The 72089-nt window shown below is 43.0% G+C and overlaps 2 gene segments (V, D, J or C); one reads left to right on the top strand and one right to left on the bottom strand.

Annotated features, from left to right (window-relative positions):
- Window positions 1-27615: 27615 nt before the first annotated feature.
- LOC137348646 (Ig heavy chain C region, secreted form-like) lies at window positions 27616-48466 on the top strand. The segment is given in 7 exon segments: window positions 27616-27737; window positions 27860-28234; window positions 29365-29415; window positions 42466-42765; window positions 43481-43792; window positions 47206-47514; window positions 48013-48466. Coding segments are annotated over 7 exon segments (1785 nt in total).
- Window positions 48467-55319: 6853 nt separating this feature from the next.
- On the bottom strand, window positions 55320-55952 carry LOC137348645 (T cell receptor alpha variable 38-2/delta variable 8-like). The segment is given in 2 exon segments: window positions 55320-55789; window positions 55907-55952. Coding segments are annotated over 2 exon segments (516 nt in total).
- Window positions 55953-72089: the final 16137 nt, after the last annotated feature.

Here is a 72089-nt window from a genome sequence, read left to right as displayed (position 1 = left end):
GTGAGCTGTTCACAGTTACACCTCTTAACCAATGATAGACTTCTAACCGAATGGGGATTATGACCCTGAGGCACCAATTCAATTAAGGTATGGTTCCAGAATCTGCATGACATGATGAGTGGGTCAGGTGAAAGCTAAAGATAAAATTCTGCAGGAAAAAAAATATTTTTAACATTAAAAAGCTGTGAACAATGGGCACAGAGCAACACAATAGTGAATTAATAAACTTTAACACAGCAGAGTTTGTCACCAGGGAGTGTAAAGTGCACTGCACTATTGCTCACCTTTCGTCCTGTCCCTTAATCCCAGATCATCTCTGGGAGATTGTTACAAGAATTATTCCATCCTTTCAACACAAATATTACCCACATATACCAGAACATTTATAATTTGCACATAGCAACTGATAGCTATTTGCAAGTCTAAAAGTTTGCTTTTTACCTAAAATGATTGAATATATCACGCTGCCTTTTAGATATATGCATAATATCACTCTAGCCGTCTGTCTGTCTGTCTATAAATATATACCTACATCTATTATCTCGATGAGATGTTGTTATGTGCCATGAAACCATTGTCGATTGTTGTAAAAACAACCTGTCTGGTTTACTAATGTACTTTCGGGAGGGAAATCTGCTGAACTTACCTGGTCTGGTCTCCATGTGACTCCAGACCCACAGCAATGTGGTTGACTCTTACATGCCCTCTGAAATGGCTTAGAAAGCGACTCAATTGTATCTAATCACTGCAATGTCAATAAGGAATGAAACCAGATGGCCCACTCGGCATTGACCGAGGCACCAGAAACGACAATGATAAACCCAGCCCTGTCGACCCTGCAAAGTCCTCCTTACTAACATCTGGGGGCTTGTGCCAAAGTTGGGAGAGCTGTCTCACCGGCTAGTCAAGCAACAGCCTGACATAGTCATACTCAGCGAATCATACCTTACAGACAACGAGCCAGACACCAGCAACAGATGATGAGGGAACCAACAAGAGGAGGAAAATATACTCGAACTCATCCTCACCAATCTGTCTGCTGCAGATGCATCTGTGCATGACAGTATTGGTAGTCATGACCACCGCACAGTCCTTGTGGAGACAATGTCCCATCTTCTCATTGAGGATACCCTGCAACATGTTGTGTTGCACTACCACCGTTATAAATGGGATAGATTTCAAACAGATCTAGCAATGCTAAACTAGGCATCCATGAGGCGCTGTGGGCCATCAATAGTAGCAGAATTGTACTCAACCACAATCTGTAACCCCATGTATCAGCATATCCCCCACTCTACCATTACCATCAAGCCTGGGAACCAACACTGGTTCAGTGAAGAGTGCAGCATCAGGCATACCTCAAAATGAAATGCCAACCTGGTGAAGCTGCAACCCAGGACTATGTAAGTGCCAATCAGTGTAATCAGCATGTGATAGACAGAGCTATGCAATCCCAAAACCAACGGATCAGATCTAAGTTATGCAGTCCTGCCACATCCAGTCGTGAATGGTGGTGGTCAATTAGACAACTAACTGGAGGAGCAGGATCCATAAATATCTCCATCCTCAATGATGGGGGAGCCCAGCACATCAGTGCAAAAGATAAGGCTGAAGCATTTGCAACAACCTTCTGCTAGAGGTGCCGAGTGGATGAAACATCTCGGCCTCCTCCTGAAGTCCCCAGCATCACAGATGCCAGTCTTTAGCCAATTCGATTCACTCCGTGTGATATCAAGAAATGACTGAAGGTATTGGATACTGCAAAGGCTCTGGGCCCTGACAATATTCCGGCAAGAGTACTGAAGACCTGTGCTCCAGAACTTGACGTGCCCGAGCCAAGCTGTTCCAGTACAGTTACAACACTGGCATCTACTTGGCAATGTGGAAAATTGACCAGGTATGTCCTGTTCACAAAAGGCAGGACAAGTCCAGCCAGCCAATTACCGCCCCACCAGTTTACTCTCGATTATCAGTAAAGGGATAGAAGATGTCGTCGACAGCACTACCAAATGGCATTTGCTTTGCAAGAGCCTCCTCGGTGATGCACAGTTTGGGTTCCGCCAGGGCCACTCAGCTCCAGACCTCGCTACAGCATTGGTTCAAACATGGACTCAAGAGGTGAGGTGACAGTGACTAACCTTGAGATCAAGGCAGCATTTGACGGATTATGACATCAAGGAGCCCTAGCAAAACTGGAGTCAATGGGAATCAGGGGAAAACTCTCCACTGGTTGCAGTCATACCGAGCAGAAAGGAAGATAGTTGCGGTTTTTCGAGGTCAATCATCTCAGCTCCAGGACATCACTGCAGGAGTTCCTCAGGGTAGTGTCCTAGGCCCAACCAGCTTCAGCTGCTTCATCAATGACCTTCCTTCAATCACAAGGTCAGAAGTGGGGATGCTCGCTGATGATTGCATAATGTTCAGCACCATTCATGACTCCTCAAATACTGAAGCAGTCTGTGTAGAAATACAGCAAGGCCTGGACATTATCCAGGCTTGGGCTGATAAGTGGCAAGTAACATTTGCACCACACAAGTTGCAGGCAATGACCATCTCCAACAGGAGAAAATCTAACCATCTACCCTTGACATAAAATTGCATTACGATCGCTAAATCCTCCACTATCATGGTCCATTGACCAGAAACTGAACTAAAGTAGCCATATAAGTACCATGGTTACAAGAGCAGGTCATCGGCTAGGAATACTGTGGCGAGTAACTCACCTCCTGACTCCCCATAGCCTGTCCACTATCTACAAGGCACAAGTTAGGAGTGCGATGGAATACTCTCCACTTGCCTGGATGGGTACAGCTCGACACCATCCAGGACATAGCAGCCCGCTTGATTGGTACTACATCCACAAACATTCGCTCCCTCCACCACCGATGCACAGTGGCAGGTGTATTATGTACAAGATGCACTGCAGCAATGCACCAAGGCTTCTTATATAGCACCTTCCAAACCCACAACGTCTTCCACCTAGAAAGACAAAGACAGCAGATGCATGGAAACACCACCACCTGAAAGTGCTGCTCCAAGCCACACACCATCCTGACTTGGAACTATATCACCATTCCTTCACTGTCGCTGGGTCAAAATATTGGAACTCCTTTCCGAACAGCACTAAAGGTTTACCTGCGCCACTTGGACTGCAGCGGTTCAAGAAGGCAGCTCACCACCATCTTTTTGATAGCAATTAGGGAAGGGCAATAACTGCTGGCCGAGCCAGAGACGCCCACATCCCAGGAACTAATATTAAAAAAAACCTCGGGAAGATGGGGCCTAGTGCAATATACATTGGTACCGGGCCTATTGCAGTAATAAATGGGACAACGTTGAGTGTAAAATACAAAGAAACTTGGTCTAATCCAGTAATAACCTAAACCTGTTCTGGCATAATATAAAGTAGGACCGGGCCTGGCCTAGTGCAATGTAAAGACAGACATGGTCATATGAATATGAAGTGAGCAAGGGCCAAGTGTATTGTAAACAGAGACATGGTCTACAGTAATATAAACAGAAATGGTCAATTTTATAATAAACACACGCTCTCGCTGGTGCAATAATAATGGGCGGAGTGAAGCTAATAGAGCTGCAACACCTGGAATAAAATAAACTGAGGCAGGGTGCTCTGCTGGAATTACTGATACAGGTCCTTGATTAATATAAACTGATACTGGGCCTAGTGCAGGAATTGCTGATACATGGCCTAGATTCATGTTAACTAAGACAGAACCTCGTGCAGTAATCACTGATACGCAGCCTAGAATAATATAAACTAAGCCAGGGCCTAGTGCAGTGATTACTGATGCAGGGTCTAGATGAATATAAACGGAGACAGGGTCTAGTATAGTGATTACTGATACAGGGCCTAGATTAAAATAAAGCGAGACAGGGTCTAGTGCAGTGATTACTGATGCAGGGCCTAGATTGATATAAACTGAGACAGGGTCAAGTGCTGTGATTACTGATGCAGGGTCTAGATTAATGTAAATGGAGACAGGGCCTAGTGCAGTGATTACGGTGACAAGGAATAGATTAATATAAACTGAGGCAGTGCCTAGAACAGCTTACAATTATAGAGCACCTTTAACGTGATATAACATCCCAAGGTGCTTCACAGCAGCATTATGAAACAAAGTATGGCACTGAGTCACTAAAGGAGATATTAGGTCAGATGAGCAAATGCTTAGTCAAAGATGTAGGTTATAAAGAGTGTCTTAAAGAATAAAAGCAAGTTGGAGAGGTGTAGGGAGGGTATTCCAGAGTGAACTCTGTTTTACACTCCATAGGCGCTGCCTGACATCCTGAGTATTTCCAGCATTTTTTATGTTTAATCCCAGCTGCTCTGATAGTGCATCTCACGCAGTGTAAAACTCGAGTCCTTTAGCCTCAGGTGCTTCCAGATGCTCCTTTCAGAAAAAGTGACACTTTTACATGGACCCAGTGGAAATCCCGTGCACCGTTACAGCAGTGCTAGAATAACATCCTGGGCTAATAAGAGAACTAGCTCCAGACAATTAAACAGACCAGCAAGACTGGTCTCATATCCGGAAGTTTAGATGAACTGAAATAAATAGCAAACTGCGAGAGGTTACAGGTCTTTTCTCAGTGACATCACTCTTGACTGTGAGTTAAAAGGTCATAGGTTCAATCCTCATCCCATCGTCTTGAGCACATGAGCCAAGACTGTAACCCAGTGCTGATGGAGTATTGCATGATCAGCGGTGCCATCTTTCAAATGAGGCGATGGTATTGGCATCTCAGCCGAATGTGACATATCTCTGGCACTTTCTTAAAGAACAGTGAGCATTCGCCAGTGTCTTAGGCCAATATTTACCCCACATCAAGCATCATTGATAACCAAGTGATCTGTCCTTCCATCACATCTCTATTCGTGGGAGCTTGCTGTGCGGAAATTGCCCCCTGTCTTTCCAAAATTATAGCAGTGACTACACTTCAACACAAATACCTCAATGAATGTAAAGTGCTTTGGAACATCCTGAGGTTCTGAAAGGCTCTGCATAAATGTGTTTTTATTCCAGATGTGAGCATTTATAAATACAAGCTGCGTTATGTTGAAAGATCTGAGATTAATGTGATTGTTAGACCACTCCTGTGGTCACTGTTTTAACTTGTTTAGTTCAAACAGGATAAACATTCCATTAAATGAACATTCAGTGAAATAACAGTCTGTTTAGAGATGTTCCATTAATTTTGTCAGCAGAACTTTCAGAAATGAATTCTTCATTTTTTTTCTCTGTTTGAATTGTTTCTATTCATTTTGTACCAACGGTCAATATTCTGAAAATAAACCTTTGTTTTGAGTTGAAGAAACCGTGGATCTGGCTTTGCTGCTATGAACACGAAGATGAAACCAATGAGCCCTTCATGTAAATAAACACAGAAATAGAATTCCCAGATTAGAGTCTTGAGCAGCAGAAGCACAACAAATATTTCCCCACCTACAGACCACAGAATTAAAGAGAGAGAAAAATGCAAATGTCTCAACGGATTCGAGTAACAATTGATTTTTGGAACATTTCTGGTAATTATATGAGAATAAAACAAAGATGATACCTAAGTTCAGAATTGGTAAAGATTATCTTTAATCGCTGGAGATAAAAGCAGTGTTTTTGTGGACGTTTCCTGTACCTTCTCTCGAGCTGCCCCTCTCTCTCCTTTCGTGACCTATGACTTGCTTCTCAAGAACGGGTCATTGTGATTACCTCACAATATGAAGTCAACATCTTAACAACGTTCTCTCTCAGCCCTATTCATCAGCCTCTAACCAAATCGTTGGGAATCCACAGAAGGAGCTTTACCCTAAATTGTGTTTTTTTCATTCAATAGCCTGGGACGTTTGATGGGACAGTGTAAATGGAGGTTTACTCTGTATCTAACACTTGCTGCACCTGCCCTGTGAATATTTAATGGGACAGCGTGGAGGGGACCATTACTCTGTATTTAACACTTGCTGTACCAGCTCTGGGAGTGTTTAATGGGACAGTGTTGAAGAATAGCTTCTATGGATCTAGCTCGTTTTGTTTAAAGGTGGCCTTTATTCCTCAGCTCCCCCTCCCCCTTATATACATTTCATAAAATAACTTTATTAAAATTGAATCAATAAAACAAAGCTCAAAAAAAAATGCCATCCTCGGTGTCCATGATGTACTCCAGTCCCTGCAGTGCCCACCGGTCACGGAAGGCCTGTGCTGTACTGGCCCTGGGAGTGTTTGATGGGACAGCATAGATGGGCTTTTACTCTGTATTTAACCTGTACTGTACCTGCTCTGGGAGTGTTTGATGGGACAGTGCAGAGGGAGCTTTACTCTGTATCCAACATGTACTGTACCTGCCTTTGATTTTTCTTTTTAATCTTTTATCGATGTGAGTGTCGCTGGGAAGGCCAACATTTCTTGCCCATTCCTAATTGCCCTTGAGAAGGTGGTTGTGAGCTGTCTTCTTGAACCGCTGCAGTCCATCTGGTGCGGGTACGCCCACAGTGCTGTGAAGCAGAGGATTCCGGAATTTTGACCCAGCGACAGTGAACGAACAATGATATAGTTCAAGTTCAGGATGGCATATGGCTTGGAGGGTAACTTGCAGGTGGTGGTGTCCCCATGCATCTGCTGCCCTTCTCCTTCTAGGTGGTAGTGGTCGAGGGTTTGGAAGGTGCTGTCGAAGGAGGCTGCAGTGCATCTGTAGATGGTACACACTGCTGTCGCTGTGCATTGGTGGTGGAGGAGTGAATGTTTCAGGTGGTGGATGGGGTGCCGATCAAGCGGGCCGCATTGTCCTGGATGTTGTCAAGCTTCCTGAATGTTGTTGGAGCTGCACCCATCCAGGCAAGTGGAAAGAATTCCATCTCTGTCCTGACTTATGCCCTGTAGATGGTGGACAGGCATCGGGGAGTCAAGAGGTGCGTTACTCACCACAGGATTCCCAGTCTCTGACCTTCTCTTGTAACCACAGCATATATGTTGCAATTCATGTTCTGGTCAATGGTAACCTCCAGGATATTGATAGTAGCAGATTTCAGTGATGGTAATGCCATCATGTCAAGGGGAGATGGTTAGATTCTTTCTTATTGGAGATCATCATTGTCTGACACTTGCGTGGCACTGATGTTACTTGTACCTATCAGCCCGAGCCTGAATGTTGTCCAGGTCTTGCTGCATTTGGAAACGGACTGCTTCAGTATCTGAGGAGTTGCAAATGGCACAGGACATCTTACAATCATTAGCAACATCCCTACTTTTGATCTTCAGAACTCCTGCAGTGATGTCCCGGGGCTGAGGTAATTGGCCTCCAACAAACACAAATATCTTCCTTTGTGCATGGTATGACTCCAACCAGTGGAGACCTTTCCTCTTAATTCCCATTGACTTCAGTTTGACTCGGACTCCACACTCGGTCAAATGCTGCCCTAGATTGGTCAGGTGGGTGTAACAGTGGCGAATGGAATTCAATCTGCGGAATTCTGAGCCAATGTACTTGGCGAATGCTAACAAGGCAAGGGAATGTGCAATAAGTGATAGGATACTGAGAAGTGTAGAGGAACAGAGACACATTGCATTGTCCACAAATCGCTGAAGATAGCAAGCTAAATAGATAACATGGTTAAGAAGGCATATGGGATACTTTCGTTTATTGGCAAGGTACAGGGTATAAGAGAAGGGAGGTTTTGTGTGAACTGTATAATACACTAGTTAAACCACAGCTACAGTACTGCATACAGTTCTGGTCACACTAGAGAAGGGATAAATGTGATTTGCAAAGGATGTTTCCAGGACTGGAAAATTTAAGTGGAGGAGTTGGGTGGCACGGTGGCGAGCACCGCAGCCTCATAGCTCCAACGACCCGGGTTCATTTCTGAGTACTGCCTGTACGGAGTTTGCAAGTTCTCCTGTCACTGTGTGGGTTTCCACCGGGTGCTCCGGTTTCCTCCCACAGCCAAAGACTTGCAGGTTGTTAGGTAAATTGGCCATTGTAAATTGCTCCTAGTATGCGTAGGTGGTAGGAGAATTTTGAGGGAAGGTGGGGATGTGGTAGGGAATGTAGGGTTGGTATAAATGGGTGGTTAGTGGTTGATGGTCAGCACAGACTCGGTGGGTCGAAGGGCCTGTTTCAGTGCTGTATCTCTCTCTCTAAGAGTTGTTTTCTTGGGAACAGAAGAGGTTGAGGGGAGATTTAATTGAGGTGTATAAAATTATGAGCGGCCTAGATAAAGTGGACAAGAAAGACCTGTTTCCCCAGCAGTGAGGTCAACAACCGGGTCCATAGATTTGAAGCAATTTACAGAAGATTACAGGGGAGTTGAGGAGAATTCATTTCACCCAAATCTGTCTGGAACTCCCTATGTGAAAGGATGGTAGAGGCAGAAACCCTCATCGTATTTTTGGAAAGAAAATACATGGATATGCACTTGAAATGCCGTAACTTATAGGCTACGGACCAAGAAATGGGACGTCAGTTTAGCTTGTATTTGGCCGGCACAGACGCGATGGGCAGAATTACCTCTTCCTGTGCCATAAATATCTATGATTCTGTGATTCTATGAAAGATGCAAAGGCCTCTAAAAGGCTACAGAGGAAGTTTATCAGGATGTTACCAGGGATGAAGAAGATGATTCGAGAAAAAATATTGGGTGCTTGTGAGAAAGGAACGGCAATAAGCAAGGGTGATTTTAATCTACACATAAACTGAAAAAATCAGATTGGCAATAGTAGTCTGGATGATGAGTTCATAGAATGCTTTCGAGACAGTTTCTTCGAGCAGCACATTCTGGAACCAACCAGACAGCAGGTTTGTATTAGAGTTGACATTGTGTAATGTAACAGAGTTAAATTAATGACCTCAGAGTAACGGCACCTCTAGATAGCAGTGACCACAATATGATTGAATTTTCCATCCAGTTTGAAAGAGAGAAAAGTGGGCCCAAGTCTAGTATTTTAACCTGAAATAAGGGTAACTATGTGGGCATGAAAGCTGAGCTAGCTGAAGTGAACTGGGTTACTAGGCTAGGAGATAGGTAAATAGAGAAGCAGTTTCAGAAATCTAAGAGAATATTTCAAAACACTCCTATGTCTATTCCTAGTAGAAAACTGACAGCAAGGGTTTTACAGGTATTTAAAAAGGAAAATAGTAAGTAAAGTGTGTGTTGGTCCTCTAGAGAGTGAGAATGGGGAGTTAATAATAGATAATAAGGAAATGGCAGATGAAATGAATAAATATTTTGCTTGTGCCTTCGCTCTAGGGGATACAAAAACATTCAAGTAATAGCTGTAAATCATGAGGTGGAAGGAAGAGAGAAACTTGGTGAAATTACAATCATCAGGGAAGCGGTACGGAGTAAACTGATGGAACTGCCGGATGACAAATCTCCGGGTCCTGATGGACTTCATCCTAGGGTCTTAAAATAGGTGGCTAATGAGGTAGTAGATGCGTTGGTGCTATTTTTTTTAATTCACTAGTTTCTGGAAATGTTCAAGCACACTGGAAAGTAGCAAATATAACCACTCTATTTAAGGGGGCGGGGGGGGGTGGTGGTGTGGGGAGGCGGGGGGGGGGGGGTGTTGGTGGGGTGGGGGGCGCGTGGGTGGGGGTGGTGGCTGGCGTTGGTGAAGGCAGGCAGCAAACAGATAAATCGGCCCTGTCTCTGTTATTACTGCACTAGTCCATGCCTCTGTTTATGTTACAGTAGGTCCTGTCTCAGTTATGACTGCACCAGACCCTACCTCTGTTCATATTAGACTGGTCCTTGTCTCAGTTATGACTGCACCAGACTCTATCTCTGTTTATATTGCACTATGCCCTGTGTCAGTTATGACTGCATCGATCATATATCTGTTTATATTACACGGGGCCCTGTCTCAATTATCACTGCATAGACCATGTTTCTGTTTATGCTACACCAGATCCTCTCTGAGGTATTACTGCACTGGGCCATGTCTCTGTTTTTATTACATATAACCATGTCTCTGATTATATTACACTGGATCCTGCACTGGGCCATGTCTCTGTTTTTATTACATAAAACCATGTCTCTGATTATATTACACTGGATTGTTACTGCAATAGGCTATGTCTCTGTTAATACATTAGACCCTGTCTCAGTTATTACTAGACTAGTCCATGTCTCTGTTTATATTATATTAGTCCCTGAACAAGACCAGAAATGCTCACATCCCATGAAAAGTATAAAACAAAAGTTGCATCCTTCCACATACACAAATTCATATCTCTACCTCTAGTTATCTATCTACCTATCGAACAAAGCCAAAGATAGTGCAGAAATAACTGAGACTGGGTGTAAACTGGTATAAACAAACTCATTTCCCACTGTAGTAGTAACAGAGAAAGGGCCTAGTGTATTATGAACAGGGACAAAGTTTAGAGTAATATAAATAGTTTAGTACACGAATAACTGAGACAGGGTCTCGTGCAATAAAGCAAGAGATGTTCTAGTATAATATATAAGAAAAGACATACTGGGACAGGGTCAAGTACAGTAAAAACTGAGACAGGGCTTAATACAATATCAACAGAGACATGGTCTAGCGCAGTAATAACTGAGAGAGGGCCATGTGTGATAGAAACTGAGAGATGGTCGATTGCAGAAAATACAGAGACAGGACCGAGTGTAATGAAAACAGAGACACGCTCGAGTGTAATGAAAACATACAAATTTAGTGGAATTTTACGAGTTCAATTCCCACCATCGCATCTGGAGACTTTAAATTCCGTTAATTAGATAAATCTGCGATAAAAAATTGGTAATGGTGAGCATGAATCTACTAGAATGGTATACAAAATTTGGTTTATAAATGTACGTTAGGGAAGGCAATCTTACGTCCTTACCCAGTTTGACTTGTATGTGACTCAAGATAAACGGCAAGATGGTTGACATGGAACTGCCCTCTGAAAAGCTCCACCATGCTGCTCCATTGTATCAAACCGCCACAAAAATTAATAATGTGAATATAAGTGCACCAGACATTTACATCAGCCTAGGTACATACAGCGGCACATACAGCCCAGTTAATCCTGCAAGTTCCTCCTCAGTGACATCTGAGGACTTCTGCTACAATTGGAAGAGCTGTCCCACAGGCTAGTCAAGAACCAGCCTGACATAGTCATACTCACCCAATCATACCTTACATCTAATGAACGGACTCCTGATCGACCCACCAGAGGTGTTGGCATAGTGATCTGGATGGAATGGCACCATTACCTCCAGAAGCCGTGAAGTCTCACAGCAACAGCTCAGACAAGGGCGGTGAAACCTCCTGCTGATTACCACTTCCTGGCTGTCTCAGCTGATGAATTAGTGCTCCTCCATGTTGAACGCCACTCGGAAGATGCACAGAGGGTAGCAAGGGCACAGAATGTACTCTGGGTGGGGGCTTCAAAATTCATCACTAAGAATGGCTCGGTAGAAGCATACTGACTGAATTTGTAGAGTCCTGATGGATATAGCTACCAGGTGGGCCACGGCAGGTGGTAGGAGAGTCAAAACCAGGGAAAAACCTGTGTGATCCGGTCCTCATCGCACTACCTGCCGCAGCTGCATCTGTCCGTGAACACCGGGCAATCCTTGTGAAGACGAAGTCCCATCTTCACACTGAGAGCACCCTTCATTGTGTTGGGTGGCATGGCCACCATATTAAATTGGATAGATTCAGAACAGATCTAGCAGCTCAAAACAGCATCCATGAGGTGCTGTGGGTCATGAACAGCTGCAGAATTGTGTTCAACCACAATCTGTAACCTCATGGCCCGGCATATCCCTCACTACTATTCCCATCAAGCTAGGCGACCAACCCTGCATCAATAAAGAATGTAGAAGAGAAGGTCAGAAGCAGCAATAGGCATAGCTAAAAATGAGCAGCCAACCTGTTGAGGCTAAAGCACAGTGCAGTGTGCAGAACAAATCCAGTCGGTCGCATTGACGTTCAATTAGTCTATTCTCAATCATTAGCAATGTGATGGAAGGCATCGTTTGACAGTGCTATGAAGTAGCACTTACTCAGAAAGAACCTACTGACCGATGCTTAGTTTGGATTTTGCCAGGGGAACTCGGCTTCAAATCTCATTACAGGCTTGGTCCAAACACAGACAAAAGTGCTGAATCCCAAAGGTGAGATGAGAGTGTCGGCACATGACATCATGGCAGCATCTGACCTTGTGTGGCATCAAACAGCCCGAGGAAAATTGAAGTCAATGCGTACCAAAGATAAAATTCTCCACTGGTTGGAGTCATACCGCGTACAAAGGAAGATGGTTGTGGTTGTTGGAGGCCTATCAATTCAGCACCAGGACAAGGTTGCAGGAGTTCCTCAGGGTTGTGCCCTAGGCCCAACCATTTCCACTTTTCTTATTCATTCATGGGATGCGGGAGTCGTTGCCTAGGCGAGTATTTGTTTCCCATCCCTAATTGCCTATGAGAAGGTAATGCTGAGCTATCTTCTTGAACAGCTGCAGCCCCTTCCACTATGCTGTTAGGAAGGGAGTTCGAGGATTTTGACCCAGCGACAGTGAAGGAACGGCGATATAGTTCCAAGTCAGGATGGTGTGTGACTTGGAGGGGAATCAGCAGGTGGCAGTGTTCCCATGAATCTGCTGCCCTTGTCCTTCTAGGTGGTAGAGGTCATGGGTCTGGAAGGTGCAGTCTAAGGAGCCTTGGTGCATTGCTGCAGTGCATTCTGTAGATGGTACACACTATTGCCACTGTGTGTCGGTGGTGGAGAGAGTGAATGTTTGTGGATGAGGTGAGAATCAAATGGGCCGCTTTGTCCTGGATGGGATTGAGCTTCTTGAGTGTTGTTGGAGCTGCACCCATCCAGGCAAGTGGAGAGTATTCCATCATACTCCTGACTTGTGCCTTGTAGATGGTGGACAAGCTTTGGGGAGTCAGGAGGTGAGTTACCCGCCGCAGGATTCCTAGCTCTGTAGCCATGGTATTTATCTGGCTACTCTAGTTCAGTTTCTGGTCAATGGTAACCTTCAGGATGTTGATAGTGGGGGATTCAGCGATGGTAATGCCATGGAATGTCAAGGAGAGATGGTTAGATTTTCTCCTGTTGGAGATGGTCGTTGCCTGCAACTTGTGTGGTGCGAATGTTACTTATCAGCCCAAGCCTGGATATTCTCCAGGTCTTGTTGCATTTCTACACAGACTGCTTCAGTATATGAGGGGTCACGATGGTGCTGAACATTATGCAATCATCAGCAAACATCCCCAGTTCTTGCCTTATGGTGGAGGAAAGGTTATTGATGAAGCAGCTGAAGATGGTTGGGCCTAGGACACTACCCTGAGGAACTCCTGCAGTGATGTCCTGGAGCTGAGATGATTGACCTCCAAAAACCACAACCTCTTCCTTTGTTCTAGATGCGACTGCAACCAGCTGACAATTTCCCCCATGATTCCCATTGACTTCAGTTTTGCTAGGGCTCCTTGATGCTATACTCTGTCAAATGCTGCCTTGATGTCAAGGGTGGTCAATCTCATCTCACTTCTTGAGTGTATCTCTTATGTGCATGTTTGAACCAAGGCTGTAATGAGATCAGGAGCTGAGTAGCCCTGGCGGAACCCAAACTGAGCGTCACTGAGCAGGTTATTGGTAAGCAAATGTCACTTGATAGCACTGTCAACGACACCTTCCTTCCCTTTACTGATGATTGAGAATCAACTGATGGGGTGGTAATGGGCCGGATTGAACCTGTCCTGCTTTTTGTGTACAGGTCATACCTGGGCAATTTTCCACGTTGCTGGGCAAATGCCAGTGTTGTAGCTGTACTGGAACAGCTTGGCTAGGAGTGAGACACGTTCTGGAGCTGCTTTATCAATGGTAGTCCCTCCATCACAAGGTCAGAAGTGGGGATGTTCACAAATAATTCCACAGTGTTCAGTTCCAATCCTAACCCCTCAGATACTGAAGCAGTCCGTGCCTGCATGCAGTAAGATCTGGACAACATTCAGGCTTGGGGTGATAAATGGCAATTAACATACATGAAACACAAGTGTCAGCCAATAGCCATCGCCAACAAGAGAGAATCTAACCATTTCTTTTCACATTCAACCAGATTACCATCACCGAATCCCCCACCATCAACATCCTGAGGGTTACCATTGACCAGAAACTGAACTGGACCAGCTGTGGCTACAACAGCAGGTCATAGGCTAGCAGTTCTGTGGCGAGTAACTCACCTCCTGATTCCCCAAAGCCTGCCCACCATGTACAAGGCATAATTCAGGAGTGTGATGGAATAATCTTCACTTGCCTGGAAGAATGCAGCTCCAACAACACTCAAGAAGCTCGCACCATTCAAGACAAAGCAGCCCTCTTGACTGGCACCTCATCTTAAACATTCACTCCCTCCACCATAGTGGCAGCTTTGTGTTCCATCTAAAAGATGCACTGCAGCATCGCGTCAAGGCTGTTTCAATAATACCCTTCCAAATCCACAAACGCCACCACCTACAATTTCCACTCCAAGTCACACATCTTTCTGACTTGTAACTATATCACTGTTCCTTCAATCTTGCTGGGTGAAAATCCTGGAACTCCCTCCCTAACGGCACTGTGGGCGTGCCTACACCACAGGGAATGCAGCCGTTCAAGAAGGTGGCTCACCACCACCTTCTCAATAGATATTTATCTTGTCAATGATGGTCAAATCACGGGAATGGAGAAACCTAATAACTGAGACTGGATCTAGTGTAATATATACAGTGACAACGTCCAGTGCAGTAATAAGTGAGGCAGTGCCTAGTGTAATATAAGAAGAGAAAGGGTCTAGTTCAGTAATATCTGAGACAGTGCCTAGTGTAACATAAACAGATACTGGGTAAAATGCAGTCATAACTGAGGCAGGGCCCAGTGTAATATAAGTAACGACATGGTCTAGTTTAGTTTAGAGATACAGCACTGAAACAGGCCCTTCGGCCCACCGAGTCTGTGCCGACCATCAACTACCCATTTATACTACTCCAACACTAATCCCATATCCCTACCTATACTAGGGGCAATTTATAATGGCCAATTAACCTACAAGTCTTTGGCATGTGGGAAGAAACCAGAGCACCCGGAGGAAACCCACGCAGACACAGGGAGAACTTGCAAACTCCACACAGGGAGCACCCAGAATTGAACCCGGGTCGCTGGAGTTGTGAGGCTGCGGTGCTAACCACTGAACCACTGTGCCGTGCAATAATATGTGAGACTGGGTCTAGTGTAATATAAACAGCGACATGATCTCGTGCAGTAGTATCTGAGACGGTGCCTCGTGTAATATAAGCGGTGACATGATCGAGTGCAATAATAACTGAGACAGTGCGTAAGTTAACATAACCAATGACATGGTCTAGTGTAATAATAATTGAGGCAAAGCCTGTTATGTACAAAAAAAAATGTTTTACTGCCATCTGCTGTACAAAGAGTGCCATTGCAGCTACTGTGAAAATGTTGATGTCAGTTACTATTTCTGATATTAATGTATCAAGAAACAAATTGTACCAGCTCATCACCTTCTGTGGGCGGTCCCAAAGGATTTAAAGTGCAAATAATTCCAGATGAACGTGGCCAATGTTTGCACAGAAACATCAGTAATGGAGCAAAGTGGCTCAATTCCTGTTCATGTAATTTTGTCGATCGTTCTTGAAGGGAAGAATGCTGCCCAGGACACAATGTGGGGGCCATGGAAGCTTTAATATCCACATCAGCAGAAAAGAGGTGGAGGAGGGATTAATAGTTCATGATATCATCACGGCCCTGTCGAATTTCTAGTGCATTCGGCCATGTCCCTCTTCATATTAAACAAGGCCTTGTCTCTTTGTATAGTACACTCGACCCTGTATCACTTCAAATGGGATCACACAATGCCTCTATTTCAATTACACGGTGTTCTGACTCAGTTAAATTGAACCAGACACTGTCTCTATTTATATTAAACTAGGCTATGTCCCCATTGATATTACAACATACAAGGTCAGTGAGTACAGGGGTGATGGTCAAACAGGACACAGTTGCTTTTTTTTGTTTTGCTTTGTTTTTTCATGGAATGTGAGCACCACTGGCAGACCAACCATTGTTGCCCTTCCTTAATTTCCCTTGGACTGAATGGCTTGCTAGGCCATATCAGAAGGCAGCTTAGAATCAATCACATTGCTGTGTGTCTGGAGTCACATATATGCCAGATAAGACAAGGAGAGCAGATTTCCTTCCCTAAAGGACATTAGTGAACCAGATGGCTCTTTTTTTCATGGCACTACTAGTGAGTGGCTTTCAATTCCAGATTTTAATGAATTGGATTTAAATTGCACCAGCTGTTGTGGTGGGACTTGAAACCGTGTTGCCCACTGACAACATAGTCCCACACCAGAGTTTTGGATGGGCTCATGTTTATGGAGGTTGGAAGATGGGAGGACAACCAGGACAGAATTGAAATACTCAAAGTGAAGAGATATCAAAGATATTGATGAGAGTTTCAGCAGCAGATGTGCTGAGACATTGATAGAGACGGGCAGCGTTCTGGAGGGTGAAGGAGGTGATCTTGGTCATGGAGTCACTAAGGGGTCAGAAGTTCATCCCAGGGTCAGGTAGAATTTAAATGTTGTGACTGGTCTGGTTCAGCCTCAGAGAAAAACCAAGAGTAGGATGGAGTCAAGGGCTGGGGAATATAGCTTGTTGTGGAAACCAAAGGCAATATCTTCAATCTTCCAAATACTTAGTTCCTGGACTGGAAGTGGGACAATCAGCGTGACAGATCAAAGGCAGTGGTAGAGAAAGGTCGTGGTCAGGTGAGCTGAGTGTCATTATGGTACATGTGGAGCCTGATGTTGTGTTTACAGAAGATGTGACCGCGTGCCAGCCTGTAGATGAGCAGTTGTGGAGATGAGGTGCTGTCTTCACACTGAGGACACCGTCCATTGTGCTGTATCCACTAAATGTGATATATTCAGAACAGATCTAGCAGCCAGAAAATGTGTTTCAATGAAGAACCGTGGGCCATCTGCAACAGCAGAATTGTATTCCATTACAATCTCTCACCTTATGGCCCCAAATATCCCTGACTCTATCATTACCAACGAGCCAGGGGACCAAACCTAGTTCAATTGGGAATGTTGATGCCGGACAGCATGCTAGAAACAGTATCACGTGGACCTAAAGATGAGAGGCCAGCCTAGAGAAACTACAACACAGGACGACATGCAGGCTAAACTGTGGAACCAGCATACTATAGACTAAACTAAGTGATCACACATACAATTGTTTGGATCAAAACTCTGCAGTCCTGTCATATCCAGTCATGAATAGTGGTAGACAATTATATAACTAAAGGAAGGAGGATGCTCCGTGAATATTCCCATCCCCAATGATGGTGGAACCCAGCAGCTGAGTGCTAAAGGCAAGGCTGAAGCATTTGTAACAAAGTTCAGCCAGAAGTGCCGAGTGGATCCAACTCGGCTTCCTCCTGATGTTCCCATCATCAGAGAAACTAGGCTTCATCTATTTCGACTCACTCCATGTGATGTCCAGAAACGGCTGAGCTGAATAAAATAAATGCTTTGGGCCATGACAACATCCTGGATGACGTGCTGGATTATTACTGAATTAGCTGCACCCCTAGGCAAGCTGTTTGAGTACAGTTCCCACATGGTCATTACCTGATCACATGGAAAATTGCCTAGGTATGTCCTCTTCACAAAAAGCACGATAATCCAATCCGGCCAGTTACTCTTCCATCAGTCTACTCTCAATCATCGACAAACTGATGGTAGCTGTTGTTGACAATGCTATCAAGTGGCACTTACTCAGCAATAATCTGCTCACCAATGTGCAGTTTGTATTCCGCCAGAACCACTTAGCTCCAGACATCATTGCACCCTTTGTCCAAACATGGACAAAAGAGCTAAATGCAAGAGATGAAATGAGAATTACAACCCTTGGCATAAAGGCTGCATTTGACCGAGTGTGAAATCAAGGAGCCCGAACAAAATTGAAATCAATGAGAAAAGGGGAAAACATTCCATTAGTTGGAGTCACACCTAGCACAATCGTTGTATCTGCTGGAGGCCAAACATCTCAGCTCCAGGACATCTCTCCAGGAGTTCTTCAGGGTAGTGTCCTAGGCCTAACCATTTTCAGCTGTTTCATCAATGACCATCCCTTCATCATAAGGTCGGAAGTGGAGATTTTCACTGACGATTGCAGTGTTCCATTCCATTTACAACTCCCCAAATATTGAAGCGGTCCATGCCAGCATACAGAAGGACCTGGAGAACAATCAGGCTTGGACTGGTAAGTGGCCAGTAACATTCGCACCACACTAATGTTAGCAATGACCATCTCAACCATGGAGCGTCTAACCAACTTCCCTTGACATTGACATCTGACGGCATTAACATCACTCAATTACCAAAAAGCTTAACGGGACCGGAAACATAAATACTGTGGCTACAAGAGCAGATCAGAGACTTGAAATTCTGTGGCGGGTGTCTCACCTCCTGACTCCCCAAAGACTGTCCACCATCTGCACAAGTCAGGAGTATGATGGAATACTCTCCACTTGCCTGGATGACTGCGGCTCCAACAACACTCAAGAAGCTCGACACCATGCAGGACATAGCAATCCATTTGATTGGCACCTCATCCACTAACTGAAAGATTTACTCGCTTGAATACAGGTGCACAGTGGCTGCAGTTTGTGCCATCTGCAAGATGCAGAGCAGCAACTCACCAAGCCTCCTTCAACAGCATCTTCCAAACCCACGACCACCACCTAGTAGAACAAGGGCAGCAGATACGTGGGAACACCACCACCTCCAAGTTCTCCTCAAAGTCACACACCATCCTAACTTGGAAATACATCACCGTTCCTTCACTGTTAATCGGTGGAAATCCTGGAACTACCTCCCTAATAGCACCGTGATTGTACCTAACCCATATGGATTGCAGGCTGTTCAAGGTAACTCACCACCACATTTTCAAGGGGAATTATGTATGGGCAACAAATATTCGCCTTGCCAGCAATATACGCATCGGCGAATGAGTAGAAAGTAATAACTGAGACAGGGCCCAGTGTATTATGAACAGAGACATGTTCTCCTGCAGTAATACCAGAGACAGGGCCTCGCGTTACAAAAGGAGACCTGTCCTAGTGCAGTAGCCACTGAGACAGGACCTACTGTAGTATAAGCAGAGACATGGTCTAGTGCAGAAATGACTGAGACAGGGCCTACTGTAATATGAACAGAAGCATGCTGTAATGCAGTAATAATTGAGGCAGTGTCTGTTTCTCGTCATGTAAACATTCAGAATTTCACTGCCCCCTGGTGACCAATGCTTGCCATTGCTCCAATCGTGAAAATGTCAATGTCAGTTACTGTTTCTGATAATGATAGAATTAATGTATGAAGAAACAGCTTTCACTCGTGTTCCAGATCATTATCTTCGCCAGGATGTCACACAGAATTTAAAATGTAATATTTGCAGATTTGCGGACAGAAACATCAGCAAAAGTGCAAAGTGGCTCAATTCCTGTTCATGTATTTTTTTGATCTTGGTTGACGGGCGGAATGCTGACAAGGACAGCGTGTGGGAGAGATAGGAGTTTTAATTGTCCACCTCATCAGTAAAGCTGTGACGAGGAGAGTGTGCTGGTTCATGAGATCAACTGGGCCCTCTATCAGTTATAAAGCACTAAATCATGATTCTGTTTATATCACAGCCTCAGTTACTTCTGCATCAAATCATAGAGTCATAGAGAGATACAGCACCGAAACAGGCCCTTCGGCCCAACGAGCCCATGCCGACCATCAACCACCCATTTATACAAATCCATCAGAGGAATGTATGATGGCATGAAGAGAGCTCTTGGGCCAACCATCAAGAAGATCACCCCCCTCAAATCTAAATCGGGGGACATAATCACTGACCAACGCAAACAGATGGACCGCTGGGTTGAGCACTACCTAGAACTGTACTCCAGGGAGAATGCTGTCACTGAGACTGCCCTCAATGCAGCCCAGCCTCTACCAGTCATGGATGAGCTGGACATACAGCCAACCAAATCGGAACTCAGTGATGCCATTGATTCCCTAGCCAGCGGAAAAGCCCCTGGGAAGGACAGCATTACCCCTGAAATAATCAAGAGTGCCAAGCCTGCTATACTCTCAGCACTACATGAACTGCTATGCCTGTGCTGGGACGAGGGAGCAGTACCCCAGGACATGCGCGATGCCAACATCATCACCCTCTATAAAAACAAAGGTGACCGCGGTGACTGCAACAACTACCGTGGAATCTCCCTGCTCAGCATAGTGGGGAAAGTCTTTGCTCGAGTCGCTCTGAACAGGCTCCAGAAGCTGGCCGAGCGCGTCTACCCTGAGGCACAGTGTGGCTTTCGTGCAGAGAGATCGACTATTGACATGCTGTTCTCCCTTCGTCAGATACAGGAGAAATGCCGTGAACAACAGATGCCCCTCTACATTGCTTTCATTGATCTCACCAAAGCCTTTGACCTCGTCAGCAGACGTGGTCTCTTCAGACTACTAGAAAAGATCGGATGTCCACCAAAGCTACTAAGTATCATCACCTCATTCCATGACAATATGAAAGGCACAATTCAACATGGTGGCTCCTCATCAGAGCCCTTTCCTATCCTGAGTGGTGTGAAACAGGGCTGTGTTCTCGCACCCACACTTTTTGGGATTTTCTTCTCCCTGCTGCTTTCACATGCGTTCAAATCCTCTGAAGAAGGAATTTTCCTCCACACAAGATCAGGGGGCAGGTTGTTCAACCTTGCCCGTCTAAGAGCGAAGTCCAAAGTACGGAAAGTCCTCATCAGAGAACTCCTCTTTGCTGACGATGCTGCTTTAACATCTCACACTGAAGAATGCCTGCAGAGTCTCATCGACAGGTTTGCGTCTGCCTGCAATGAATTTGGCCTAACCATCAGCCTCAAGAAAACGAACATCATGGGGCAGGATGTCAGAAATGCTCCATCCATCAATATTGGCGACCACGCTCTGGAAGTGGTTCAAGAGTTCACCTACCTAGGCTCAACTATCACCAGTAACCTGTCTCTAGATGCAGAAATCAACAAGCGCATGGGTAAGGCTTCCACTGCTATGTTCAGACTGGCCAAGAGAGTGTGGGAAAATGGCGCACTGACACGGAACACAAAAGTCCGAGTGTATCAGGCCTGTGTCCTCAGTACCTTGCTCTACGGCAGCGAGGCCTGGACAACGTATGCCAGCCAAGAGCGACGTCTCAATTCATTCCATCTTCGCTGCCTTCGGAGAATACTTGGCATCAGGTGGCAGGACTATATCTCCAACACAGAAGTCCTTGAAGCGGCCAACATCCCCAGCTTATACACACTACTGAGTCAGCGGCGCTTGAGATGGCTTGGCCATGTGAGCCGCATGGAAGATGGCAGGATCCCCAAAGACACATTGTACAGCGAGCTCGCCACTGGTATCAGACCCACCGGCCGTCCATGTCTCCGTTATAAAGACGTCTGCAAACGCGACATGAAATCGTGTGACATTGATCACAAGTCGTGGGAGTCAGTTGCCAGCATTCGCCAGAGCTGGCGGGCAGCCATAAAGACAGGGCTAAATTGTGGCGAGTCGAAGAGACTTAGTAGTTGGCAGGAAAAAAGACAGAGGCGCAAGGGGATAGCCAACTGTGCAACAGCCCCAACAAACAAATTTCTCTGCAGCACCTGTGGAAGAGCCTGTCACTCCAGAATTGGCCTTTATAGCCACTCCAGGCGCTGCTTCACAAACCACTGACCACCTCCAGGCGCGTATCCATTGTCTCTCGAGATAAGGAGGCCCAAAAGAACATTAATCCCATTTTCCCTCTCACATCTCCACCTTCCCTCATGCCTCTGGTTACATTACTCCAAAACCTGTATTAGGTGTTACTGCCCTAAACATTACCGATGTTAATGTTACCTTAGGTTCTGTCTCAGCTATTAATGCACTGGACCATTCCTCTCTTTCCACCATACGAGAACCTGCCTCAATCATAACTTTACCAGACTATGGCCCGCTATGTTTTACACTAGATTGTGTCTATGTTTATATTAACCTCGCCCACGCCTCGTGGATTACTGCGCTAGAATATGCCTCTGTTTATATTAAACTGGGACCCATCTCAGCCCTACTACACTTGATAATGTCCCTATTTATATTACACCACGCCATGTCTCAATAAATACTGCGTATGGCCATGTCCCATTTTATATTACATTAGGCCTTGTCTGAGTTAGAATTGCACGAGACCGTGTATTTCTTTATATTTCACGGAGGACCTGCCTCAGTCATAATATAATAAACAAGATTTCGGTTTATATTACATTGGATTCTGTCTCAGTTACTATTGTACGAGGCCATCCCTCTTTTTATATTTCATTCGGCTCTGTCTCAGACAAGCCCTCTATTTATTTTACACAAGCTCTGTCCCAGTTATTAATGCACCAGCCGGTGCCTCACTTTATACTGAACTAGCCCCTACCTCAGTGATTACTGCACTACTCTATGAGATGCATAGATGGATATCAATATCAATAAAGACATATGTTTGCCGTAGAGCAGGGTACAATCATTTTTTAATAGAGGCAGACCTTTAATCTTGTTAATACTAATAATCAGTTGAGTGTAATTTCTAATTGCTCTGGTATTATGTGGATAATATTTGTGTTGAAAGGTAGAGGTGAATCTTGTAACAATCTCCCAGAGATGAACTGGGATTGAGGGACAGAGAAAAGGTGAGCAATAGTGCACTGCACGTTGTGTTAAAGTTTATAAATGCACCGTTGTGTCGTACTGTGCCCATTGCTCACAGTTTTTTAATGTTAAGGATTGGTTTTCCTGCAGGGTTTTCGATTTAACTTTCCCTGACTCACTGTGTTAAACAGAGCTTGGAACCGTCATATGGGCTGCCGCAGGGTCCCAATGCCCCCCAATGCATAAACTCTCATCCACTGAAGAGCAACAACTGAAAATAGCACACACAACCTGCACTGTGTGTATGTGCGTGTGTGTGTGTGTGTGTATATATATATATATATAAAAACATCATTCTTCACCTAATACAGGTTCTGGGGTAATGTAACCAGAGACATGATTTAATGCAGAAGTAACAGAGGCTGTAATATAAACAGAGTCATGATCTAGCGCTTTATAACTGAAAGAGGACCCAGTTGATGTCATGAACCAGTACACTCTCCTCGTCACACCTTTACTGTTGAGGTGGACAATTAAAATTCCTATCTCCCCCTTCCTCTCTTCAACCAAGATCAATAAAAATACATTAACAGGAATTGAGTCACTTTGCACTTTTGCTGATATTTCTGTCTGCAAATTAGCTCCATTTTAAATCCTTTGGGACATTCCGCAAAGATACATGAATATATTTCCCAGTTATGACTCAATATTTTATTTTACTTTATTCACAATTTAATTGCAAATCCGTGAATACTGTTGACGTTTATTGCTAATTCATTCTGTTCCGTGCTCTTATTAGAAAATGATGTCACTCTGACCATTTCGTTACCTGGGCCGGTCTGTCTGTTCCCAGTACTCAGTTGCAAAAAGGAATGTAATCAGGCTGGGAATAATGAGCAGCTACCCACCAGTCTCAGTGCTTCATTGTCTAGTGATCACCTCAGCATCACAGAGAAGCTCCTGGTGGACACCACGCGTGTGTGATGATTTCTGCATGACACTGTAAAAATGAAAATGTACCTGTACCTGATTTGAGGTTAATAAATCTGTAATTGCCTAAGTTATTAGTTCCTTCGCCTGTAAATGAATGAAACACTATCCAATAGTAATCTGCATTTATATAGCGCCTTGAAAGGAATAAAGCGACCCAAGGAGCTTCACAGGAGCGTTCGAACACCGAATTTGACACGGAGACGTTAAGACAGGTGATCATGAACCTGTAAAGCAGCTTTCAGTGAGAATTGCAAAGGAGGTGAAAGAGGGAGAGATGTTTAGGGAGGGAATTCCCGAATTCTCCAGCTTAGGGCCGAGGCAACTCAAGGCACGGCCACCAAAGGTGGAGTGATAAAAATCGCGGATGTGCAAGAGGCCAGAATTGGAGGAGGGCAGAGTTCTCGGTGGGTTTTAGGAGTGAAAGAGTTTATAGGGGTAAGGTGGGTCAAGGCCATGGAGAGATTTGAAAAGAACGATGATAATTTTATTCTTGATGCATTATTGCACAGGGAGCCATTGTGGGTCAGAGAACACAGTGGTGATGGGTAAACAGGATTTGGTGCATGTTAGTACAGGGAGCAGCAGAGTTTGGGATAAACTCATATTTATGGAAGGTGGAAGATCAGAGGCTGGCAGGAAAGCATTGGAGGTAATAAAGAAATGGATGAGGGTTTCAGCAGCAGTCAGGCTGAGACAGGTGCAGAGACGGGCAATGTTACAAAGATGGACCAGGTTGTCTTGGAAATGGAGTGGATTTGAGGTCAGAATCTCAGTACAGGCACAGATGGGAGGCCAAAGTTCCGAATGATCTGGTTCAGCCTCAGACAGTGTCCAGGGAAGGGAATAAAGTCAGTGTCTAGGGAAAGTAATTTATCGTGGGGACCAAAGACAAGGGGTTCCGTTTTCCAAACATTTAGTTGAAGGAAATTTCTGCTCATCCAGTACTAGAAGTTGGAAAGCAGAGTGACAGTTTAGACACCATGGAGGTGTCGAGAGAGGTGGTGGCCGTGGTGTGTTAGAGCTGGGTGTCATCAGCGTGCACGTGGAACCTGATGTGTTTACAGCTGGTATCACCGAGGGTCAGCATGTAGGTGACAAATGGCAGAGGCCAAGGGTCGATCCCTGGGTGTCTGTAGAAGTAATGGCCTGGGAGTAGGAAGAGAAGACATTGCAGATGATTCTCTGGCCACGATTGGATAGATAGGATTGAAACCCAGGCGATTGCAGTCCCACACAGCTGGACGACAGAAGAGAGGTATTTGAGGAGAATGGTGTGTTCAACCACGTCAAACTCTGCAGACAAGTCGAGAAACATGACAGTGAATAGCTTTCCACGGTCACAATCAGATAGGATGTCATTTGTGACTTTGATAAAGACCCTTTCAGTGCGTGGCAGGGTCGGAAACCTGATAAGAAGAACTTAAACATGGAATTCTTGGAAAGATGGGCAGGAATTTGGAGGCAACAGCACAATTCTACGAATTTCTCGCTATTTTTGTTTCCACAGTCTTCTATTCTTTTTACTATTAGCTCCACTGTTTCCTCTCCAACATCTTCCAAAATATATGGACACACGCTTTCACGGCCTGTTAATACCAACCCCTCTATATTTAGTGTCTTTACCCTTTAAACTTCGATATGCATTTGCTACTACAGGCAGGGAATCATCCCCACGGTTAGTTTTGCCTGGTATTTCTGTGTCAGATAGGCTCAACATCTGGAAATCATCCCCAGGGCTTGTGCTTCCTAATGTTTCACATATTCCCCAGCATCCAGGAATTACCCCCTGGGTTTGGGTCCCGGGTAATTCCGAGAGGCTGCACGCTCCGAGAATTATGTCCAGGGCTTGTGTCCCTGGTAATTCAGAAAAGCCCAGGCTGCCAGAATCATCCGCAGGATTGTCAAGTCATTCGAAATGGATCTCCATGTAACCAGTCGGGATATGATTTGACTGCATGAGTATATTGTTGCTGGGCAGATTTGTCTATAAAAAGGTGGCATTCATAATAGGTGGTGCTCCAGTTGACTTTCTAGCTCTGATCAATGAGTTGGAAACAGCTCAAAGAATTTGCTGCACAGAACCCACAGATGTTTCCTGTAAATTACAATGTGAGTTCTCGCTCCTCCCTGCTGTTGAATTGATGGATTTTGATCACAAGCTCAGTGGGGGAGATATGGACAGAGAGTGTGTGTGGGAACAAGCTAGCATTTACCTGCTCAACTAATGAATCATTAGGCACGGCCAATCGATAATATACTTCTTATGGTATGACATTAAAGCAAATTATGTTCCTGTATGTCACGTGCAGATCAAAATAAAATACGATTGGAACTTTGAAAAGCGTTTGAAATATGAATTAATGAAAGCCAAATTTACTCTGAATAATGCAGTACTTCTTCACAGTCCTGCCTGAGGTATGCTATGCTGGCATCAGACTGACACAGAGAGGGACAGATATAAAGATCTCAATAAGTGATATAATACTAGCTTTTGGTTCCATTTATAATTTTATGCTTGACTCCATTTCCTGCATTCTGCTGAGTTACAGAACAAGCCTGGGGCATGACTGAGAAGTCCAGTTACTCACTAAGATTTTGGTATAATTATTAACTGGCAGCCTTTATATTTTAAAATGAAACATGCTCTGGTACAGCTTGAGAACAGCTAGCCACAGCTGGGTTAATGAATCAAACCACACGATAGTGAAAATCAAATAAAGTATTTGATCTAATGATTTCCCTTTTCTTGTGCAATTAAAAAAAATGTAACTTGAAACTTATGATTTCCCAAATCTACCAGAAAGTTCTCCATCAGTCGGTTTATACTGAATGATACTGTTTAATCTGCAGTGTTGCGGATATTCCCATGGTCTATAGGACAGTAACATAACCACGATTAGAAAGGCAGGCAGCGAGATTTAATTCTCAAGCAGTTTCGGGCGAACTGCGCTGTCGCATCACACCTACACAGATTGGTGTAAATCTCAACTTTTACAATTTACCATTGTTTAGTGTGAAATAAAGTAACAATCTTTACACAGTTGAGCTGAGATCCATTGACCGATTGGTTCAGGGAACATTGCATTAAAGCGGAGATGCACACTTGTGATCGATGATATCTAACAATAAATGATGTTATTCCCAAATGTTCACTTTCGCTCCTGTAGAGTCAGATCAAAGATCATCAACTCCAGTGTCCTTTTACCTTGCATCCCAAAAAAAGCAATTGCGAATGGGGGGGGGGGGGGGGGGGGGAATAAAAGAAAGACTTGCATTTATATCGCACCTTGCAGAGCGTCAGGATATCTCAAAGAGCTTTACAGTGAATGAAAATATCGGAAGCATAATCACTGCGGTGGTGTAGGGAAACACGGTCGCCAATTTGCGCAAAGAAAGATCATCAAACTGCATTGTGATAAATGATCAAATAATCCGTTTCGCTGATGTTGGTAGAGGGATTATTATCGGCCCCAGGACACAGGGGAGATTTCCCCTGCTTTTCTTTGAAATGATTCCATGGGATATGTTCCGTCCACCTGGGAGGAATTGGACCCCGAGCTAAGGAGAGGTGTTTATTGGGAAGGTACATGGAGATTCAATTTTAAACGAAATATATTTTGGCGAAACTGTATATAGTCCCCAACTATAAATCGGCAAAGCCAAGGTAATTTTATGGAATAGACACAGACCACGTATTATTAATGGTTAATTATTATTTACATCGCTGGACTCATACAGGAAAACAGAGGAGGAGTCAGCCTGTTGCTGGGGGCGGGGTGGTGTGTGGGTGGGGAGGACGGTGGCGTGAGGGCCTCCCAGTTCCCAGTTGGCTTTTTCGTATCGGGCTCCAGCCAGTACAAATAGCGGGACGGTTCAGCTCCAACTTCACAATCAGGAGGCGTTGCTGTGGCATCGAGACACGTTCCTGAGTCAGTTATACCGAGAGACTGAACTATGGGACTTGCCCCGTGCCTCTGTGTGCTGCTGGCTTGCTTCACCTGTGAGTATTCCTGACCGGTTTAGTCACACAACAGAAGTCTGCTTCAGATATTGTGTTTTTATTTCTATTTATTGATTTGAATGTTATCTAATGTGATGATATTTGTTTCATTCAACTGACAGATGTCCGGTCCGATATTGTGCTGACCCAGTCAGCTTCGGTGACGAAAAAGCCCGGAGAATCTCACAAGCTTTCCTGCTCCGTGAGCGGATTCAGTCTGGACAGCTACTATGTGCACTGGGTTAAGCAAGCTCCAGGGAAGGGGCTGGAGTGGCTCCTTGCTTACAGAAAACCATCGGATACCATCTATTACGCGCCTGGAGTCCAAGGTCGAATCATTCCTTCCAGAGCCTCTTCCACAACCTATATTGAGATCAAAAGTCTGAGATCCGAAGACACCGCCATGTATTACTGTGCAAGAGACCCACTGCGACCCAAGCAAATCCTGGGCTCGTACAGAAACAGAGTGATAAAATTTGCAGCACATCCCGTCCAAAGCTAACGGTCAGTAATGGTATGATATACATTGAGATGTTTTTAACTTAGACTAGAAGGATGTATTTGATACAGCAATAAATAGGTTAAAATAAAATTCACATTAACCAAGCTAATAAGGATAAGGACCCGCGGGTACTGCTTGCAGTGCCCAGCATTGGCGAAAAGGGAGTCAATGAAATCGTTGATATTCTATCAATGGGGGCCAATTTTAGTCCAAATCCGCCATTCTGAGGAAAAACTCATAGATGGATAATCAAAATCTGCAAAACCTTCTGTTGACTGAGCGATTTTATTCTGACAATGGCAATGAAAGAGTATTTGTGCGGGTTCGTGTCACAGTGGGTACTACAGTGGGTATCACAGTGAGACACACCGTGTCAAATACTGAGGTGGACTATTAACTGTAAAACACAGAGATTAAATTCCACAGAGTTCTCAGAAACCTGATTCCGACTACCCTAAGTGTGCATCAGTGAGACATTTCAGTTCACACTGGTCATTATATGTGCAAAGGAGATTGAAATACTCTTAAAAGTATCTGTCCAGATTTTGCATGTCAGTCAACACTTACAAACCAGAAGAATTTTATACATTTTTACAAATCTCTAATACTTCTAGCAATTACTTCAATTTAAGACTCATTTCCTTCGAAGTTCCTGCCGTGGTAGAGATCGTAGGTTTGAGCACATCCGCTGTCTGGGGTTTTTGTATAAGAAACTCGCTCTGTACAGTACCGTGTTATACTGGGTGGCACAGCAGTTACTGTCAATACAAAAAGTCCCTCTGCACTAATTGATTGAATCTGGGTCCTTGCTCGCTTTTACAATCCAGCTGTATATGCAATAAAGTAGCATTTGCTTCTAGCACAGTTTAATATGGATGAATTATGATAATTATTAATTCACCATTGCTGATTTCGATAGCATGTTCATGGATTACCCGATGCAATATAAAACGTCAGGATCATTTATAAACATTGAAAAATACCATTAACACACTTATATTTTAATGAAGATCCATCGTGGCTTTACTTTGCCTCTGATTTAGCAACATTTAAACTAATGTTGGATTTCTCTCTATTCTGTGCAAAGCCGGTTATTGTGTGACCCAGCCCAGGGAATGTAACACTGTGACATCATGGACTACTGGGGACAAGGGACCATGGTGACGGTGACTGCAGGTAAGAAACAGCTCATTCAGTAAAGGTTTTATTTGTGTCTTTATTCTATATTTCTCTTATTTTAGCCATTCATTGATTAACTGAAACGTGGGTTCGGTTGATTTTATATTGAAATTGTTTGCAATGTTTCATTTGATTGTGGTGCAAAGGGATTAGAGAATACAGCTGTTTCTCTACAAACGATGCTACTGAGGGATTCAGTGCCTGTTTTATGTGATTTGGTGTTTATCTGCTGATGAGTCTGTGTGCCTGTGTTACTTTAAATACCGAAATGTTGTTAAGCAGTTTGGCATTTCCACATTGTTGAATCTCGGTGATATTTTGTTGCCACAGCTTTTCTGAACGAATACAAACATTAAGTGCTAAAATATGTTTCAAATAGGATTGTGGGCAGAAAGCTTTAGCCATCAAAATATCATTACGATACTTTAATCTATTTTTATTCGTAATAATTAAATTGTTATCTTTAATCTAATGCTTATGAACGCTCATATATAATACATGAACTGTTACTGTAACTAAGAACTGCATAATTAACACATTTTCAGCATTGCTCAGATTTAAATTAATATAATTTCACTTATTATACTTTAGTAATATCACCCAATATTACTAAATATGCTATAGTTTCAACGTTAAATTATTAAATATGTTTTGTCTGCTAAATTCTGCTCACATTATTTTAAATTTATACTTACATAATAAATAGTTCATTCAGTGACTGGCAGCTTCGATGGAATATGTATTGAGGTTTTTTTTTCAGTGTTATATTTGATTCTGCTGAAGGCCTTTAGAGAATTAAAATTCCGTTCCACAAAACGTTGTGCTGTGGGATTCAGCTACTCACTGATGCGATTTAGTGTTTGCCTGCCGAGGAGAGTGTGTGCCTGGCTTACTTTGAATATCTAAAGTTTGTGAAAATGTTCAGAGTTTCTACGATATTTAATCTCAGTGAGATCAAGCGGCTGCAGGTTTTATGATCGAATGCAAACATTATAAGTGATTAAAACTGTCTAAAATAAGATTGTAAGCAGAAAGCAGGCAGGTTTTGAACATCAAATATCGTTTAAAGAGACTTTAGAAAATATTTTTATTTTAGTGATATTTGTAGGTACAACTATTAATCTATAGATAAGGATGCTTATATTTAAAACGTATAATTTTACTGTAATTACAAATTAAATATTTATCGAGTTTGCAGGTTGATGGGTAGTTAGGCTAATATAGCTCAAACGATTAGAATACCGTGATATCTCCCAATATTAATAAAATATGCAATAGTATCAATATTAATTTATTAAACAATATTGGCCTTCCACAATTCTGCAGTGCACTGGCACAATTAATGCGAACGGAAACATTTAGAGACTGGCAATAATTTCTGATTATGCCTGAAATTATTTTAATTAAAACATACTGATTCGCTGCAGTATTAATTTTAATGATGCGCTTTTAATTTATTGTTTTCGCCCTGTTCTATGCAGAAGAATGACGGATTATATTTAATCATCAATTGAATCCGAGTTGTAAATTTCATTTTGTAAATTTCATATTTCTGTCGGGTTATGAAATTAATATTGTGCAGCCGAAACCATATTGTTCTTTCAACGTTGCTTGTTGTTAGATAGTGGGACAGTTATCAGTAAACTGATCTTTAACAGGTAACAGGTTGCAGGATCAGACTGACAGGTATTGTCGCTTGTAGTTCAAACATTACTGGAATAAATTGCAACATATTTTATCTACCATTAAATAGTGGAGGCTCTGCCACTGACCGCAAACTGCCCGGCCATTTGTACAATTTAGGGCAACCGTTAAAATCAAGAATCCTGCTTTAGTTAACACATAATGCTACCGTCCTGCGTTCGTAACGCAGATGCCTTCCTGACTAAACTTGGAACAGTTTGTCATCGTCCTTTCCTAAATCCATCATGTGAAATATACTCTGAGAATAGACAGAGTTTGTGTTATATCAGAGTAGTCAGAAACATACAAAGTTTACATGTGTGTCCAGAGAGAGCATCGCATTATTAGAAGTCACTAATGATTTTTAAAGCATTGAAATGTTTTTAAGTTAAGTAAAATTAATATATTTGAAAGTATTGATCTATTAACATGAAGTTTTTGATTTAGTATTAATAACGTGTCATATTAATATGGTTGAAACACTAATATGTCACAAGCTACTAGTAAGATTCAAGTCTCGAAGCACTATTAACTCATTTTATTATAATAGAGTATACATTAGCTAACATCAATATTAACTTACACTATAATATAATACAGTATTCATTCATTAAATATAAATGGCCTCCCACCATTGCGTTGTGCATTGGTCAGGATTACAGTTGGTGCAAAATCTCAGATTGCAGAGAATATTTAATTGTGTCAAAAATTAATTGAGAAAACAATAAATTTTCTTACTCAGCTGTGCTCAACTCAATAAGGTGTAGTCGCAGATTTTAAATTATTATCTCATGCATAGCCTCGATTATTTTATAGGTTACATTTAATTGTGAAATATACCAAACCAGTGGGTAATCCCTTTCAATGTAAGTCTTTCCTGGTTTGATGAATTCGTATTCTGTCACTGAGACCCATGTCACAAGCAGCAAATGAACCTCGACTGGAAATTATCTCGATATAGTTGTTTTCAGGAAAACTAAAGCTTACAGGGTTCAGAAGATTGTAGACAGAGAGGGAGCAATTGTTGGAAGTCGAAGAGAGATTTTCAAACTAATAGTTTAATTTCGAAGCATGTACAGAGTTGACGTGGTCATAAATTGATTAGAGATCGATTAACATTGGTTTAATTGAAATTGACAGTCTGAACAAGATCTATCTGCTGTGAACACGATTGTTGCATCGTTTGTGGCTGTTCTCTTTGTGTGCGCCTGCTCTCTGTGTGAGAATCAGCAGTCCTTCTGATTGGTTTTAAACCTTCTGGTTCGTTCTCCTGAATTTCAAGGAGTGAAGTTTGACCCATTTATTTAAGAAGCTTGTATTTGTGAGAAAGGTATAACTTTGACTTTAAGTTTAAGGATGCACCTCAGGAATGCCACCGGTAACCCAGTGTGTGGCATTTAGAAGGAACAGTTCAGTAGCAGTACAGGCAGAGTGTCGAAGGATCGTTAATCTATTCAGTGCCCATGCTGTAACTGACCAGGGGACGTTTGATGGGCCCGCGTAAAGTGAAGTTTTTTTTATTCTTTCGTGGGATGTGCACATTGCTGGCAAGGCCAGCATTCATTGCCCATCCCTAATTGCCCTTGAGAAGGTGGTGGTGAGCTACCTTCTTGAACCGCTCCAGTCCTTGCTGTTAGGAAGCGAGTTCCAGGATTTTGACCCCGTGACAGTGAAGGAATAGCGATTTCGTTCCAAGTCAGGATGTTGTGTGGCTTGGATGGAACTTGCAGGTGGTGGTGTTCCCATGCATCTGCTGCCCTTATCCTTCTAGATGGTAGAGGTCGCGGGTTTGAAAAGTACTGTCGAAGGAATATATAGGAATAATATAGTGTAGACGGAGTTTACACCTCTTGTTACATCTAACGTTAAAGCGCAATGAAAAGACAGTACAGAGGGAGCTTTATTCTAACTTATCTATCTTGTATCTAACCTGAGAGTGTTTTTATCCTGCAGTGTTTAAAGAACCTTAAGCTTCATCCAACTAATAAGGTGCAAGGTCTGGAGCCCGATTATATATAAATAGTTCCATTGCTTTGATGAAACAGCAAATCATAAATTGAGATTAAACTTCTTTCTATAAAAAAAATCCCAATTTTTGATGAAGGTTCAACATTTTGAATATCAGACGATTATTGAATGAGATTGACCTGATCCTCAGCTCACTTCCAAAGCAGCTTCAGAAAGTAACGGTAACAATGCAGAAAACATTGCCTGCTCTGATATGATGGAAGCCAGAAGTTATTTTGATGATTTAGTTGGGTGGAGATTTACTCTGTATCTAATCCCTGCTGCACCTTCCCTTGGAATGCTTGATGGTATCATCTGGAGGCAGCATAACTGTATGTCTAACCCATGGTGTGCATGACCGAGGAGTGTTTGATTGACCAGCGTAGACGATGTTTGACTCTGTATATAATTCGTGTTGTACCTGCCCTAGTAATGTTGGAAGTGATAGTGTAGCGGGAGATTTTTCACTGTGTATGTAATTTGTTCTTCACGAGAGCGGTAAGTTTGATGGACAAGCTCTATATACATTTATCCTGTATCTAATTGGTGCAGTAGGTGAGCTGGCGGAATTTGATGAGTCAGTGTGGAGGAAACGTTACTATGTATATAATTGTGGTATAACGAACTTGGAAGAATCTGCGGGGGCATTTTATCGGGATGTTTATAATGTATCCAGCCTGTGTTGTACTCAAGCTGCTAGTTTTTCATCCGATCGATACTCTGTATCTAAACGGAGTATAACCTGGCCTCATAGTCCTTGATCGGCCAGTGTAGAAGGAGTTTTACTCTATGTCTAATTTTTGATGTATGTGAACCGTGAATATTTAACTGGGCAGTTCATAGGGAACTATATTTTCCATTGAACTCGTGTTGAGTCTGACCCGGCAGTGCGAACGGTATCAACTCTTGCTGTACCTGACTCGCAGCGCCTCACAGGGCCGTGTAAATGGAGTTTTACTGTGCTTTATGTACCTGATTTGACAGGCAGGTAATGCAGAAAATGCAGATTAATCTGAATCTAACCAATAAACTGCGAGTCCTCTAGGCAGATACATAAAAATAAACTTTTCCACAGGCCAAATGAAACAAGGGGCATTAATTGATTTTGACATTCTTCCTGATAACGTATCTTCACACATTTTAATTCTTTAGTCTTTTTGAATATCAGGTAATTATTGAATCAGAGTGGGCTGATACTGAGCGCAACTTCAGAACAAACAGTTTCAGGAAGTGAATGTCACGGTCCAGAGAATAGCGCCAGTTCTGATCTGATGGGAGACTGGTAGTTATTTTGACAATTTAAGTTCTGAAAATTTAAATAGAGAATGTGTAGTCTCCCGCTCCAATAACCATCATGGGAACCTTATGTTTAAAACCATTATTTTGTTCATTTTAAAAAAATAGTAACATGCAGGGACAATCTCGAGTGAGTTGTTATTGGACTGGGTCACAACATAAGGCACAAAGTCACAACTACATCTCTGTGAAACATTTAAAGACAGACAGTCAACCTACAATGGGTCTGCATTCACAACGTTCTTTAGGGCTCTGTAGTGATGCGAATCTAACATTTGTTCAAATTCCTCAGATCCCTTGATTTTAAAATCTTCTTTCATTAAGAACAAACAATAAAAACAAGTTTGATAGAGATGTTCAAAATTATGAATAATTTCCTTCCCTTCTAGAAGGAAATCTTGAAGAATTAATTTCATTGAGTCGAGTAGAATCATCGAATCTTACCGCACAGTAGGAAGTAATTCGGCCTGTCGTGCCTGTGCGGGCTTTAATAGAGCTGTCTGATTAAGTCCTAAACCCCAGCATTTTTCTCGTAACCCTGCAAAGTAGTCCCCTTCACGTATATATCCGGTTACCTGGTGCGTTCCCGAACTTAACATCCCTCAATATCAAAATTTTAATTTAATTTCCGCTCCAGTTCGTTTGCCTATTATGTTAAATCTGTGGCCTTTGAATTGCTTGGCAGAGGAAACAGCTTCTCCCTACTTGCTCCTCTATTAAAAGTTCTCACAATTTTGAATATGTTCCTAGATTCAGGGAAGGTTCCATTAGGTTGGAAAATAGCGAATGTATCTCCTTTATTCAAAAAGGGATGGAGACAGAAAGGAGGAAACTACAGGCCAGTTAGCTTAACATCTGTCTTAGGGAAAATGTTAGAAGCTATTATTAAAGACATTATAGCAGGGCATTTAGAAAAAAATCAAGGTAATCAGGCAGAGCCAACATGGTTTTGTGAAAGGGAAATCATGTTTGAACAATTTATTGGAGTTCTTTGAGGGAGTTACATGTGCTGTGGATAAAGGGGAACCGATGGATGTATTGTACTTAGATTTCCAGAAGGAACTTGATAAGGTGCCACGTCAAAGGTTATTGCAGAAAATAAAAGTTCATGGTGTGGGGGTAACATATTGGCATGGATAGAAGATTGGATAGCTAACAGGAAACAGAGTGTAGGCATAAATGGGTCATTTTCTGGTTGGCAAGATGTAACGAGTGGTGTGTCACAGGGATCTGTGCTGTGGCCTCAGCTTTTTGCATGATTGCTAAATGTGCTGATGACACAAAGATAGATAGGAAAGTGAGGAGGACATAAAGGAGCTACAAAGGGATACAGATAGGTTAAATGAGTGGGCAAAGACCTGGCAAATGGAGTATAATGTGGGAAAGTGTGAAATTGCCCACTTTGGCAGGAAGAATAAGAAAGAAGCATATTATCTTAATGGTGAGAGATTGCAGAGCTCTAAGATACAGAGGGATCTGGGTGTCCTCGTGCATGAAATGCAAAAGGTTAGTATGCAGGTACAGCAAGTAATTAGGAAAGCCAATAGAATGTTATTGTTTATCGCGAGGGGAATTGAATACAAAAGTTGGCAGGTTATGCTTCAGTTATACAGGGCATTGGTGAAACCACATCTGGAATACTGCGTACAGTACTGGTCTCCTTATTTAAGGAAGAATGTAAATGCGTTGGAGGCAGCACAGAGAAGATTTACTAGACTAATACCTGGAATAGGCGGGCTGTCTTACGAGAAATGATTGGACAGGCTAAGCTTGTATCCACTGGAATTTAGAAGAGTAAGAGGCGACGTGTTTGAAACATATAAGATGCTGATGGGTCCTGACAGGGTGGATATGGGAAGGTTGTTTTCCCTTGTGGGAGAACCTAGAACTAAGGCTCACTGTTTAAAGATAAGGGGTCGCCCATTTAAGACAGAGATGAGGAGATTTTGTTCTCTCATAGGGTCGTGAGTCTTTGTAATTCTGTTCCTCAAAAGGCGGTGGAAGCCGAGTCTTTGAATATATTTAAGGCAGAATTAGATAGATACTTGATAAGCAAGGGGGTGGAAGGTTATCTGGGATCGGTGGAAATGTGGAGCAATCAGTTCAGCTATGAACTTATTGAATGGCGAAACAGGCTCGAAGGGCCGAGTGACCTACTCCTGATTCTTATTCGTATGTTTGTATGTATGTTCGTATATAATTATCCAATTTATTTTTGAAAGCCACGATTGAATCTGCTTCCACACAGTCGCAGGCAGCGTATTCCAGATCTTAACAACTCGCTACATAATTTTTTTCCTCCTGTCGCCTCGGGTTCTTTTGCCAATTACCTTAAATCAGTTTCATCCGGTACTTGACCCTGCCACCAACGGAAACAATTTCTCTCCATTTATTCTATCCAGTCGCCTTATGGTTTTGAACACCTCTATCAAATCCCCTCTCATCTTACTCTTCTCTAAAGAGAAGCCCCTGCTTCACAAATATATTTACATCACCGAAATTCCTCATTTCTGGAACCATTCTTGTGAATCTTTTCTGCACTCTATCCAATGCCTTCACAACCTTCCTAAAGTATGGTGCTCAGAATTGATCGCAACACTCCAGTAGAGGCTCAAACAGTGTTTTATAAAGATTCAATCTCACTTTCTTGCTTTTGTACTCTATGCCTCTATTTATAAAGCCCAGGATCCCAAATGCTATATTAACCACATTTTCAACCTGTCCTGCCACCTTCAATGAATTATACACAGATACCCCCAAGTTCCTCTGCTCCTACACCCGCTTTCGAATTGTATCCATTATTTTATATTGCATCTCCTCGTTCTTCCTACCAAAACTTCATAATTCTCTGCATTTTTCTGAAATTTTATCCGCCACTTGTCGCCCATTCCATCAGACTGTCTATATCCTCTTGAAGTCTATCACTATCGACCTCACAGTTCACAATACTTCCAAGTTTTGTGTCACCTGCAAATTTTGAAATTATGGCTTGCACATCCAAGTATAGGTCGTCAATATAGATTAAGAAAAGCAGAGCTCCTAGCACTGACCCCTGGGAACCCCACTCCAGTCTGAAAAGCGACGATTCACCACTACTCTCTGTTTCCTGTCACTCAGCCAAATACGTATTCATGCTGCCATTGCCATTAATTCAGTGGGATTCAACTTTGCTGAAAAGCCTGTTATGTGGCACTTTATCAAGTACCTTTTGGAAATCCAGGTATATCATATCAACCACATTGCTGTCATCAACCCGATCAGTTACTTCATTAAAAACGTTACTAAATTAGTTCAACAAGATTTTTGCATTGAATAAATACGTCCTGGTTTTCCTTAAGTAATTGACATTTGCCCAGGGACTGTTTTTCCCGGATTACCGTTTCTAAAAGTTTTCCCATCATTAAGGTTAAACTGACTGACAGAAGGTTTCGGTTTATCTTTACCTACTTCTTGTTAACAAGGGTGTAGCATTTGAAATTCTCTAATCCTATAGCACCAGGCCTGCATTCCGTTGCCTGCAATGGAACTGAATATGCAGCACCGTGGATAATGGGTGGCCAATGAGTGCTCACTTTGTGCCACTGCCCAAGCCGAATTCTACTCAAATAATTTTTGCCCTTCCATTCATTGACTCTGCCGACAGCCAATTGATTTATGATATTTAAGGAATGGCAATATTAACTATTTAGAGGAGACATGGACAAAAGAGCTGAACTCAATTGTGATTGTCTTTGATATCAAGGCACTATTTGAATAAGTGTGGCACAAGGAGCCCTAGCCAAATTGAAGTCAATGGGAATCGGGGGGAAATTCTTCCCTGGTTGGAGTCATACCTAGTACAAAGGAAGGTGTTTGTAGTTCTTGAGGCCAATCATCTCAGCTGCATGACATCACTGCAGGAGTTCCTCAGGGTAATGTCCTAGGTCCATACATCTTTAGCTGCTTCATCAATGACCTGCTCTCCATCATAAGGTCAGAGGTGAGGATGTTGGCTGATGATTGCACTATGTCCAGTACCATTACCAACTCCTCAGGTACTGAAGCAGTCTATGTCCACATGCAGCAAGACCAGGACAACATTCAGGTTTGGGCTGATAAGTGGCACGTAAGTCCCACGCCACGCAAGTGGCAGACAATGACAATCTCCAACAAAAGAGATTCTAGCCATCTCCTCTTGATATGTAACAGCGTTACCATTGCCGTATCCCAACTATCAACCACCATCCTGGGGGTTACCATTGCCGAGGAACTGAACTGGAGCAGCCGCATAAGAACGATGGCTGCAAGAGCAGGTCAGAGGCTGGGAATTCTGCAGCAAATACCCCACCTCCTCACTCCCTAATGCCTGTCCACCATCTACAAGGCACACATCAAGTGTGTGATGGAATGCACTCCACTTGCCTGGATAAATGCGGCATCAACAGCAGTCAGCAAACATCACAATGTCCAAGTCAAATTAGCCAGCTTGATCAGAGACCCATCCACCAATAAACATACACTCCCTTCACCACTGACACACAGTGGCAGCAGCGTGTACCACATACAAAATGCACTGCAGCAACACACCACGTCTCCTTCAACAGCACCTTCCGAACCCGCGACCTATTCCACCTCAAAGGACAAGGACAGCAGATACGTGGGAACACCGAAATCTGCAAGTTCCCCTTCAAGCCACACACCATACTGACTTTGGAACTACATGTCGTTCCTTCACTGTCGCTGGAACTGCCTCCCTAACAGCACTGTGGGTGTACCTACACCAGATGGACTGCTGACTCAAGGAGGCAGCTCACCCCCATGTTCTCAAGGGCAGTTAGATATGGGCAACAAATGCTGGCCTTGGCATTAATGCCCACATCCCATGAAACGAATAAAAAAAGAAACCTGTCCTAAGTTCATATCATGTTTGGTATAAACAGCAACAAGAGAACTTTTTCCCTTAGCGGAGGGGTCAATAACCAGGGGGCATAGATTTAAGGTAAGGGGCAGGAGGATTAGAGGGGATTTGAGGAAAATCTGGAACGCACTGCCTGAAGAGGTGGTTGAGGCAGAAACCCTCATAACATCTAAGAAGAATTTAGATGAGTACTTGAAATGTCATAGCATATAATGCTACGGGCCAAGTGCTGGAAAATGGGATTAGAATAGTTAGGTGTTTGATGGCCGGCACAGACACGATGGGCCGACAGGCCTGTTTCTGTGCTGTGTAACTCTATGACTATGACTAAGAGGTGGCTAACGACCCAGAAAGCTGCGTATGTTCTCATTGGCGGGATGTTGGAAGGTTCTTTGGAAACTGAAATGGAACAAAAAGAACAAATTCCAATTAATCAATTTTGGGAATAATGCATAATTGAGACTATTAAATTGAGTAAGAGTGAAAGGAAACTCAGGAGAGATTCATTCAGTAGAATGGGATAGGGGACAGGTCACACTGCAAAGCTCCTCCTTAAATACTCAGAAGGAAAGTGATAGACTCGAATCAATCCCAATTCATCTGAAGCTTGAAATTTAGAAAGTAGGTGATGCAAGAGTTCTTTATTGGAATTTGTGCGGTAAGTTATTCAGTCCACATTTTAAAGAAAACTCCACGCATTTATTATAAAAGTCCTTTATTGACATGGGCACAAAGAATGTTAATATGAGGTATGATAGAAGGGTTTTGAATAATAAAGGGTTTTATTCAGGAAATCGGAAGCATATTTCAACAATTTGGCGAGTTGATACGCAGAGGAAACAGTTTCAAGATCAGCAGCAAAAGAATGAAGGGAGCGGGGTATGAATCTATTTTCCCATACAGACGGTTATAGGATCTGGGATATCGTATTGGAATAAATGCTGCGAACAGAATTGAAAATGATTGGATAAAATGGAACGTTTGATAAGAACATTGGGCTCTGAATGTTGGGCCGTGCTGGTGGAGAGATTGTTATCAAATGACTTCCTTCAGTGCTATAAAGTTCTATTAGGTAATAACTCTGGGTTATGCTTCATAAACATGCTTTAATTTGGTTTAAAGGTAATACAACTAGTTAATCTATCCGTGGGCGTTATATCAGTGTATCCCCTGAAAACAACAACAATTTACATTTATATAGCGCCTTTAGCATAGTAAAATGTTCCAAGATGATGCACAACAGCGTAATCAGAAAAAAAAACTGACATTCAGTCAGATAGGACCATACTAGGACAGTTGAGCAAAAACTTGTTTTAAGAGACAGGCTTTACGGCAGTATCTTTAAAGGGAGAGATAACGAAAGTTTGACACCGTGGAATAGAACATAGAACATAGAACAAAGAACAGTACAGCACAGTACAGGCCCTTCGGCAAACGATGTTGTGCCGACCCTTTAACCTACTCGAAGATCAAACTACCTACATACCCTTCATTCTACTATCATCCATGTACCTATCTAAGAGTCGCTTAAATGTCCCTAATGTATCTGCTTCTACTACCACCGTTGGCAGTGCATTCCACGCACCCACCACTCTCTGTGTAAAGAACCTACCTCTGACATCTCCCCTAAACATTCCTCCAATCAACTTAAAATTATGCCCCCTGGTGATAGCCCTTTCCGCCCTGGGAAAAAGTCTCTGGCTATCCACTCTATCTATGCCTCTCATCATCTTGTACCCCTCTATCAAGTCACCTCTCATCCTTCTTCGCTCCAATGAGAAAAGCCCTAGCTCCCTCAACCTTTCTTCATCAGACATGCCCTCCAGTCCAGGCAGCATCCTGGTAAATCTCCTCTGCACCCTCTCTAAAGCTTCCACATCCTTCCTTCCACATCCGACCAGAACTGAACACAATATTGCAAGTGTGGTCTAACCAGGGCTTTATAGAGCTGCAGCATAACCTTGCGTCTCTTAAACTCAATCCCCCTGTTAATGAAAGCCAACATACCATACGCCTTCTTAACAACCCTATCAACTTGGGTGGCAACTTTGAGGGATCTATGGACGTGGACCCCAAGATCCCTCTGTTCCTCAACACTGCCAAGAATCCTGTCTTTAAGCCTGTATTCTGCATTCAAATTCTACCTTCCAAAATGAATCACTTCACACTTCTCCAGGTTGAACTCCATGTGCCACTTCTCAGCCCAGCTCTGCATCCTGTCAATGTCCTGTTGCAACCTACAACAGCCCTCCACACTATCCACAACTCCAGAAACCTTTGTGTCATCGGCAAACTTACTAACCCAGCCTTCCACTTCCTCATCCAAGTCATTTATAAAAATCACAAAGAGCAGAGGTCCCAGAACAGATCCCTGCGGAACACCACTGGTCACAGAGCTCCAGGCTGAATATTTTCCATCTACTACCACCCTCTGTCTTCTATGGACCAGCCAATTCTGTATCCAGGCAGCCAAATTTCCCTGTATCCCATGCCTCCTTACTTTCTGAATGAGCCTACCATGGGGAACCTTATCAAACGCCTTGCTAAAATCCATATACACCACATCCACTGCTCTTCCTTCATCAATGTGTTTTGTCACATCCTCAAAGAATTCAATAAGGCTTGTGAGGCATGACCTGCCCCTCACAAAGCCATGCTGACTATCTCTAATCAAACTATGCTTTTCCAAATAATCATAAATCCTGTCTCTCAGAATCCTCTCCAATAATTTGCCCACCACCGACATAAGACTGAATGGTCCAGTTTTATGTTGATAATAGGATGTTGACAGCAAAAGGATATAGCGAGGAGATCAGTGGATTAAATGTGGAGCAACCTAGTGTGAAAGTGGTTGGAGAATGAGAGCAGGGTTCCTCAACAAGGGATCAAGAGCTGGAGGAAGTACAGGATACATTATTGGACATTCAGTCCTTATTACGGGCCTCAGGGAAAGAATGCCTCTTTCAGACTCGTGCCTTCCCTGATGTACAAGACTGGAGTTACATGAAGACCATTCACTTCATCTCTTTCAACTCAGAAAAAGAAGGCATTTATCGGAAAACGTTGGAATTAGATTATAACTGTAGTCAAACTTCGACTTCTCTCGTTATTTTGTAAGCATGGTTCACAGATTCTAACATTTTAACTCTGACATTCCTTCTCAGCGACACCGTCTCCCCCCACCCTCTACGGCCTGTTCGGCTTCTGTGAACAACCCAACACCGACGGCTCCTTGGCCTATGGTTGTTTGGCAATGGATTACACCCCTGAAATCACGGCCATTTCCTGGAAGAAAAATAACGAGCCGATCACCACTGGATTGAAGACTTACCCGTCAGTGCTGAACAAGAAGGGAACCTACACCCTGAGCAGCCAGTTAACCATCACCGAGTCAGAGGTGGGAAGCAGCAAAATCTACTGCGAGGTTCGACGTGGCGAGTCGGTCTGGAGCAAGGAAATGCCAGGTTGGTGTTGAGGGACACAGGGGTCGGCGGTGGGGGATGATGATGTGGAACGGTGATAATTAGAGAATTGATGCTCAAATTGTAGACACAATTGGTTAAACAAGACTTAGACAATTGTGCATAGTCCTGGTCTCCCTATCACACTTAGCATACTGAATATATAGCTCTGGTCTCCATGTCGCACATAGAGTACTCCATATTAGGAGAATGATACAGGGGCACTGGAGAAGGAACCAAAAACTATTACAAGGACGATGCTCGAACGGAGAGATTATAACTGTCAAAGATTGACTAGGCTGGTGGCCTTTTCTCTACAAAAGAGAAGGCAGAGGTGTGACCGAAACGACAGGTTAGACCTAAACTGGAAGTCATGCATATAACATAATGACTAAAAAGCCAATTGGGAATTCAGGAGAAGCTATTTTACCCAGAGAGCAGCCAGAATGTAGAACTTACCTTAGTTGAGGCGAATAGCATAGATGCCTTTAAGAGGAAGCTGGATAAGTATATGCGGGGACAAGGAATGGAAGTTTATTTTGATACAGCGAAATGAAGTAGAGTGAAAGGATGCTCGAGTGGAGCACAAACTCCAGCATCGAACAGTTGGATCGAATGGTCTGTCCCTGATTTGTAGAGTCTATGTAAAACGCTCCACAGTTGTTAATTGTTTGAATGTCAACAAATTTAACTTCCGATAATATGTATTTTCCTGTAGATCATGTGGTACATCATCCAACTATTATCGCCACCCAGAGTTCCAGTGAAGAAATCTCAAGCAGCAGGTTTGCAACCGCCGTCTGTTCAATCATCGATTTCCGTCCAAAATTAATTAATGTGACTTGGCTGAAGAATGGACAACCCATGGATTCGGGCGTCGTCAACTCTCCCGCCTATGAAGTGAACGGGAACTTCTCGGCGACCAGCCGAGTGACAGTCCCCGCTGGGGAATGGTTCACCAACACGGTCTATACCTGCCAGGTCTCTCATAAAGGGGTCACCCAAAGCCGAAACTTCACCAGATCTCAGGGTAAGAGACACAACCCTAAATATTTCCAAGTCATTCTGATCTTAGTCAAAGCTAAGAATTTATTACAATTATTACAAAGCCCGCAATTATTTATTCTTTCATGAAATGTGGACATCGCTGGCAAGGCCAGATTTCGTTTCCCATCCCCAATTGTCCTTGATAGCTAAGTGGCTTGCGAAGGCATTTTAGAAAAAAGGAAAATAGGAGCAGGAGTAGGCCGTTCGGCCCTTCGAGCCTGCTCCGCCATTCATTATGATCATGGCTGATCATTCAAGTTTTAGAGATCAGTTAAGAGTCAACCACATTGCTGTGAGTCTGTAGTCACATATAGGTCAGACCAGGTAAGGATGTCAGATTTACTTCCCTAAAGGGCATTGGTGAACCAGATGGGGTTTTATAACAATCTATGGTAGTGGCATGGCACCATAGCTTTAAATGCAATTTAAAAAAATAATTAATTGAATTCAAATTCTACCAGCTACCATGGTGGCATTTGAACTCATGTCCCCAGAATATTAGCCTGTGCCTCTGAATTACTCGTTCACTGACATTACCACTACGCCCCAGTCTCGTTCCTCATGTCGAATCGTGCCCTTTTTGTTTCCTTCCAATGCAAATGCAAAAGAAAGCCTTTCCTGCACAAAGCACCTTCAGCGACCTCAGATTGTTCTAAAGGACTTGACATTGGATTACTTTTGAAATAGACTCACTGTTGTAATGTACAAAATTCTGCATCCAATTGCTGCATAGCAAGCTCCCAGAAACAGCAATATGATACTGACCAGATTTTTCTTTGTTTCATCATGATTGTTGAGGGATGCCTGTTGACCTGGAAACAGGCACACCTGCTGAGTATTTCCAGCATTTTCTGCTTTTGCTCCAGCTTTTCAGCATCCTCAGTGTTTTGCTTTTATAACCGACAGAACACCCCTGGTTTTCTTCCAGGTAGTGCCATAGGAAATTCATGGCCAACTGAAAGGGTAGACAGGCCCTCGGTTTAACATCTCATCCCAAAACCAGCACTTCACACAATGCAGTACTCGCTCAGCATTACACTAAACGTGTCAGCTTGCACTTGTCTCCAAATATCTGGAGTGGGAATTGAACCCCCATTCTTTCTGCATCAGAATTCCTTCGGGTTCAGGATTCTATAACCTCACGAAATAAGGTGTCCTTTTGTTCTGAGATTGAACAGTGAGTCATTGGCCTCAGTTTTATCCTAGATTGGCTGATCATATTCAAAGTGGTAGTATGCGGTTGCAACTGGGCAGTTGTCCAGGACCCGACTGTCAGCAAATACCTTATTTAGGTTACTGTGTTCAGCTTGAGAAGCGCTGAAGGTAGGTTTCACAGGCTAGGCTTGCATTCTTTTCAGGATAGATGATTAAGGGGTGATCTAATTGAGGTGTTTATGTTGATTAATGGAACTGATACTGTAGGTGGAGAGAAAATATTTCCTCTGAAGGTGAGTTCAGAACAAAAGACTGCAACCCTAAAATTACAGGTAAGATATGCAGAGATGATGTCAGGAAGGATCTATTCACACAAGGGGCAGCGGCAATTTGGAACTTTCATTCCCAAAATTGTTGAGGTTGGGCGTCAAGTGAAATGTTTAAAAATGTGATGAATAGATTTTTGTTAGGAACTGATATCAAGGATTCCAGAACCTAGGAGGATAATTAGACTTAAGGTACAGATCACACATAGTCTAATATATTGGCAGAACAGGCTCTAAAGGCGGAATGGCCTCCTCATTTCCAGATGACTGCTCTGCGGGCATACCTCCTTCTGAGTCTCTCTCACCGGCCTGCCATATCAGGAATGATCACTCAGATAGATTTAGCAAAGTCACTCACGCCGACGTTACAAACTACGCTGTGCTACAAAAGACTACTTGGAACTCCATTCTCCCGACATTTTATATCTCCCCGATTGAGAATACACACTTGCTCCTGCACATTTCCATCGTCAAAAAAATTACAAAAAAGGCATCAGAAAATTAATTTTGTCTCCTGTTGCATCTAATATTCTGGACTTCATTTGACACTTGTTTAGAACGAGCATAATTTCTGTCGAGCTCCTGACAGAAGTGACGACCCATTGTAATCAGCGGAGATGCAGTAGGCACAAAATCGATTGGTAGACATAAATGTGCAATATGAATGACCTAGACTTGGGGTTTCGGGGCACAGTTTCAAAAATTTCGGATGACGCAATACTTGGAATTATTATGAATTGTGAGAAGGAAAGTGCTGGACTTAAGTAGGACATAGACATTCTGGTGGGCACGAGCCAAATGGAATTCAATAAAGAAAAGTGTGAAGTTATATATTCTGGTGGGACAAACGAGAAAAGGCAACATAAAATATAGGATACAATTCTAAAGTGGGTGCAGGAGTGACCTGGGGGTACATTTATACAAATTGCTGAAGGTGGCAGGGGTAGATTGACAAAGTAATTCAAAAATCAGATGGGATCCTGGGTTTTATAAATAAAGGTAAAGCCTACAAAAACAAGGAGGTTGTGGTGAACAGTTATAAAACACTGGTTCGGCCTCAACTGAAATACTGAGCCCTCTTCTGGGTACCGCTCTTTAGGAAGGACATGAAGGCATTAGAGAGGGTGCAGAAAAGCATTAAGGGAATGGTTCCAGGGATGAGGGGCTTCAGTTACGTGGATAGTTTGGAAAAAGCGCAGCTGTTCTCCTCAGAGAAGGGAAGGGGAAGTGAAGATTTGATGGAGGTATTCAAAATCATGAGGGGAATTGGCAGAGTAGATATGGAGAAACTGTTCACATTGATGAAAGGGTCGAGAACCAGAGGAAACCAATTTAAGGTGAATGGCAAAAGAAGCAATGGTGACATGAGTAAAACCTTTTTTATTCACGCAGCAAGTAGTTAGGATCTGGAATGCACTGTCTGAGAGTGTGATGGAGGTAGATGCTACAGTGTCTTTCAAAGGGATAATTATCTAAAGTGAAAAAATGCAGGTCTCCGGGGAAAACACAAGGGAGTAGGACGAGCTGAGTTCCTATTGCAGAGAGTTGGCACTGAGAGGAAGGGCCGAATGACTTCCTTCTGACCTGTAAACATTCTGTGATTCTCTGCTTCCATGGTCTGGATTGAACGTTATTCAGTGTGTGACACAATTGCACTCGAATTTATTCAAATATTATGCCGAGAATTTGCTTCACAGTAATTATAGGGGATCCTGGGTGACAATACACAGGATATCTTAAAGAGTGTCCCAGAATCGTTGTCCAGTCGTTATCCTTCAAATAACGATATGGTTCACTCAGAGCGAGAGGTTGATATCTCAAAGGTGAATTATTTTACTTAAGTCAGTGGAGGCTGAATATTACTGTCCTGATTCTGAAGATGAAGCTTTGGCTGACTCTCATTTCTGTTTCACAGTTGATCCCTCATGCTCCGATCCGGTAATTAAACTACTGCCACCATCAATAGAACAGGTCTTACTGGAGGCGACGGTGACCTTAACCTGCGTCGTGTCTAATGCTCCTTATGGAGTCAACGTATCCTGGACCGAAGAAAAGAAGCCTTTGAAATCAGAGATTGCCGTCCAACCCGGAGAGGATCCCGACAGCGTGATCAGCACTGTAAACATCTCGACACAATCCTGGCTGAGTGAGGTTGAGTTCTACTGCGTGGTGATCCATCAGGATCTGCCGACTCCTCTCAGAGAGTCCATCCACAAGGAAAAAGGTGAGCAGAGAGATTGAAGCAATACGTGAGAGGTTTGGCCTATTTCCCGTGTTTGTGCAAGGGACAATTCGTCCTATTAAGTGATCGAATAGATTATTCTGGTAAAATAATTGTCATTCCACTGATGGAACCCACTGGAACCATAGGTGATCCATTTAATGGGAAGCCAAATAAGAAAATGAGAGATTAAAGAATAGGAGATGAAGTAAGGTGGGAGAAGATTCATGTAGAGCATAAACACCAGCACAGACTAATTGGGCCGAATGGCCTGTTCCTGTGCTGTAAATCCTATGCAATGTTCCAGTCTAACCCTTCAAGTTCTCAGAGAGAAGGATTGCTTCCGCTTCTGCTCCGGGCTGGAAAACAGGACAGGCCCCAGAGGGGAAAAGGAAAACCTTTAAAGTTCAGCTCAAAGCACATTCCTCTCACATGTAACCACCGGTTTCAATGTCTCTGGAATTCTCCAGTTTATTGACATTTATTTTAATTTTTCTGCAGTTAAACATCTGCGGGAACCGTCTGTGTCTGTCCTCCTGCCCCCGGCAGAAGAAGTCTCTGCTCAGAGGTTCCTCTCCCTCACCTGCTTAGTGAGAGGTTTCTCCCCCCGAGAGATATTCGTCAAGTGGACCGTCAATGACAAGTCGGTGAATTCCGGCAACTACAAGAACACCGAGGTGATGGCGGAGAACGACAATAGCTCCTACTTCATCTACAGCCTGTTATCCATTGCAGCGGAGGAGTGGGCCAGCGGCGCTTCTTACTCCTGTGTGGTGGGACATGAAGCGATCCCCTTGAAGATCATCAACAGAACAGTTAATAAATCGAGCGGTAAACCCAGTTTTGTGAACATTTCCCTTGCACTGTTGGACACTGTCAATTCATGTCAATGAGAGTCTCTCGATTGCATTTCAATTCTTAAATAAAAACCAATAAAGACGTTTTCTTCCAAATACTTAAATTCTTAAACATGCAACCTTTTCCCTTTTCTAACAAGCACGTGCAATGCATTTTGGATCTTGGTGTTCCTGCTTCCCGTGTTATCCACCCATTCTGAATTGGGGTCAGCTTTAAGTTGTAGCATCGCACCTACTGGAAGCTTAAGTGAGGGCCACATATGAACATGAAATGTACCACAATCTCCCATCAGAAAGAGGGCGAAGGACAATTTATTAACCCACTGTGCCCCCGTGAAACAGAGATAGGGAAGGGCAATTCTTAATCCATTGTAACTCCACGTCTCCAGTAGAGAGAGGGCAAAGGTAATGGTGAACCGACTGTAGACCTCTCCCCAATTTCTCCAACAGTGAAAGGAGCAAGGGCATTTGTTAACCCACTATACTCCCATTCTCCCGACACTGAGATGAGAAGACAACTGGTCTCTGTTACATGGACTCAGTTGCCATCAGTACAAAGTCAGCTTCTAGCTCACTGTGCGAAGGTTTAAACTTTCCACATGGAAATCATATTGTAAAAATATGTGTACAATATAACCTTTTGCCTGATAATCTTATTGGGACAAATTGAATTCTAATGTTTCTTCGCGCTTGTGTTCCTGATACTTCTGAGGCCCATCAGTTGCATTCCTGGATGCATTCAACTGATGTTATAACGCATCTCGCATAGAATACATTTATACACAGAACGATGAAGAATATTCTCGACAATGCACACTATCAAGGCCAGACCGGGATATTGGTTCTCTCTGGAACATTGATAAATAATAAAAATGCACAGGCACACGGACACAAACACACACATAAACACAGTCACATACACAACCACACACATTCACCTACAAACACGAACAGACCCAAAGACTGGTATAAACGTTCCCACAGTCACACACATAAACATAAACAAACACCTTAGTACAGTCTCACGTACACAGAAACATAGACATAAAATCATACAATAGGATACACATTAATGCACATACATGGACGAACATACTCACACTTTAACAGACTCGCACACGCAAATACATAGATAAATAGACGCATTAACGCTCATACACACATAAACACCAACATTAATATACTGACATACACATAGATACACAAACATGCACATAAACACATACATTAGCACACATGTACACATAATCACAAATAATACATAAATGTCGACATCAACACATGAACACGCATTATCACACTTATGGGGCACAAACACACATATGCACAGATACACATAAACAAACACATTGACACATAAGCACACATTAACAAACAGGGACAAAAACACACCCATCAACACAGAAACTTAAATTAACAAAGTTATGGGGATACAAACATATACATAAACAAAAATTCACACACATACACACACGCGCACACACACACACACACACACACATACACACACACACACACACGGTCAGTTAAATACACACAGCAATGCACATTGACACACCTCAACGTATATGGGCAAATACACATAGCCGTCAACATATAAACAAACACATTAATACGCTCACACTTGGGAACGCAAACAAACAAATAAACACACTCACTAACACTCGCGCACACTCAGGCATGGATACACAAACACAGAGTAATGTGAAGCAAGAGATACTCATACTCACACACGCAAACACTATAGCGAACAAACAAAAACACCAGACTATAGACGAAAGCAGAATTCAAAATGCACGTTTTGACAGACAACCTCTCAATCACTTTCCATTATGCATATTTGACCTGTAATCAAAATGAAGCAATGTTCTCACATAGCAGCTGAGATAAATTAATGATGGCCAATCACTTTCATCACAAATAAACAAACAAGATTGGAACTCTTCTCTCTGGAACATCCGATCTCTTACCCTAATTCCTAATGGTAGAACGAAATTGATCCAAAATAAAATAGCGTCTGACAAGGAAGAAACAAAAAACGGACATATTTTCCAACACTACCTGAACGAGGATCATAAAGGAAGAACGGCTCTGGAATTAGTATCAGAGATAGAATGCTCAACGTGGTTAAGTTACCAATAGATATTAATTGAAAAATTAATTAGAGAACAAAATAATAACTTAAGGAAGAGAAGTGCGAATGAAAAATAACAATCTTATATCCTAGACTAATTAATGATCTAAGTATATCTTCTCCTCTACATTCCTGTAGATTCCTCAGACCACATCTGGATTGATGATAATGAGGAAGAGAGCGGCAACATCTGGACAACCGCTTCCACATTCATCATCCTGTTCTTCCTGAGCATTTTCTACAGTGCTGCAGTCACTCTGGTGAAGGTGAGAATATTCAATCCACTCATGCTTCAATTTGACTGAAGCTGTTTAACAAATCTCGAAAAGTTTCATAGATTAAAAAAAAAACTCTGATGAGTGTCTCAGGATATGAAATCTCTGCTTCAATCTTTTATCCCTCTTTTACAGGTCAAGTGATGGATTGAACTTCAGCCGCCATGGATTTTTCTCAACTATTTCTAACATCTGTATGCTACGAAAACAAAATCTCCAAAAGTAAAATGTCTTCAGTTTATGGTTCCGAATCTGTAGCTGAGAAAATCATAAACATTGTTTCCGTTTTTCTGTTTGAAATGTATGAGATAATCGTGGCGAGAATGTAAATGTATCTTCGAGTTTTACCTTTGTTTGAACTTCATGTGTAAATACGAAACTATTCCTTATTCACAATTGGTTCCGTCCCTTTATGTTGAACCCTTGTTTTCTCTCACTGGTCTGTTACAGTTTTACAGATAGCTGGCAGCTCAGGCCGCATGTGTTCTGTTCTCAATGTGACACGCAGTTATCATATTCATTCCTTTTTGTAAAAAAAACTTCTCTGCAAAATGTTCCTTTTGAAATTGTTAATAAATCTTGAACAACAAATGCACTAACTAACCAGAAACGGGTTGCATATCTGACACAGTATGTCATCGAGTACAAATACAGGAAATTATTCCAAGAGCCCGGGGTCCATCTGACAGGCAGGGAGCTCAAACCCTTGGAATGATTCCCACAGCCTGGGGCCCAGCTAACGCAATAGAGAGGACAACCCCTGGTAATGATTTTCCAAAGCCTGAAGGTTATGTGACAAAAAAGGCAGCACAACTCCTGGGATGATTTCGAGAGCCTGGGGTCTATCAGACAAAGGAGAGGCAACATACTGGGAATGATTCCCGGAGTCGGAGGCTTATCTGATGCTGAGATTCTATCTTTGCATTTTCTGTTATACACACAAGCCACACTGTCTCCACCTGCTCTGTCACACGCACTCCAATTTGCTGTTATGCACATGCCGAATTTCTGCCCCCACTTTTTCTGCTATATCCGTTACCCGTGCTCCTCTGTCACTAGTTTCCCTGATGACGTTTTTCTCTGCTGTGTTCCATTCCATCTGGTACCTTCTCCCGGAATTCGCTAAGCATCACCCCAGGGATTCTCTCTCCCTGCTCCATTCCCTCTGATACCATCTCCCAGAACTCACTGAACATCCCCAAGGATCCTCTCTCCCTGCTCCATTCCCTCTGATTACCCCCCCCCCCCCCACGAACTCACTGAACATCGCCAGTAAGATTCTCTCTCCCTGCTCCATTTCCTCTGATACCATCTCCCTGAACTCAACATCACCCCAGGGATCTGACAATCATGTGACTTGAGGAAAGCATTGTGGCGTCAATCAATGCAAGGCAAACCAGCGTCCCCAAGTTTGTGGAACACCATACAGTGCTTAAGTTTGTCGTTTATTTAAAAGAACAACTCGACTAAAAGAAAAGCTGACCTCAGTTTCCATCAAAATAACCCCACGAGATTAACCTATAAAAGTGAAAGTTTGGTCTGCGCGAGAACATAAAAAGCCGTGTTTAAACCGGTCGTGGATGTGCGCATGTGTGGCCCGGTCTCCCAGAGTGCAGCATGGCCCAGGCCGCAGATAGGGGCCTTTTGCGACTGCCAAACCCAACTCCTTCCAGCTGGCTCTCGAAAAATTTAAAAATAAGGTGACAACCTGTTGAAGCTACGACACAGGATTACATGCATGTTAAACAGTGGAAGCAGCTTGCGATAATAGAGCTAAGCCATTCCACAAACAACGGATCAGATGAAAGCTCTGCGGTCCTGCTACATCTAGTCGTTAATGGTGCTGAACAATTAAATAGCCAGAGGAGAAGGCTCCAAAAAATCCTCATCCACAATGATGGGGAGCCCAGTACGTGACTAAAAAATACACAAGACTGAAATATCTGCAGCCATCTTCAGCCACAGATGCTTATTGAAGGATTTATCTCAGCCTTCTCCTGAGGTCCCCAGAATCACAGATGCCTGTCCTCAGCTAATTCAATTCTCTCCACGTGATGTTCAGAAACAGCTGAAGACACTGGATACAGGAAAGGCTCTGGGCCCTGACACATTCCTGCTGCAGTACAAACTGAGCACGGTGAGAAGTTTATTGCTAAGTGCCACTTGATAGCATTGTCAATGACACCTTCCATTATTTTGCCGATTTGTGAGTGTACTTCTATCACTTTAGTACACTGTATTTGCTACTCACAATGTGTTCTCCTCTACTTCAGGGAAACCAAACACAGATTAGGTGACTGCTTTGTGGAACACCTCTGTTCAGTCCGAAAGCATGACCCCAAGCTTCCAGTTGCTTGCCATTTCAACACACAGCCCTGCTCTCATGTTCACATATCTGTCCTGGGCTTGCTGCAGTGTTCCAGTGAACATCAACATATGCTCGAGGAAGCATCTCATTTACCGATTAGGCACACTACAGCCTGCCAGACTGAACATTGAGTTCAATAATTTCAGAGCAAGGCGGGCCCCTCTTTTTATTTATAGTTTTTTTCTTTTTTATTTATTTTATTTTAGATTGTTGCATCATTTTTTTTTACCATGTGCCTACCCATTGTTTTTTCATGTTTGTGCTTTGGGCCAGGGCTGTTAATTTTTCTGTCAGTTAACACCCTCTCTACACAAACGCTTTGTCTTTCAGCACACCATTAACACTCTGTTTTCCTTTGCTCCATGACCTTCTGGTCAGTTATTCTCTGTGACCCTCTGTCCTATCAATACCTTCCCTTTTGTTATCTCTTTAACCCCACCCCTGCTTTATTTGCTTAAAACCTATTACATTTCCAACATTTGTCAGTTCTGATGAAAGGTCACTGTCCTGAAACGTTAACTCTGCTTCGCTCTCCACAGATGCTGGCAGACCTCCTGAGTATTTCCAGTATTTCTTGTCTTTATTTCAGATTTCCTGCATCTGCAGTATTTTGCTTTTATGTTACTTATTATACCCTGTCTCCAAGCTTTACACATAATTGTATGCATTTCCCTTTTCTAGTTTTTAATTTACAGAAACCTTTGTTTCTTCTCTGTACCTTAATTCAGAACCAATCCAACCCAGTTGCCCATAGATTTATCCCTGGTTTAAACCGACTTCATGTATGAAGATTTTGCTTACTACTGAATAATATTATTATCCCAATACTTCTGCCCCAAGCCTGTATTCCCCAATATGTAATGAATTTGAAAGTGCAGCAGTTCCTATGGAAAGGCAGAGTTGTATAATTTTCGAAATCTCGATTATTATTTAATTCCGTTCCTGACAAGTGGATACTCCTTGTTACAACACAGTCTGCGGCAGCCCCGCTCGCAGGTTTCATTTGCTTCTGCCTTTCTATTAATAATATTAATATAATATATAATTATTAATATTGTATTATATTCTGTTAATTATTTTAATAATATGAAACTGCTGCTATTTTCAACTATTCCCTGAGTTCCGGTTTGTATCTTTTATCCATCTTAACTGCTACTATTAATGGAGCAGTAATGAAACACTTTTGTTTTATTTTGTGTGGAGAACTCGTTGAAATGAGATTCTGGTTAAAAAGTTAGATTTTCTAAACTCTATGTTTTCATCGAACACCGAAGAGAGTGGCAGAGCGAATGACAGAGACAGGTAGACAGACACCGAGACGAAGAGACAGATACACCGAGAAAGTCTCAGAGAGAAAACGAAACCATCAGAGAAAGTAATTGTCATTGATTGGTGGTCAACTGTCGTCAGTTCTGACAGATCAGCCAATCCTGCTCCTAGGAAATGTGCATTTGTTTCTTTGTTGCTTCATGGGATGTGGGCGTCGCTAGCTAGGTCGGCATTTATTGCCCATCCCTAATTGCCCTTGAGAAGGTGGTGCTGAGCTGCCTTCTTGAACCGCTGCAGGCCATCTGGTGCATGAGTTCCACATTGCTACTGAGATATAACAGAGCCCATACAACACCCCCGCCCAACTGCGCCCTCCACCCGCTCCTCCCCACCCCCCTGCTCGGCCCACTGTGAGTTCCCACTAGTGCGCAGCAGAATGCACTGTTACACTGAAAAACAGAAGCAATAATTCAGCCTCGACAGTGTGAGCCACGGGGACCTTCTTTAGAGACAATAAAACACATAACACTCAACAAGACCAGGTGAGAACCTCTTGTGCAATTCTGTCAGTTTATTTCAATCGTTTTTATGCTAAAATTGAAATTCAGCAAATCCACTTGTGGCGCTTCAACTTACTTTTGTCCTTTGCTGCCCTTTCCCTGTCTGCCTGCAATATTGAGCAGCACTTTCCCCATCTCCCCAGTTAGTTTCCCGGAGTCTTTGAACACAGCCTGTTCACAGCGTTTATTTGATCAGAATGTGTTTCTGGGCCAGATTATTGTGGGTGGGGGTTAGACGGGCGTCTCCACATACGATTCTATGTTGGATCTGTCTGGCCGATTGGATTCTACTGTTTTTTGTCTCGGCTGCTCCTGGAAACAGTTGGGTGACAGTTTGATCCGAGTTTAATTTGGTTTCCTCTCAGCGTGTGTTTGAGCGGCTGACAGCGCCCGGCACATTGTGGCTGCATCTGCCCGCCATTCTATACAACCCCCAACAGACAGGAGCTCCCACCCACAGTCCAAAGGCAGTTTTTGTACAGGGGTGAGACTACTTTCCATCAGTGTGAGTCTGAAGGCACAGTAATACACGGCAGCGTCAATCAGTTGCAGCCCCAAGATGGTTAAACTGGTGAATTTAGTCATGGTCTGGAGCCCAGCAGAGAAACGGGTGTGAGCAAAATTTGCTTTATGTTCATTGTTATTAGAATCCTTCCCCAGTATAAACTCCAGTTGCACATCTGGGTGTTGCCGATACCAGTACAATGTATAGACGCTCATTGTAGTATCATAGGTACAGCTTAAAGTCACCGCTTCTCCTTCTGTCTTAACATCTGAGGACAGCTGCTGAGTGACAGAATCTCCATGAATCCGATCTGAAAAGCATGTTGATACAGGGGAGAAAAAATCAGACAGAAGACTGTTTGAAATTCAAATTTAAACTGTGTTTGGGAAATGAGAGAAAAGATTAAATGTGTTTAGTCCACAATTACCTGTCAGAAATGCCCCCCACACAACCCAGATGCTGAGTAGGCACATTGTCGATGTCCGCTCCATAGAAGGGGAGTTGAATATTTGAAGACACCCGTTCTAATCCCCACCCTCAATAATCTGCTGTCTCAGGATGCTCTCACCGCACTTCCTTGTGTCCCCAGTGATGCTGTGAGACCGGTAGGTGGTGAACTGGCTGCTGGTGCATGGAAACACCCCGAACTGGGCTACAGTCATTGGCCTTATCGGGGGAATGGTTCCGCTGTTAGAGACGTGGGGCGGGTCTGAAATTCTTGTCTGGTTATGATAACCGGAAACGAGAGATTGGTAATGGTTTATTCTGGCGTCAATTCTTTCTGTCAAATTCCAGTAGCTTCACCATCAACACACTGGTAACTGACTCACGTGATATTTTCCTTCCCGATCAGTTGACTCGTGAACTAACGACGATTCTGTATATTGCCGGAGTGATTTATAGATCCGTCATACTAGATGGTATCTGTTGTTACAGAACAAACAACTGAACAGACATAATACGAATAAACTCTCAATGTTATCTGATCATCATTGGCCTCTGCGGGAATCACATTTCATGAAGATCTTTGCATCTACCTGCAGATGGAACCCTTCACTACGTTAAAGCTTCTACATAAATACAATTTTTTTGATGTAGACATGAGGAAAAACATTTTTATGCAAAGAGTTGTTATGCCTGACAGGGCAGTGGAAGTAAATTCAGCAGTAACTTTCAAAAGTAAAAGACAATTGGATGAAACGAATAAAAATAAAATGCTTGAGGTGCGACAATTATGTATCTGGTAGACAGTTTGTGAGTGCTCTTTAAAGATGTTCAGATCAAACAGAGTTAGGTTGCTGGGTGAAGATTAGAACCCTACCGCAGGCCATCCGGCGGTGCTGTCAGGTCGATTAAGCCATCGGCCATATTTGCATCGGGCTGTGCACCTTTTGAAGTCACCTTTTGCACTGAGTAGCCCTTCCCCTGCCTCCCTGCCAGGATTCCAGAGCCTTGGACCGCGGCCTGTTCACAGGGTTTAATTGATCAAAGTGTGTTGCTGGCTTAGAGACAGTTTATACACAATGAACAGATTTCACAATGTAGTGATAGTAATCTTCAAAACAAGAGCCAAGCACAGAGTTCCCTCAATGCCCATTGGTCTTTCCGAATGCTGCTTTATTCTCTGTCACTGCACCTGGAAACTCTGAATATTACAGACCTGGAAATCAATCATTACTGAATTGAAACATCATTTTAACTGTTAGCCACAGAAGGGGAGTGTGCAAGAACCATGTGTTTAAATGACAGTGAGAGGTTATTATTTGTGTATATTGTGTATATCTGCCTGGATTGTGACAATGTCACTGGACTATCTGATATTGTAACCTGACCCTCAGTTGTTGGACTGAGGGAAGCTGCCAGGTCTGAGGCGCCGTCCTTCAGATCAGACGTTTAACCGAGGCCCCACCAGCCCGTTCAGGGAGATGTTAAAGAATCCCCAGCACTATTATAATAAGAGCGGGGATGGGGGATTCTCCCAGTGTCCTGGGCCCACATTCCACCCTCAACAAACACCACCCAATAAAAACACATGGAGCGACCTCCCAGCTCATTACTGTGGGGGAAAGGAGGGCGGCAGCTTCTACTGACAGAACAACTCCCCCAGCCCCACCCCCTGTACATCAGACTAATGTGGGAGGGAATTTCGCATTAGACTCACAGACCCAATGAAACGACAGAAAACTGCAGGTTCCCGATTTAACCTTGTCACGTATTTACACAATACACAGTCGGAAACCTGGGAAACGTGCGGCCCATCAATGATCTCCGGGACACTGCCCTCTGCAAATCAACTCGAACCCCTAAAGTATTTCAGTCCAGCTCTGAGGTCCAGTCTCCCAGAGCAGCCAGGGCTGCAGTCTCCAGCTCTCCGTCATATAAACCATCAGCTCCGGACAGCAGAACGATGGGAATCCTCCTTGTTTTCACCCTGTGTGTCTGTTTACCCCGTGAGTACCGATCAAACAAACCGACATTGTGTGGATTTAATATAAAGCTGCCCGAGTCCATCCGAATTACAGACACTGTCTGGGGTTTGAGCCTCGTTGTGTGGTTCGGCTCTGATGGCCCATCAAACTCTCTCTGTTTAATTTCCAGGCTCTTTCAGTCAGTCAGTGACACAGACCCCGGGAGCGGTGACCAGGAAGGCGTGTCAGTCTCTCACCATCACTTGTGTTTACTATGGTTATGGTTATACTTAAGAGAATGGATATTTCTTCAGACAAACCCAGACCGGGACACGGCGGGAGCGGATCTCCAGCCGAGACCGATTTGATATGAGGACGATTACGGCAGAAAAGACATTTTCGCTGGAAATTTGGGATGTGAGAGTTCAAGACACCGCCACCTATTACTGTAAAGTTGAGCACAGAAACACACAGTGATGGGCCTCGGCTTCCCGCGATAGAAAAACTCTCACTGCAGATTATCACAGAAACAAATGATAAAGCGGAATTAATCTGCAGTTAAAGCCCACAGTTCCACCTCGCACCCTTTGCCCCACTATCTAGTTTATAATGGGATTGGATTATTGCCGTTGACATTCCTGGTTTCATGGAGGCAGAGTGCGTGCGGATGAAGATGTTTTTCCCGCGATTGATGTCAGTAAATGGCGATTGGGAATGACTGATGCCAGTTACAACTCCCTAACACCAAATGGGATCCTGCTGTAAAGGCTAGAACCGGGAACCGTAGTCCACGCCGTTTAACTGATACCCTACACCTCACCAAGTACCAATTTGTGTTGACTTCAAACACTGTGTGTTTGGGATTGCCCCAGTGTTACTGACCTGAACAAATAACTCTGTATAATTAAAATATAAATTCCCTGGTCCCAGTCCTGAATTGTAACGCTGTATTTGGTTTAGTTTTATTGTAATTTCCTCCTTCTGACATTTTTCTCCATTTCTATGATGCTTCCATCTTCGGCATGTGTTCCTGGGCCATTTTACGAAGAGCTCAGAGTCTCACAATGAACAGCTTGAACGGACAGGGACTGTGAAACATGAAATATTGTTTATTGATCTAAGACCCCTGGAATAATTGTGTAGCGCCGGTACTCTTGTGATGTGTGGCCGGCAGATTGAGGTGTCGGTAGTTCTTGTATCGGGCTGACCGGGAGCGGTGTTATTGTGGGTCACTTATGGTGCTGTGGATGGATCGGGGCCGTCGTGACTAGCACAGCCGGTAAGAGACACCAAACCCCGCTGTGTTACAGACAGAGCCGGTTAATGTTCATCATCACTTTATTATTGTGATCAGGATCGCTTCAATCCCCTCCAAATAAAAAAGAGCCCTTTCTAGGTGGTCGAGGTCGCGGGTTTAGAAGGTGCTGTCTGAGGAGCCTCGGTGCGTTGCTGCAGTGCATCTTGTTATCAGAATGCTTCCAGGGATGGAGGATTTTAGTTACAACGTTAGTTTGGAAAAGCTGGGGTTATTCTCCTTAGCACAAAACAGGTTGAAGGGAGATTTAATAGAAATGTACAAGATTATGACAGGCTGAGGTAAGTTAGACAAGGAACATCTGTTCACATTAACTAACAGTACAAGGGCTATGGGAGACAGATTGAGGGTTTGTGGCAAGAGATGCAGGGGGATATGAGAAAGGAGTTGTTTATGCAGCAGGTAGTCATGTCCTGGAACTCGCTGCCCGCGAGAGCGGTGGAAGTGGAGACAATCAATGACTTCAAAAAGAAATTGGTTGGCCACTTGAAGGAAATAGACTTGCAGGGCTACGAAGATCGAACGGGGGAGTGGGGCTGACTGGAAATCGCTTTAAAGTTCCGGCATGTTCTTGATGAGCCGAACGGCCTCTTTCTGTGCTGTAAATGACTCTATAACTCTGTGACTCTAGCTATATAGGGGGAAGATAAATGACAGACCAAATTGTTATGATCTGGAATGCACTGCCTGAAAGTGTGGTGGAAGCAGATTGAATAATAACTTTTAAAAGGGAATTTGATAAATATTTCTAATGAATAAAAATTGCACGGCTCCGGGGAAATAGCAGGAAGTAGTGGAATAATTGGATCGTTGTTTCAAAGAGCTGGTACAGTCCTGAAAGGCTGACTGGCCTCCTTCTCAGCTTCATCATTCCAGGAGTGTATGATTTACCAGCTCAATCCAAACTCTTTTTTTGTACATCTATTGTTAATACAAAGAACAAAAGAAAAACGTTGTATTTATGTAGCGCCTTTCACGACGTCCCAAAGGCTTTGCAGCCAATGAACTACTTGCGAAGTGTCCTCACTGCAGTAATGTCGGAAACACGGCAGCCATTTTGCGCACAGCAAGCTGCACAAACAGCAATGTGTTAATGACCAGGTAATCCGTTTTTGTGATGCTGATAGAGGGATAAATATTGATCAGGACACCGGGGATAACTCCCCTGCACTGGTTCGAAATAGCACCAGGGCATTTTTTACACCCGAGAGGGCAGACAGCGCCTTAGTTTCATATTCCATCTAAAAGGCAATATCGCCGCCAGTGCATCACTCCACTGGGGTTGCCAGTGGAATTTTTGTCCTCGGTCCTGGAGCAGGACTTGAAACTAGAATGTGCTAACTCAGAGGAGAGAGTGCTACCAACCGAGCTATGGCTGACAATTTAGGGTCGCTGCGAATTAAAATATCGATCAAAAAGAATAGGTAAATGGAACTCCAGGCATTCAACAGTTCAACTTCAGATATAGATACAATGTTAAATCAGACTGAGTCCTGGGCTCTCAGGTATCCCCCTGTAATGTACAGTACCGCTGGTAGTACAGAAACCGACTGTGGTTGTGACCTTAAATCCAACACCAGAATAGCTCTGCCATTCTGGGAATTGTGCTGTATCATTTAGTAGGTAAGGCAGAACTTCAAATAATCCAAAGGCATGTGGACAAAGTCGGTCATTGTCTACAGTGGACTATGAATCATTAAAGAATTGGTGATCTTTAATAGATTAAGAACCATCAATCGATTGGGAGTGGTGAAAGCTTTGGAATCATTGATACATCGAGAGATATCAATTGGTTGCAAGCTATCAATTATTTTTGAAATTTGATGGTTGTGGGTCTACCAATAGATTGGACCCATCAATGGATTGAGAAGCATCAAATGTTTGGAAACACGATGAACAAAAATTTTGAGAAATATCATTTGTTTTGAATATGGTACTTAATTGACCCTTTCCCCTCGTGCAAGAGGGAAATACCTATTGATCCGGAAATGTCTCTCCGTCTATCTGTTCCTGTTAGTAGGCCCCTGATAGCGGGGTAATGAGCGGGAATAGGAACCGTGCACAAACCAGATTAATAATCCTAGATTATGGGAGAGAGTCTCTTATACAAGGCAGAGGGATCAATCGGGTATTGATCAACTCGGCGCCCTTCCCCTAAAAACAAATCACCATTATACCTCAATATTAATCATTCATTTTGCAGCACTTTGGAACATTCGGAAAGGTTTCAAGGTATAGATTCGGAGCAAATATTTGTGCGTAAAAGTAGTTACTGAATACTGACATGCTTTCATATGGCAGTTTTTCCCAACCCTAAATAGGTCTAAGACAGAAATGCAACCGGATGCAAAGCAGAATTCTGGATTACCTTCATGCTATAGAGCACTATCCTGAGAATAATATTCAAAATTGTGATTGAAATCACCATATTCAGCAAAGTCACCGGCTCAGCTCTGTCCGTCTGATGCACCATGTCCACTCTAACCATGTCTCCATCTTGCTCCAATTCCTTACGTTCTTCTGTTTTTGATCAACAATGGAATCAATGGTTATCACGGGGTGGGGCAGGCAAGAAAGTGGAGTTAAGGCCACAACCAGATATGCCATGATCTTCTTAAATGGAGGTGTAGGCTCGAGGGGCCGAATGGACTAATCCTGCTCCTATTGCTTAGGTTCTTATCACAGTGACCCTATACCAACAACCTGAATAAATCTCACTGAAGTACCGAACTCGTGAGCAATTCATTCAGTGCATGAATGTGGTGAAAGGAATGAAGGACATTTGAATTTGGGACCACAATGTGCAATACCTACAGGAAATAATTCACTGTGGCCAATAACTTGCAATGGATATATGGCGGTAAACAGTTACAGTGCAAAGTTACTGTTCAGGCTCCTTTTATCCGTGCTCTTTAGAATGGTGTGACTGTACCAGTCTCGCAGAGAATATGTATTTATGTGGGGAAACCGAAAAATGTATCTACATTACTGCTGTAATTCGGGTGAGGATATGTTGAGTGATTGTTGTACATGAAAGCACTACATGTTCAGAAATATTACAAATGTCCCTTCTCAACCCAGATATATTCTACCTTTATATCTTTGAGATAAAATATTACCATGAGGAGAGAAGGATCATCAGTGCCACAGGGATATCTCCAGGATACTCTTTGTGAATTGAGGTCGTTCGTTCTAGATATCTTAGAGATTAAAATGATCCAGTAAATGAGGAAGGACTGAAGGCGCCAGAACAAATGAAATAAAGGGGCTACCTCATTTTAAGAATAGTCAATCACAAAGATGTGATTGTCGAACAGCATTTTTCATCTATCCATCTCTCCATCAGTTCATCCATCAATCAGTTCATCAGGCATTGAAACAAAACATTCACACATGCAGTCTGGCTCTCCTGCTCCCTGCCCTATCACACACATTCCCTTTTGCTCTCCTTCTCCCTTACCACACCAACTCCCGCGCTCCCCTCAAACCACTTTCACTTACTCAAAACCTATTGCATTTCTAACCTTTTCCAGTTCTGATGAAGGTCACAGGCCAGAAACGTTAACTCTGTTTTTCTCGCCACAGATGCTGCCACAGCTGCTCAGTATTTCCAGCACTTGCTGCTTTTATATCAGATTTCCAGCATTCGCAGTATTTTGGTTTTATTCAGCCAACCAACTATCTATTCATTCCTGCATCAATGCAGTCACATCTCCATCCAAGCAAGCAAGCATATTTATCTATTACAGAATCTATCTCCTCTCTGAGGTCCTCTCTGACTGACTGTCTATCTATCTATCTATCTATCTATCTATCTATCTATCTATCTATCTATCTATATATTAATCAACCTTACTCTCATTCTATTTATCTCTCTCTCTGTCTCTCTCGGTGTGTGAAAGGCAGTGTTCTATGTCTGTCCATCTATTTACTCTGTATGCTCTGCAACAAAACATAGAACGTCCTAGTTAATATTTTTCAATGCACTGTATCTATAGAAACAGCTAAAGGATGTTGTAACTTTATCCAGATGGAAGTTCAAACACGGATCAGTAACATTCCTGAATATCACTGTCACTTTTCAAGGGCTTGGATTGGGGGAAGGTTAACGGTGCGGTAGAGACAAGGCAGCCAACAAGATAATGTGCAGCTGGATCCGCTCTCTGCCTCATTGTGTCCCCATGGGCACAGTGATGCAGTCCGGCCTCTTGGGCAACTGTGCCATCTATAGAGATGGTGTTGGACTTCTCTATTCGGGCCAAGGACAGTGTGTAGCCCCTGTAGCCTGAGTCCGCTAGTATATGAAGCTGATAAATATCAGTGCCCCTGTCAGTGTTTGCTTGTGCCAGGCTACGGTATCCTCAGCAGCAATGGAGAGTCGGCAGTCCAGTTCAGCCCGTTCACCTTCCCGAGAAGGGTGTGAGCTCTGATACTCGCACTGAACGTCTGTGAACAAAACAAAATCACTCAACAACCACAAAGTATTGACAGATTGGCGAAACAGGGTGTCTGGTCAGATAAATAAACTCACACAACATCAACAGCACCAGAACTCCAACTGGAAACAGGTTTTTGCGGAGGTTTCTGCTCATGATGGTGAAGATGGACAAAAGGTGGATCAATCAGGGTCTGATTTCCAGACTAGGACTTGCTGCCGAGTCCCAGACTCTCAATGGTGAGGAGGGGGAGGAGAGGGGAGAGCTTTACATTCTCCTCGTATAGTGTGAGACTGATGGCCATGTTCACCAATCGGACTATTATGGGATGTCGTCACCTGACGTTATTCACTGTGACTGTCAGGGATTGGTTGTTTCTCAGACCATAGACCTCTTGAGCCGTCACTGGGAAGGAATTTCTCTTGTCGCTGTACATGCAACAAGCAAAATTGTTCAGGAAGATTTCACTATATCGTCTTTCTAACTCTCAATGCCAGTATTGGTCTTTGAACCATAAACTTTTACAGCACAAAGAGAGAGGCCATTCGACCCATAACCCTTTTGCTGCATCTGTGAAAGAACTGTCCATTCAGACCCAATCAGCTGCCTGTTCACTACATCTTGTTTTTTTTAGTTCATTTTTGCATTTTCAAACTTTTATCCAATTGTCTCTCAAACTTGCTCACAGATTCTGTTTTCATCACTGTTTCTCGTTGCGTCATATCATCCCGAACAATCCTACGCTGAAAGACACAACAATCTTCGAAACCCTCCCTCCGTTCAATTGGTGATTATTTGAAATATCGCACTTCAGTTATCTACTGAATTATCAATCGTGCTAATTGTGTTTGTTTTTCACCTTTTTCTTAACTTTCCTAATTATGAGCCCTGTCTGTCACACCGCTTCAGTTTGGTTGAAAGTAGCTCAAGTTCCTCAAGCCTCCGCACAGAAATATCGTCTCTCACCCCGCTTCATCTTTTGGAATCTCTTCCGCACCCAGTCCATGAATCTAACATCTTTCTAAAGAACAGGCCAAAGTCTGGATTAAATATTCAAACTGTGGCATAACCAATGATCTATACAGATTTATCATTTTTCGTTGTGTTTTAAAATCCAAGCCCTTGTTTATAAACCTTGGATTCTTTAGCCCTTTCACAGCATCAGCGGCTTGTTCCCCACTTTTTTGTGTCTGAAACCCAGATTCTCTACACTTCTTTGTTCATAAGAACACAAGAAATAGGAGCAGAAGTAGACCATATGGCCCACCGAGCCTGCTCTGCCATTCAATACGATCATGACTGATCTTGGGCTTCAATTCCACGTTCCTGCCCGCTCCCCATATCCCTTGATTCCCTGCCAGACCAAGCATCTATCTATCCCAGCCTTAAATATATTCAATGTTGGAGCATCCACAACCTTCTGGGGTAGAGAATTCCAAAGATTCATAACCGTTTGAGTGATGTAATTTCTCCTCATCTCAGTCCTGAATGATTGATCCTTTATCCTGAGACTGTGTCCCCGTGTTCTAGATTCCCTAACCAGTGGGAACAACTCCTCAGTTTCTACCCTATCAAGCCCTTTCTTGTATGTCTCAATTAGATTGCCTCTCATTCTTCTAACTCCAGGGAATATAGGCCCAGTTTACTCAGCTTCTCATCATAGGACAACCCCTTCATCCTAGGGACCCATTTAGTAAATCTTCGCTGCACTGCCTCCAGTGCAAGTATATCCTTTCATAAATGAGGAGACCAAAACTGCACACAATATTCCAGATGCAGTCTCACCAATACCCTCTACAATTTAGCAAGACTTCTTTATTCCTGTGCTCCAATCCCATTGCAATAAAGGCCATCGTATCATTTGCCTTCCTAATAGTCTGCTGCACCTACAAGTTAACTTTGTGCGTTCCTAGTACGAGAACCCTCAAGTCTCTCTGAACATCAACAATTGCCAGTTTCACACCTCTTAAAAAATATTCTGCTTTTCTATTTTTATGACCAAAGTGAACAACTTCACACTTCCCTACATTATACTCCACTTGCCATCTTGTTGCCCACTCACTTAACCTGTCTATATCTCTTTGCAGCCTCTCTACATCCTTCTCGCAGCTTACCTTTCCAACGAGCTTTGTATCATCAGCAAACTTAAATATGTTAGTCTCTGTCTCTTCATCCATGTTATTAATATAGAGTAACTAGCTGAGGGCCCAGCACTGATCCTTGCTGCACCTCACTATTCACAGTCTGCCAACTTGAAAATGCCCCATTTCTCCCCACTCTCTGCTTCCTGTCAGTTAACCACACTAATACATTACCCGCAACACCACGAGCCATTATCTTGCCAATTAATCTTTTCAGCAGCACCTTATCGAATGTCTTTTGAAAATCCAGATATGCTACTATTACTGGTCCCCCTTTATCTACCCTACTACTTACATCCTCAAAAAACTCTAATAAATTTGTCAAACAGGATCTCCCTTTAGTAAAACCATGCTGACTTGTTCCAATCATACTATGCTTTTCCAAGTGCATTGTTAAGACTTCTTTAATCTCTTTTTATCAACCTTTTGGTGGTCCTTTGCTGCTTCCTAAAGCACTCCCAATCCCCAGACTTGCTACTGTTTTTTGCAACATTGTAAGCCTCTTCTTTTCGTTTAATACACTCCTTAACTTCCTTAGTGAGCCACGAATGGGTCTTTCTTGACGAGGTTTTGTCTTTGAACGGAATGTACTTTTGTTGAATCTTTGAATTGTTTCTTTAAATGTTTCCTATTATTTATTTACCACAATACCTTCCAGTCTATTTACCCAATTAACCTTAGTCAGTTCTCCCCTCATATCTTCGTAATTGGCTTTGTTTAAGCTTAAGATCCTTTTTTGTGATTGAAATGTGTCACTTTCAAACTTAACGTGAAATTCAATAATATTATCACTATTTCCCAATGGATATTTTACTGCGACATTGCTTGTTAACCCTGCTTCATTACACAATCCGAGATGTAACACAGCTTTATCCCTAATCGCTTCTACAACGTATTGCTCCAAGAAACTGTCATAAAAACACTCTACAAATTCATCTTCGGGACCACTATTGCTAATTTGATTGTCCTAGTCTATATGCAGATTAACGTCCCCCACAATTAACAAATTGCCATTTTTACATGCTCCAATAATCTCGCGTTTAATGTTCCGTCCAGTAATGTAACTACTGTTAGGGGGCCTGTAAACTACTCCCACTAGTGTTTTCTGACTCCTGCTATTTCTAATTTCCACCCAAACTGATTCTACTTCATGATGTTCTGACGCTAGATCCCTTCTTATTAATGTCCTTATGCCATACTATACTATCAGGACTATCCCTCCTCCTAGGCCTTTTGTCTGTCTCTCCGAAATATTGAGTACCCCGGAATATTCATTTCCCAACCTTGATCTCCTTGTAACCATATCTCAGTAATGGCAATTAGATCTTGATCGTTTGCTTCTATTCGTGCCACTAGTTTATCTATCTTATTACAGATGTTTCCTGCATTCAGATAAAGGAAGTTCAATTTAATTTTTTAACCACTATTCCCTGCAATGACCTTATGTGCCAATGTACAATTTTTGCTAAGCTCTCTGCCTATTCCTGCACCATTCTGTTGGGAGTTACCCACAGCACTATCGGCACACCCTGTCCGCAGCCCTAGTTATGTGATTGGCCAAGACACTTGTTCCATCCCGGTTCAAGTGAAGCCCATCCAAACGGAATAGGTTCCTCTTCCCGGAATACTGATGCCCCAAGAATCGAAACCCTTTCTTCCCACACCATTCTTTGCGCCACGCATTTAGTTCTCTAATCTGCTTCACCCATTTAAGTTAATATGTCGTTATTTGTCTACTTTACACTCACCATAACGTCTGTATGGTATATCTGGATTCATTTTCATTGCATGAGACAAACAGGAATGGCAAATTTTCATTGTACTGTACACCTATTCCCTCTGTTACACATTTGTCAATGGCTGATTGTCCTCTCGGTTCTGTGCCTGCACGAATTTTCCTAATGGGGCAGGCGCGCCATTTTGCCAGTTGAATTTGTCAAAATTGGTATTCATTCCCTGAAGTAATTGTATTTTTCTAATTTATTTTACTGTGGAGAGGATGTTTGCTACTGAGAGAAAGTAATCTAAGACGAATGTAAATATTGTAGTAACTTACATTTTAAATTATTTGATTTGATGTGATACGAAATAAAAGAATGAAATAACATGAATACAGCATAAATTGTTGTATTTTAAATTAGTTCCAGGAATATGGGCAAATCCAACACTTATTGAACGTCCCTAGTTGCCCTGAAGACTTTCTGAAACTATACAAGTGAGTTTTTAATAATATGGCATCACCATATTTGATATATCTCAGGGAAATCAGGGAGTCTGGGTAACTTCAGCCCCCGGGATTCATATAAGTGTGTCCTCTTAAAGTGGCGACACCATTAACCTTTCCTTAACCCTTTAGGTTTTTGATGAAATGACACGAAATGACAATACTGCAACTCCAAATGCTTCTGTTCTAATGTGAGAATAAAAATGGTGAAATGAAAGTCCTGCAGTCTATTATTGAAAACAAAATAGCAATAAGTGTAATGATGATCAAAGTACAGCAGGAAGGGACAGTGATTACAAACTCAAGAATGTGCCAGCCGATAGAGCCAGAGTTTTTTTTAGACAGTAGAAAACGGAATTAAGGACTCTGTATTCGCAATCAAAAAGATGAATTGTCAGCTGAAATAGAAATTCATATGTATGACCTGAAAGCCATTATAGAGATGTGTTTACAAGGAAACCAAAGCTGGGATCTGAATATCCAAGGCTACGTGACATTTAGGAAGGACAGGAAGCTGGTAAAAAGTGGTGGGGTAGCTCTGTTAATTAAAGAGTGCATTAATACTGAAGTGAGAGATGACATTAGGTCTAAAGATCAAGACGTAGAATCAGTTTGGGTGGAACTGAGAAACAGCAAGGGGCAGGAAACGTTTGTCGGAGTTGCTTGTTGGCCACCTAATAGCAGTGATAATGTAAATCACTGTATAAATCAGGAAATTAGAAAAGCATGTAGTAAGGGTAATACAATAATCATGGGGGATTTCAATCTACATGCAAACTGGGTAAACTTTATTAGTAATAAAGGTGTAGAGGACAAATTCTTGAAATGTATACGAGGTGGTTTTGTAGAGTAGCATGTTGAGGAACCAACTAGGGAAAGGGCTATTTTACATCTAGTATTGTGCAATGAAAAGTGGCTAATTAATAATCTTGCTGTAACGGAGCCTTTAGGAAAGAATGGTCACAGAATAGTAGAAAGTTTACAGCGCAGAGAGAGGCCACTTGGCCCATCGTGTCTGTGCCAGAACCAGAATATGATAGCACACATGCTTTGCCTTTGTCCCAGGACAGCTTTGTTATTCAATCTCTACTGCCTTATCAAACACCCTGCCCTTTGTTTTCTCCCCCACACTCCCTCCCCTTCACTTGCTTAAAACCTAATTCTTTTCTAACCTTTGCCAGTTCTGAGGAAAGGTCACAGACCTGAAACGCTAACTTTGCTTCTCTCTCCACAGATGCTGCCAAACATGCTGAGTATTTCCAGCAGTTTGTGTCTTTGTTTCACCAAACTAATTCCTGGGATGGAGGAATTGTCCTATGAGGAAAGATTAAATAGGCTGGGCCCATATTCTCTGGCGTTTAGAAGAATGAGAGGTGATCTCATTCAAACATACAAAATTCGTACAGGGCTTGACATGATTGATGCAGGGAGGATGTTTCCCTGGCTGCAGAGCCCAGAACCAAGGACCTTTCTTTCTCTTTTCTTTGGCCTCCTTATCTCGAGAGACAATGGGTAAGCGCCTGGAGGTGGTCAGTGGTGATCACAGTCTCAGAATAAGGGGCAGGCCAATTAGGACTGAGATGAGGAGGAGTTTACTCACTCAGAGGGTGGTGAATCTTTGGAATTCTCTGCTCCAGAGGGCTGCAGAGGCTCAGTCGTTGCTTATGTTCAAGACTGAGATCATTAGATTTCTAGATATTAAAAATATCATGGGTTACGGCGTTAGTGCAGGAAAATGGAGGGGCGGTAGAAGATCAACCATGATCACATTGAATGGCGGAGTGGGCTCGAAGAGCTGAATGGTCTACTTCGGCCCCTATTTCTTATGTGCTTGTGTTCTTTTGTTCTTGCAGAAAGAGTTATTCGAAAGGATGTCTCCCTATTTGTACCAATGCGTATCTTCCCATAGTAATATACCCCGGAGTTCATAGCCACCACTTCCAGCACACTGAAAAATTATAATTTCTCTTTCTGTCAACAAACACTCCAAACCGTCCGCTCCCGCCTGTTCTGTTAGCATGATAGGCGGGGCGGAGACTATAAATTCCGGTGTCCAGTCCGGTAAATACCAATAACAGATATCCTATCACTGCTGCTGGTGGTCGGATCGCACGGGATTTGAACCTTTTGTCCCTCGAGTGCCCTCACCTGGTCAGTTTGGGATCTCCCTCTCTTACAACAGACCCTTGTTAGAAAACAAAATGCAACGCTCTCAATAGCTTCATTTTCCAACTCAATCTGCTTAAGTCAGAATAGCCACATGAGAATAAAAAGGTGAATGTCGCAATCGGCTACATCGTATTTCAGGATATTGGTTCTGACATTCCATGACATCGATTGTCTGAAAATCCACATGCATGGTCTAGAAATTCGGTAATCAGTGCTTTAATTTGCCAGTGACAGGCAAAGACGGCCGCTCCTTTTTCCCATCATGCATTAATCAGACGGCTGACGTGTTTCTCACTGACATGCCCGATATTCGATTGGTGATCATTCACTGGGGGACTCATGTCGTTGCAATGTGTCCGAAGCAAACATTTCACCCTCCGAGGCTTGATTTTTAAATCCTGCCCAGATAAAGGGGATGGAGGCCTCTCTGATGTGGGTGACTGAGGTGAGCCGTGTCTCAGACGGATGACCTGACAAGACACCCGGGCTACCGAATGCAAGTGAGAAGTGAATATTAAGAGTGACCTTAAACAAACTTAATTACTGGAGATGAGACAATACTGACAATTTTGGTGGATGAATCTTAATCCAGAGAATCGTGAAGCACAAGGGATGTTCACATTGTCAGGATCAGATGGATTACATATCTATTGGCACCGTTTGTTTATCTTTTGCATTGATCTGTACAGCATGCGGACAACATATGTGTGAGGAAATTAATTCAACTACAATTTTCCACTTGGAAATTATCTAACTCCGCTTCTCTATAGGAACCGTGTCACTCTCAGGCTCCCGAAAGCATTTGCAGAGTTACTTCATTAGCTACAAATCTCTTCCACACTGAACTGGCATTAAACTATGGGGGTGAAAGCGGATGTTAGTTAATTCCACAAAATCCCAACCCATTCCGAATTTTAATTAGTGTATTTAATTCGAAACTGCAAACTTGAGGTGACAAGCTCATTTACATTCAAGTGGTTTTTGAAATTATTAAATAGTAAGTTGCCGGAATAATATCAGTGAGAATTAAACTGAGAGGTGAAATTGAAGCTTTTGTTCATTGATATTAAAAGCAAATGCCACATTGCATTGGGTGATACAACGCGAGCGGCGTTGGAAAAAGAAGCGTGCCACCGCCATCTGGTGGCCGAGTTTAAGCAGACCCTTTTAGCTGACCTGAGAGAACATTGTTCACTGTGTTCCCGCTGTTCCCATTTCAGCGTGTGGTTCAGGATCGCTGATGTTCGAACGCATAAGCTCCCCCCTCCCCCACCAGCCCCCAGACCCGATCAATGCTAAGCTCAGACCTCGCCTCACAGGTTCACTTTGCCAGCACCTGTCCCAGAGACCCGTGAGTGACGGCAAGTGTCGTAGCGTCAATCACAGTTTAATACATAACAGCGCTGCATTCCACAGGAGCCTCTCTCGGTCAAAGAACAAAGAACAGTACAGCACAGGAACAGGCCATTCGGCCCTCCAAGCCTGCGCGGATCTTGATGCCTGCCTAATCTAAAACCTTCTGCACTTCCGGGAACCGTATCCCTCTATTCCCATCCTATTCATCTATTTGTCAAGATTCCTCTTAAACGTCGCTATCGTACCTGCTTCCACCACCTCCCCCGGCAGCAAGTTCCAGGCACTCACCACCCTCTGTGTAAAGAACTTGCCTCGCACATCCCCTCTAAACTTTGCCCCTCTCACCTTAAACCTATGTCCCCTAGTAACTGACTCTTCCACCCTGGGAAAAAGCTTCTGACTATCCACTCTGTCCATGCCGCTCATAACTTTGTAAACCTCTATCATGTCGCCACCTCCGTCGTTCCAGTGAAAACAATCCGAGTTTATCCAACCTCTCCTCATAGCTAATGCCCTCCAGACCAGGCAACATCCTGGTAAACCTCTTCTGTGCCCTCTCCA

Source organism: Heterodontus francisci, chromosome 34 (assembly GCF_036365525.1).
Source record: "Heterodontus francisci isolate sHetFra1 chromosome 34, sHetFra1.hap1, whole genome shotgun sequence".
NCBI lineage: Eukaryota > Metazoa > Chordata > Chondrichthyes > Heterodontiformes > Heterodontidae > Heterodontus > Heterodontus francisci.
This window is presented reverse-complemented; position numbering and strand designations above follow the sequence as displayed.